The sequence below is a fragment of the Aphelocoma coerulescens genome, chromosome 20 (assembly GCF_041296385.1).
Source record: "Aphelocoma coerulescens isolate FSJ_1873_10779 chromosome 20, UR_Acoe_1.0, whole genome shotgun sequence".
In the NCBI taxonomy this organism is placed as follows: Eukaryota; Metazoa; Chordata; class Aves; order Passeriformes; family Corvidae; genus Aphelocoma; species Aphelocoma coerulescens.
The window spans coordinates 16,259,757-16,320,000 of NC_091033.1; the positions used below are offsets into that span (position 1 = coordinate 16,259,757).

The 60,244-nt window shown below is 50.6% G+C and overlaps 1 protein-coding gene and 2 long non-coding RNA genes across 7 annotated transcripts; all 3 read left to right on the forward strand.

Annotated features, from left to right (window-relative positions):
* The first annotated feature begins 16,177 nt into the window (after window positions 1–16,177).
* On the forward strand, window positions 16,178–20,210 carry LOC138120960 (uncharacterized). The gene is made up of 8 exons (XR_011156017.1): window positions 16,178–16,241; window positions 16,336–16,410; window positions 16,581–16,660; window positions 16,742–16,844; window positions 17,136–17,176; window positions 17,261–17,301; window positions 17,406–17,942; window positions 18,438–20,210. It is a non-coding gene; the product is annotated as an uncharacterized lncRNA (long non-coding RNA).
* Window positions 20,211–20,660: 450 nt separating this feature from the next.
* Window positions 20,661–42,265, forward strand: LOC138121135 (tyrosine-protein phosphatase non-receptor type 1-like). 3 transcript variants are annotated; one of them, XR_011156096.1, is made up of 14 exons: window positions 20,661–20,807; window positions 21,319–21,508; window positions 34,329–34,402; window positions 34,994–35,203; window positions 35,637–35,798; window positions 36,421–36,587; window positions 37,672–37,855; window positions 39,223–39,329; window positions 39,925–39,991; window positions 40,568–40,630; window positions 40,710–40,751; window positions 40,993–42,036; window positions 42,115–42,156; window positions 42,251–42,265. XR_011156096.1 is itself a non-coding variant. In XM_069034368.1 (6 exons), the coding sequence occupies exons 1-6, from the start codon at window positions 20,751–20,753 to the stop codon at window positions 36,529–36,531; spliced, it is 804 nt and encodes a 267-aa protein (XP_068890469.1). In that variant the 5' UTR covers window positions 20,661–20,750; the 3' UTR covers window positions 36,532–37,455. The 3 variants fall into 3 exon arrangements, 2 of the variants coding, with proteins under 2 accessions (XP_068890469.1, XP_068890470.1); XM_069034368.1 differs by lacking the exons at window positions 37,672–37,855; window positions 39,223–39,329; window positions 39,925–39,991; ... (3 more) ...; window positions 42,115–42,156; window positions 42,251–42,265 and having other exon boundaries at window positions 36,421–37,455; XM_069034369.1 differs by lacking the exons at window positions 37,672–37,855; window positions 39,223–39,329; window positions 39,925–39,991; ... (3 more) ...; window positions 42,115–42,156; window positions 42,251–42,265 and having other exon boundaries at window positions 35,000–35,203; window positions 36,421–37,455.
* Window positions 42,266–42,301: 36 nt separating this feature from the next.
* LOC138121183 (uncharacterized) lies at window positions 42,302–45,967 on the forward strand. 3 transcript variants are annotated; one of them, XR_011156126.1, is made up of 10 exons: window positions 42,302–42,411; window positions 42,491–42,570; window positions 42,657–42,754; window positions 43,665–43,727; window positions 43,806–43,847; window positions 43,942–43,986; window positions 44,062–44,132; window positions 44,214–44,254; window positions 44,339–44,379; window positions 44,481–45,967. It is a non-coding gene; the product is annotated as an uncharacterized lncRNA (long non-coding RNA). The 3 variants fall into 3 exon arrangements; XR_011156125.1 differs by having other exon boundaries at window positions 42,657–42,694; XR_011156127.1 differs by having other exon boundaries at window positions 42,657–42,694; window positions 44,089–44,132.
* The last annotated feature ends 14,277 nt before the right edge of the window (window positions 45,968–60,244 follow it).

Genomic DNA, 60,244 nt, shown 5'->3' on the forward strand with positions numbered 1-60,244 from the left:
CCGAGGAGTTGCGGCAAGTCGGGGTGGGGGGGGGGGGGGAGCGAGGGTCCGCTCAAGTTTCAGCAGTCCCGCATCACCTCCTCTCCTCTTAACTCAGGTATACCCTGCGATGGCGGTATCGGCCTCGGGGCGTGGCCAAAGCGTGGGGCCCAAGGACCCCGGCCTTCTTAGGAGACGGTGAGTAGTGGAACTGTTGGGGGCTTGGCCAATGTGCCACGAAGTTCGTGTACTGATGTTTGGTTTTCTTTATTGTAGCCGTCTAAAAGACAAAAGCCCGGCGATGGTAGGAGCTTCCAGGATGGTGAGGCGGTCTTCTTTTGCGTCCCAGGTGGATTCACATCTCAGGACGTCTGAGAGATAAGTCAAGGGGATGAAAGCGGAGTATCGAGTCGGGCCTCGCCGGGAGGGATTTTTGCGTCAGCTTTGGAGATGGGGATACCCAAGAAGGGGCGCCTTAGCCCGCATAAAGTGCAAGTCTCACATTTGATGACAATGCTGAGGTGCGCAGGGCAGAGCAATCGCAGTGCATGTTGTGTCACTTGTCTATAGTGCATGCCATGTCTTTTGGGTGTCCTGTGTCACAGGTCTTTTGCCTTAGCCCTTTGATGTGCTTGCAGTCATGCTTTCCACCCTGAGTTCTCTCTCCTTGTTGTATCCTCTCGTTTGTCGTCTCCTCTGTCATGGGTGCCTGCATGGGTTTGGCCCAGAGCTGCTCTGCCCTGCTGCATACTCTGGCATATAGGCGTAATAGAACATGGCTTGGGGACTTGAAATTTGTAATGTAGGGTGCAGTTTGTCCTCTAGATGATATTTCTAGATTGTCAGAAGATGGCTGGAGCTGTGAAGTTCTCATGCAGCCCTTTGACTTTTGTCATCACTTTCTTGCAGATGCAGACGGATTAAATCCGTGCCAGAGCGCCCTATACCGGGTGAGGGGGTTCCCACAGGAAGGTCGGTCACTGTTTGTGTTTCCTCAGCAAGTGTAACTGGTGGCTTTGTTACGGCATTGTTCTTTGTCTTTGTTCTTAGGAGGTAAAGCCAGATCTCAGCAGTCAAGGTCAAGTGAATGAGGTAAGAAGTCACTGGTGGAAAGAACCACTGTGTATTCCTTGGGTGTCAAGTTCTGGTACAGCTCTAAGCATCCACTGTCATTTGTGTGTTTCAGGCGGTCCCCTTGTATTACACGGAAACCCCTCACCGACTGGCTGATGGACCTGGCTCGCTGCCCTCGTGAGTCCTCTGCAAGTATCATGGGACTCTGCGATGAAGCCTTTACCTTTTCCATGCGAAGGTACCGTCTGGGTAGCCTTCGGCAACGGCCGAGGAGTTGCAGCATGTCGGGGAGGGAGGAGGAACAAGGGTCCACTCAAGTTTCAGCAATGCTGCATAACCTCGTCTCCACTCAACCCAGGTATACCCTGCGATGATGGCGTCGGCCTTGGAGCGCGGCCAGAGTGTGCGGCCTGAGGACCCGGGCTCTCTTAGTGAACGGTGAGTAGTGGAATTTTTGGGTTTTGGCTGACATGCCACTAAGCTCATATACTGATGTTTGGTTGTCTTTATTGTAGCTGACTGAGAGACAACAGCCTGGCAATGGCAGGAGCTTCTGGGCCGGCGAGAGGCCGCCTTCTTTTGCGCCCCAGGAAGATTCACATCCCCAGATGTCCGAGAGATAAGTTGAGGGATATGACCCACGGAGGAAATGAAAGCGGGGTGTTGGGCCGGGGCTTGCTGGCAGGGAGTTTTGAGTCAGCTTTGGAGATGGGGATGTCCAAGAAGGGGCCCCTTAGCCCGCATAATGGGAAAGCCTCACATTTGATCGCAATGCTGAGGTGCGCAGGGCAGACCAATCGCAGTGCATGTTGTGTCACTTGTCTATAGTGCATGCCGTGTCTTTTGGGCATCTTGTGTCACAGGTCTTTTGCCTTAGTCCTTTGATGTGCTTGCAGTCATGCTTTTTTCCGATAGTTCTCTCTCCTCATTGCATCCCCTCTTTTGTCGTCTCCTGTGTCACGGGTGCCTGCATGGAATGGCCCAGAGCTGCTCTGCCCTGCTGCATACTCTGGCATATAGGTGTAATAGAACAAGGCCCAAGGCCTTTAAATCCATAATGTATGGTGTAGCCTGGCCTCTAGATGATATTCCTAGGTTGTCAGAAGATGGCTGGAGCTGTGAAGTTCTCATGCAGCTCTTTGACTTTTGTCATCACTTTCTTGCAGATGCAGACGGATTAAATCCGTGGCAGAGCGCCCCATACCAGGTGAGGGGGTTTCCTGCAGGAAGGTCAGTCACCGTTTGTTTGCGGGGCAAGTGTAATTGGTGGCTGTGTTACAGCATCGTTCTTTGTCTTTGTTTTTAGGAGGTAATGCCAGATCTCAGCAGTCAAAGTCGAGTTAGTGAGGTAAGTGGTGACCGGTGTACTGAACTGGTTGTTATTGTTTCAATGCCATGTTCTGGCACTCTAAGCTTTAAGCATCCATTGTCATTTGTGTGCTTTAGGCAGTCCCCATGTATTATGGTGAAACTCCTTGCCAACTGGCTGATGGACCTGGCTCGCCGCTGTCGTTAGCCCGCTGGAAGTATTACAGGACTCTGTGATGAAGCCTTTACCTTTTCCATTTGAACGTGCCGTCCAGGTTGCCTTCGGCAACGGCCGGGTAGTTGCAGTGAGTTGCGGAGGGAGGGAGGAGCGAGGGCCCACTCAAGTTTCGGCAATGCTGCATCACCTCGTCTCCTCTTAACCTAGGTATACTCTGTGACGATGACGATGGCGTTGGCCTCAGAGCGTGGCCAAAGCGTGCGGCCTGAGGAGGCCAGCCTTTTTAGGAGACAGTGAGTGGCAGAATTGACGGGTTTTGGCTGAGGTGCCACTAAGTTCATGCACTGATGTTTGTCTGGTTTTCTTTATTGTAGCTGACAAAGAGAGAACCAGCCCGGTGAAGGCACGAGCTTCCCGCATGGTGATGCAGCCTTCTTTTGCACCCGAGGCAGATTGACATCCCCAGACATCCAAGAGATAAGTCGAGACCTGTGACCCACAGTAGGGGTGAAAGCAGGGTGTTGAGTTGGGACTCACCAGGAGGTGTTTTTGAGTCAGATTTGGAGGTGGGGATACCCAAGAAGGGGTATCCCTTAGGCCCCATAAAGCTTAAGTCTTGCTTTTGATCACAGTGCCGAGGTGCGCAGGGCAGAGCAGGCCTGGTACGTGTCACCTGTCTATTGTGCGTTCTCTGTCTTTTGTGCATCTCATGTCACAGGTCTTTTGCCTTAGCCCTTTGAGATGCTTATCGCAAATGCTGGGCATTATTCTTAGCATCTCTGTTCTTGGTGTTCCTCAGTGTGGTGCCGATACCATTGATCCTTTGACTCGTGAGCTTGGAGGTGCATCAGGATCACGTCTCTCTTCAGCGACGTTGAGTCGGGTGTCTTTTCAGGTCTTGTTCTGAGCTGCATTGTCAGCTGTGCACTGCAATGATCCATTATAGAGGATGAAGGCTTGTAAGAATGTGAAGCTAGCTAGAGGATTCCACCCGTCCAATTCTCGGGCATCCATCTTTGCGGTTCTTGGAATAAGCCCTTCTGTTATCATCCTCCTCTGCCAGGGTTCTTGCAGCCTTGTTGGCTCACCGTCGGTCTCGCCGTGGTCATCTCATTCCTCATTTGCTCGGTCCTTGTGATCATCTAGCCTAGAGTTTTCTCTCCTTGTTGTGTCCCCTTGTTTGTCATCTTCTGTGTCACGGGTGCCTGAGTGGGTTTGGCCCAGAGCTGCTCTTCCCTGATGCATACTGTGGAGTATGGGTGTAATAGGACAAGGCCTGGGGATGTGGAATTTGTGGTGTAGGTTGTAGTTTGGCCTCAAGATGGTATTCCTAGACTCATACAGGATGGCTGGAGCTGTGAAGTTCTAATGCAGCTCTTTGACTTTTGTCATCACTTTCTTGCAGATGCAGACGGATTAAATCTGCGGCAGAGCGCCCCATACCGGGTGAGGGGGTTCCCACCTGAAGGTCGGTCACTGTTTGTCTTTGCTGGGCAAACATAAATGGTGGCTGTGTTACAGGATTGTTCTTTGTCTTTGTTCTTAGGAGGTAAAGCCAGATCTTAGCAGTCAAGGTCAAGTGAATGAGGTAAGAAGTCACTGGTGGAAAGAACCACTTGTTATGCCTTGGGTGCCAAGTTCTGGTACAGCTCTAAGCATCCATTGTCATTTGTGTGTTTCAGGTAGTCCCCTTGTATTACACCAAACTCCTCGCCGACTGGCTGACAGACTTGTCTTGCCGCCCTCCTGAGTCCTCCGCAAGTATCACGGGACTCTGCGATGAAGCCTTTACCTTTTCCATGCGAAGGTACCGTCCCGGTAGCCTTTGGCGACGGCCGAGGAGTTGCGGCAAGTCGGGGTGGGAGGGGGGGAGCGAGGGTCCGCTCAAGTTTCAGCAGTCCCGCATCACCTCCTCTCCTCTTAACTCAGGTATACCCTGCGATGACGGTATCGGCCTCAGGGCGTGGCCAAAGCGTGGGGCCCAAGGACCCCGGCCTTCTTAGGAGAGGGTGAGTAGTGGAACTGTTGGGGGCTTGGCCAATGTGCCACGAAGTTCGTGTACTGATGTTTGGTTTTCTTTATTGTAGCCGTCTAAAAGACAAAAGCCCGGCGATGGTAGGAGCTTCCAGGATGGTGAGGCGGTCTTCTTTTGCGTCCCAGGTGGATTCACATCTCAGGACGTCCGAGAGATAAGTCAAGGGGATGAAAGCGGAGTATCGAGTCGGGCCTCGCCGGGAGAGATTTTTGCGTCAGCTTTGGAGATGGGGATACCCAAGAAGGGGCGCCTTAGCCCGCATAAAGTGAAAGTCTCACATTTGATGACAATGCTGAGGTGCACAGGGCAGAGCAATCGCAGTGCATGTTGTGTCACTTGTTTATAGTGCATGCCGTGTCTTTTGGGCATCTTGTGTCACAGGTCTTTTGCCTTAGCCCTTCGATGTGCTTGCAGTCATGCTTTCCACCCTGAGTTCTCTCTCCTTGTTGTATTCTCTCATTTGTCACCTCCTCTGTCATGGGTGCGGCCCAGAGCTGCTCTGCCCTGCTGCATACTCTGGCATATAGGTGTAATAGAACAAGGCTTGGGGACTTGAAATTTGTAATGTAGGGTGCAGTTTGTCCTCTAGTTGATATTTCTAGATTGTCAGAAGATGGCTGGAGCTGTGAAGTTCTCATGCAGCTCTTTGACTTTTGTCATCACTTTCTTGCAGATGCAGACGGATTAAATCCGTGGCAGAGCGCCCCATACCAGGTGAGGGGGTTTCCTGCAGGAAGGTCAGTCACCGTTTGTTTGCGGGGCAAGTGTAATTGGTGGCTGTGTTACAGCATCGTTCTTTGTCTTTGTTTTTAGGAGGTAATGCCAGATCTCAGCAGTCAAAGTCGAGTTAGTGAGGTAAGTGGTGACCGGTGTACTGAACTGGTTGTTATTTTTTCGATGCCATGTTCTGGCACTCTAAGCTTTAAGCATCCATTGTCATTTGTGTGCTTTAGGCAGTCCCCATGTATTATGGTGAAACTCCTTGCCAACTGGCTGATGGACCTGGCTCGCCGCTGTCGTTAGCCCGCTGGAAGTATTACAGGACTCTGTGATGAAGCCTTTACCTTTTCCATTTGAATGTGCCGTCCAGGTTGCCTTCGGCAACGGCCGGGTAGTTGCAGTGAGTTGCGGAGGGAGGGAGGAGCGAGGGCCCACTCAAGTTTCGGCAATGCCGCATCACCTCGTCTCCTCTTAACCCAGGTATACTCTGTGACGATGACGATGGCGTTGGCCTCAGAGCGTGGCCAAAGCGTGCGGCCTGAGGAGGCCAGCCTTTTTAGGAGACAGTGAGTGGCAGAATTGACGGGTTTTGGCTGAGGTGCCACTAAGTTCATGCACTGATGTTTGTCTGGTTTTCTTTATTGTAGCTGACTAAGAGAGAACCAGCCCGGTGAAGGCACGAGCTTCCCGCATGGTGATGCAGCCTTCTTTTGCACCCGAGGCAGATTGACATCCCCAGACATCCAAGAGATAAGTTGAGACCTGTGACCCACAGTAGGGGTGAAAGCAGGGTGTTGAGTTGGGACTCACCAGGAGGTATTTTTGAGTCAGATTTGGAGGTGGGGATACCCAAGAAGGGGTATCCCTTAGGGCCCATAAAGCTTAAGTCTTGCTTTTGATCACAGTGCCGAGGTGCGCAGGGAAGAGCAGGCCTGGTACGTGTCACCTGTCTCTTGTGCGTTCTCTGTCTTTTGTGCATCTCATGTCACAGGTCTTTTGCCTTAGCCCTTTGAGATGCTTATCGCAAATGCTGGGCATTATTCTTAGCGTCTCTGTTCTTGGTGTTCCTCAGTGTGGTGCCGATACCATTGATCCTTTGACTCGTGAGCTTGGAGGTGCATCAGGATCACGTCTCTCTTCAGCGACGTTGAGTCGGGTGTCTTTTCAGGTCTTGTTCTGAGCTGCATTGTCAGCTGTGCACTGCAATGATCCATTATAGAGGATGAAGGCTTGTAAGAATGTGAAGCTAGCTAGAGGATTCCACCCGTCCAATTCTCGGGCATCCATCTTTGCGGTTCTTGGAATAAGCCCTTCTGTTATCATCCTCCTCTGCCAGGGTTCTTGCAGCCTTGTTGGCTCACCGTCGGTCTCGCCGTGGTCATCTCATTCCTCATTTGCTCGGTCCTTGTGATCATCTAGCCTAGAGTTTTCTCTCCTTGTTGTGTCCCCTTGTTTGTCATCTTCTGTGTCACGGGTGCCTGAGTGGGTTTGGCCCAGAGCTGCTCTTCCCTGATGCATACTGTGGAGTATGGGTGTAATAGGACAAGGCCTGGGGATGTGGAATTTGTGGTGTAGGTTGTAGTTTGGCCTCAAGATGGTATTCCTAGACTCATACAGGATGGCTGGAGCTGTGAAGTTCTAATGCAGCTCTTTGACTTTTGTCATCACTTTCTTGCAGATGCAGACGGATTAAATCTGCGGCAGAGCGCCCCATACCGGGTGAGGGGGTTCCCACCTGAAGGTCGGTCACTGTTTGTCTTTGCTGGGCAAACATAAATGGTGGCTGTGTTACAGGATTGTTCTTTGTCTTTGTTCTTAGGAGGTAAAGCCAGATCTTAGCAGTCAAGGTCAAGTGAATGAGGTAAGAAGTCACTGGTGGAAAGAACCACTTGTTATGCCTTGGGTGCCAAGTTCTGGTACAGCTCTAAGCATCCATTGTCATTTGTGTGTTTCAGGTAGTCCCCTTGTATTACACCAAACTCCTCGCCGACTGGCTGACAGACTTGTCTTGCCGCCCTCCTGAGTCCTCCGCAAGTATCACGGGACTCTGCGATGAAGCCTTTACCTTTTCCATGCGAAGGTACCGTCCCGGTAGCCTTTGGCGACGGCCGAGGAGTTGCGGCAAGTCGGGGTGGGAGGGGGGGAGCGAGGGTCCGCTCAAGTTTCAGCAGTCCCGCATCACCTCCTCTCCTCTTAACTCAGGTATACCCTGCGATGACAGTATCGGCCTCAGGGCGTGGCCAAAGCGTGGGGCCCAAGGACCCCGGCCTTCTTAGGAGACGGTGAGTAGTGGAACTGTTGGGGGCTTGGCCAATGTGCCACGAAGTTCGTGTACTGATGTTTGGTTTTCTTTATTGTAGCCGTCTAAAAGACAAAAGCCCGGCGATGGTAGGAGCTTCCAGGATGGTGAGGCGGTCTTCTTTTGCGTCCCAGGTGGATTCACATCTCAGGACGTCCGAGAGATAAGTCAAGGGGATGAAAGCGGAGTATCGAGTCGGGCCTCGCCGGGAGAGATTTTTGCGTCAGCTTTGGAGATGGGGATACCCAAGAAGGGGCGCCTTAGCCCGCATAAAGTGAAAGTCTCACATTTGATGACAATGCTGAGGTGCACAGGGCAGAGCAATCGCAGTGCATGTTGTGTCACTTGTTTATAGTGCATGCCGTGTCTTTTGGGCATCTTGTGTCACAGGTCTTTTGCCTTAGCCCTTCGATGTGCTTGCAGTCATGCTTTCCACCCTGAGTTCTCTCTCCTTGTTGTATTCTCTCATTTGTCACCTCCTCTGTCATGGGTGCGGCCCAGAGCTGCTCTGCCCTGCTGCATACTCTGGCATATAGGTGTAATAGAACAAGGCTTGGGGACTTGAAATTTGTAATGTAGGGTGCAGTTTGTCCTCTAGTTGATATTTTTAGATTGTCAGAAGATGGCTGGAGCTGTGAAGTTCTCATGCAGCCCTTTGACTTTTGTCATCACTTTCTTGCAGATGCAGACGGATTAAATCCGTGGCAGAGCGCCCCATACCAGGTGAGGGGGTTTCCTGCAGGAAGGTCAGTCACCGTTTGTTTGCGGGGCAAGTGTAATTGGTGGCTGTGTTACAGCATCGTTCTTTGTCTTTGTTTTTAGGAGGTAATGCCAGATCTCAGCAGTCAAAGTCGAGTTAGTGAGGTAAGTGGTGACCGGTGTACTGAACTGGTTGTTATTTTTTCGATGCCATGTTCTGGCACTCTAAGCTTTAAGCATCCATTGTCATTTGTGTGCTTTAGGCAGTCCCCATGTATTATGGTGAAACTCCTTGCCAACTGGCTGATGGACCTGGCTCGCCGCTGTCGTTAGCCCGCTGGAAGTATTACAGGACTCTGTGATGAAGCCTTTACCTTTTCCATTTGAATGTGCCGTCCAGGTTGCCTTCGGCAACGGCCGGGTAGTTGCAGTGAGTTGCGGAGGGAGGGAGGAGCGAGGGCCCACTCAAGTTTCGGCAATGCCGCATCACCTCGTCTCCTCTTAACCCAGGTATACTCTGTGACGATGACGATGGCGTTGGCCTCAGAGCGTGGCCAAAGCGTGCGGCCTGAGGAGGCCAGCCTTTTTAGGAGACAGTGAGTGGCAGAATTGACGGGTTTTGGCTGAGGTGCCACTAAGTTCATGCACTGATGTTTGTCTGGTTTTCTTTATTGTAGCTGACTAAGAGAGAACCAGCCCGGTGAAGGCACGAGCTTCCCGCATGGTGATGCAGCCTTCTTTTGCACCCGAGGCAGATTGACATCCCCAGACATCCAAGAGATAAGTTGAGACCTGTGACCCACAGTAGGGGTGAAAGCAGGGTGTTGAGTTGGGACTCACCAGGAGGTATTTTTGAGTCAGATTTGGAGGTGGGGATACCCAAGAAGGGGTATCCCTTAGGGCCCATAAAGCTTAAGTCTTGCTTTTGATCACAGTGCCGAGGTGCGCAGGGAAGAGCAGGCCTGGTACGTGTCACCTGTCTCTTGTGCGTTCTCTGTCTTTTGTGCATCTCATGTCACAGGTCTTTTGCCTTAGCCCTTTGAGATGCTTATCGCAAATGCTGGGCATTATTCTTAGCGTCTCTGTTCTTGGTGTTCCTCAGTGTGGTGCCGATACCATTGATCCTTTGACTCGTGAGCTTGGAGGTGCATCAGGATCACGTCTCTCTTCAGCGACGTTGAGTCGGGTGTCTTTTCAGGTCTTGTTCTGAGCTGCATTGTCAGCTGTGCACTGCAATGATCCATTATAGAGGATGAAGGCTTGTAAGAATGTGAAGCTAGCTAGAGGATTCCACCCGTCCAATTCTCGGGCATCCATCTTTGCGGTTCTTGGAATAAGCCCTTCTGTTATCATCCTCCTCTGCCAGGGTTCTTGCAGCCTTGTTGGCTCACCGTCGGTCTCGCCGTGGTCATCTCATTCCTCATTTGCTCGGTCCTTGTGATCATCTAGCCTAGAGTTTTCTCTCCTTGTTGTGTCCCCTTGTTTGTCATCTTCTGTGTCACGGGTGCCTGAGTGGGTTTGGCCCAGAGCTGCTCTTCCCTGATGCATACTGTGGAGTATGGGTGTAATAGGACAAGGCCTGGGGCTGTGGAATTTGTGGTGTAGGTTGTAGTTTGGCCTCAAGATGGTATTCCTAGACTCATACAGGATGGCTGGAGCTGTGAAGTTCTAATGCAGCTCTTTGACTTTTGTCATCACTTTCTTGCAGATGCAGACGGATTAAATCTGCGGCAGAGCGCCCCATACCGGGTGAGGGGGTTCCCACCTGAAGGTCGGTCACTGTTTGTCTTTGCTGGGCAAACATAAATGGTGGCTGTGTTACAGGATTGTTCTTTGTCTTTGTTCTTAGGAGGTAAAGCCAGATCTTAGCAGTCAAGGTCAAGTGAATGAGGTAAGAAGTCACTGGTGGAAAGAACCACTTGTTATGCCTTGGGTGCCAAGTTCTGGTACAGCTCTAAGCATCCATTGTCATTTGTGTGTTTCAGGTAGTCCCCTTGTATTACACCAAACTCCTCGCCGACTGGCTGACAGACTTGTCTTGCCGCCCTCCTGAGTCCTCCGCAAGTATCACGGGACTCTGCGATGAAGCCTTTACCTTTTCCATGCGAAGGTACCGTCCCGGTAGCCTTTGGCGACGGCCGAGGAGTTGCGGCAAGTCGGGGTGGGAGGGGGGGAGCGAGGGTCCGCTCAAGTTTCAGCAGTCCCGCATCACCTCCTCTCCTCTTAACTCAGGTATACCCTGCGATGACGGTATCGGCCTCAGGGCGTGGCCAAAGCGTGGGGCCCAAGGACCCCGGCCTTCTTAGGAGACGGTGAGTAGTGGAACTGTTGGGGGCTTGGCCAATGTGCCACGAAGTTCGTGTACTGATGTTTGGTTTTCTTTATTGTAGCCGTCTAAAAGACAAAAGCCCGGCGATGGTAGGAGCTTCCAGGATGGTGAGGCGGTCTTCTTTTGCGTCCCAGGTGGATTCACATCTCAGGACGTCCGAGAGATAAGTCAAGGGGATGAAAGCGGAGTATCGAGTCGGGCCTCGCCGGGAGAGATTTTTGCGTCAGCTTTGGAGATGGGGATACCCAAGAAGGGGCGCCTTAGCCCGCATAAAGTGAAAGTCTCACATTTGATGACAATGCTGAGGTGCACAGGGCAGAGCAATCGCAGTGCATGTTGTGTCACTTGTTTATAGTGCATGCCGTGTCTTTTGGGCATCTTGTGTCACAGGTCTTTTGCCTTAGCCCTTCGATGTGCTTGCAGTCATGCTTTCCACCCTGAGTTCTCTCTCCTTGTTGTATTCTCTCATTTGTCACCTCCTCTGTCATGGGTGCGGCCCAGAGCTGCTCTGCCCTGCTGCATACTCTGGCATATTGGTGTAATAGAACAAGGCTTGGGGACTTGAAATTTGTAATGTAGGGTGCAGTTTGTCCTCTAGTTGATATTTTTAGATTGTCAGAAGATGGCTGGAGCTGTGAAGTTCTCATGCAGCCCTTTGACTTTTGTCATCACTTTCTTGCAGATGCAGACGGATTAAATCCGTGGCAGAGCGCCCCATACCAGGTGAGGGGGTTTCCTGCAGGAAGGTCAGTCACCGTTTGTTTGCGGGGCAAGTGTAATTGGTGGCTGTGTTACAGCATCGTTCTTTGTCTTTGTTTTTAGGAGGTAATGCCAGATCTCAGCAGTCAAAGTCGAGTTAGTGAGGTAAGTGGTGACCGGTGTACTGAACTGGTTGTTATTTTTTCGATGCCATGTTCTGGCACTCTAAGCTTTAAGCATCCATTGTCATTTGTGTGCTTTAGGCAGTCCCCATGTATTATGGTGAAACTCCTTGCCAACTGGCTGATGGACCTGGCTCGCCGCTGTCGTTAGCCCGCTGGAAGTATTACAGGACTCTGTGATGAAGCCTTTACCTTTTCCATTTGAACGTGCCGTCCAGGTTGCCTTCGGCAACGGCCGGGTAGTTGCAGTGAGTTGCGGAGGGAGGGAGGAGCGAGGGCCCACTCAAGTTTCGGCAATGCCGCATCACCTCGTCTCCTCTTAACCCAGGTATACTCTGTGACGATGACGATGGCGTTGGCCTCAGAGCGTGGCCAAAGCGTGCGGCCTGAGGAGGCCAGCCTTTTTAGGAGACAGTGAGTGGCAGAATTGACGGGTTTTTGCTGAGGTGCCACTAAGTTCATGCACTGATGTTTGTCTGGTTTTCTTTATTGTAGCTGACAAAGAGAGAACCAGCCCGGTGAAGGCACGAGCTTCCCGCATGGTGATGCAGCCTTCTTTTGCACCCGAGGCAGATTGACATCCCCAGACATCCAAGAGATAAGTCGAGACCTGTGACCCACAGTAGGGGTGAAAGCAGGGTGTTGAGTTGGGACTCACCAGGAGGTATTTTTGAGTCAGATTTGGAGGTGGGGATACCCAAGAAGGGGTATCCCTTAGGGCCCATAAAGCTTAAGTCTTGCTTTTGATCACAGTGCCGAGGTGCGCAGGGAAGAGCAGGCCTGGTACGTGTCACCTGTCTCTTGTGCGTTCTCTGTCTTTTGTGCATCTCATGTCACAGGTCTTTTGCCTTAGCCCTTTGAGATGCTTATCGCAAATGCTGGGCATTATTCTTAGCGTCTCTGTTCTTGGTGTTCCTCAGTGTGGTGCCGATACCATTGATCCTTTGACTCGTGAGCTTGGAGGTGCATCAGGATCACGTCTCTCTTCAGCGACGTTGAGTCGGGTGTCTTTTCAGGTCTTGTTCTGAGCTGCATTGTCAGCTGTGCACTGCAATGATCCATTATAGAGGATGAAGGCTTGTAAGAATGTGAAGCTAGCTAGAGGATTCCACCCGTCCAATTCTCGGGCATCCATCTTTGCGGTTCTTGGAATAAGCCCTTCTGTTATCATCCTCCTCTGCCAGGGTTCTTGCAGCCTCGTTGGCTCACCGTCGGTCTCGCCGTGGTCATCTCATTCCTCATTTGCTCGGTCCTTGTGATCATCTAGCCTAGAGTTTTCTCTCCTTGTTGTGTCCCCTTGTTTGTCATCTTCTGTGTCACGGGTGCCTGAGTGGGTTTGGCCCAGAGCTGCTCTTCCCTGATGCATACTGTGGAGTATGGGTGTAATAGGACAAGGCCTGGGGATGTGGAATTTGTGGTGTAGGTTGTAGTTTGGCCTCAAGATGGTATTCCTAGACTCATACAGGATGGCTGGAGCTGTGAAGTTCTAATGCAGCTCTTTGACTTTTGTCATCACTTTCTTGCAGATGCAGACGGATTAAATCTGCGGCAGAGCGCCCCATACCGTGTGAGGGGGTTCCCACCTGAAGGTCGGTCACTGTTTGTCTTTGCTGGGCAAACATAAATGGTGGCTGTGTTACAGGATTGTTCTTTGTCTTTGTTCTTAGGAGGTAAAGCCAGATCTTAGCAGTCAAGGTCAAGTGAATGAGGTAAGAAGTCACTGGTGGAAAGAACCACTTGTTATGCCTTGGGTGCCAAGTTCTGGTACAGCTCTAAGCATCCATTGTCATTTGTGTGTTTCAGGTAGTCCCCTTGTATTACACCAAACTCCTCGCCGACTGGCTGACAGACTTGTCTTGCCGCCCTCCTGAGTCCTCCGCAAGTATCACGGGACTCTGCGATGAAGCCTTTACCTTTTCCATGCGAAGGTACCGTCCCGGTAGCCTTTGGCGACGGCCGAGGAGTTGCGGCAAGTCGGGGTGGGAGGGGGGGAGCGAGGGTCCGCTCAAGTTTCAGCAGTCCCGCATCACCTCCTCTCCTCTTAACTCAGGTATACCCTGCGATGACGGTATCGGCCTCAGGGCGTGGCCAAAGCGTGGGGCCCAAGGACCCCGGCCTTCTTAGGAGACGGTGAGTAGTGGAACTGTTGGGGGCTTGGCCAATGTGCCACGAAGTTCGTGTACTGATGTTTGGTTTTCTTTATTGTAGCCGTCTAAAAGACAAAAGCCCGGCGATGGTAGGAGCTTCCAGGATGGTGAGGCGGTCTTCTTTTGCGTCCCAGGTGGATTCACATCTCAGGACGTCCGAGAGATAAGTCAAGGGGATGAAAGCGGAGTATCGAGTCGGGCCTCGCCGGGAGAGATTTTTGCGTCAGCTTTGGAGATGGGGATACCCAAGAAGGGGCGCCTTAGCCCGCATAAAGTGAAAGTCTCACATTTGATGACAATGCTGAGGTGCACAGGGCAGAGCAATCGCAGTGCATGTTGTGTCACTTGTTTATAGTGCATGCCGTGTCTTTTGGGCATCTTGTGTCACAGGTCTTTTGCCTTAGCCCTTCGATGTGCTTGCAGTCATGCTTTCCACCCTGAGTTCTCTCTCCTTGTTGTATTCTCTCATTTGTCACCTCCTCTGTCATGGGTGCGGCCCAGAGCTGCTCTGCCCTGCTGCATACTCTGGCATATTGGTGTAATAGAACAAGGCTTGGGGACTTGAAATTTGTAATATAGGGTGCAGTTTGTCCTCTAGTTGATATTTTTAGATTGTCAGAAGATGGCTGGAGCTGTGAAGTTCTCATGCAGCCCTTTGACTTTTGTCATCACTTTCTTGCAGATGCAGACGGATTAAATCCGTGGCAGAGCGCCCCATACCAGGTGAGGGGGTTTCCTGCAGGAAGGTCAGTCACCGTTTGTTTGCGGGGCAAGTGTAATTGGTGGCTGTGTTACAGCATCGTTCTTTGTCTTTGTTTTTAGGAGGTAATGCCAGATCTCAGCAGTCAAAGTCGAGTTAGTGAGGTAAGTGGTGACCGGTGTACTGAACTGGTTGTTATTTTTTCGATGCCATGTTCTGGCACTCTAAGCTTTAAGCATCCATTGTCATTTGTGTGCTTTAGGCAGTCCCCATGTATTATGGTGAAACTCCTTGCCAACTGGCTGATGGACCTGGCTCGCCGCTGTCGTTAGCCCGCTGGAAGTATTACAGGACTCTGTGATGAAGCCTTTACCTTTTCCATTTGAACGTGCCGTCCAGGTTGCCTTCGGCAACGGCCGGGTAGTTGCAGTGAGTTGCGGAGGGAGGGAGGAGCGAGGGCCCACTCAAGTTTCGGCAATGCCGCATCACCTCGTCTCCTCTTAACCCAGGTATACTCTGTGACGGTGACGATGGCGTTGGCCTCAGAGCGTGGCCAAAGCGTGCGGCCTGAGGAGGCCAGCCTTGTTAGGAGACGGTAAGTGGCAGAATTGACAGGTTTTGTTTGGCTGAGGTGCCACTAAGTTCATGCACTGATGTTTGTCTGGTTTTCTTTATTGTAGCTGACTAAGAGAGAACCAGCCCGGTGAAGGCACGAGCTTCCCGCATGGTGATGCAGCCTTCTTTTGCACCCGAGGCAGATTGACATCCCCAGACATCCAAGAGATAAGTCGAGACCTGTGACCCACAGTAGGGGTGAAAGCGGGGTGTTGAGTTGGGACTCACCAGGAGGTATTTTTGAGTCAGATTTGGAGGTGGGGATACCCAAGAAGGGGTATCCCTTAGGCCCCATAAAGCTTAAGTCTTGCTTTTGATCACAGTGCCGAGGTGCGCAGGGCAGAGCAGGCCTGGTACGTGTCACCTGTCTATTGTGCGTTCTGTCTTTTGTGCATCTCATGTCACAGGTCCTTTGCCTTAGCCCTTTGAGATGCTTATCGCAAATGCTGGGCATTATTCTTAGCATCTCTGTTCTTGGTGTTCCTCAGTGTGGTGCCGATATCATTGATCCTTTGACTCGTGAGCTTGGAGGTGCATCAGGATCACGTCTCTCTTCAGCGACGTTGAGTCGGGGGTCTTTTCAGGTCTTGTTCTGAGCTGCATTGTCAGCTGTGCACTGCAATGATCCATTATAGAGGATGAAGGCTTGTAAGAATGTGAAGCTAGCTAGAGGATTCCACCCGTCCAATTCTCGGGCATCCATCTTTGCGGTTCTTGGAATAAGCCCTTCTGTTATCATCCTCTTCTGCCAGGGTTCTTGCAGCCTCGTTGGCTCACCGTCGGTCTCGCCGTGGTCATCTCATTCCTCATTTGCTCGGTCCTTGTGATCATCTAGCCCAGAGTTTTCTCTCCTTGTTGTGTCCCCTTGTTTGTCATCTTCTGTGTCACGGGTGCCTGAGTGGGTTTGGCCCAGAGCTGCTCTTCCCTGATGCATACTGTGGAGTATGGGTGTAATAGGACAAGGCCTGGGGATGTGGAATTTGTGGTGTAGGTTGTAGTTTGGCCTCAAGATGGTATTCCTAGACTCATACAGGATGGCTGGAGCTGTGACGTTCTAATGCAGCTCTTTGACTTTTGTCATCACTTTCTTGCAGATGCAGACGGATTAAATCTGCGGCAGAGCGCCCCATACCGTGTGAGGGGGTTCCCACATGAAGGTCGGTCACTGTTTGTCTTTGCAGGGCAAACATAAATGGTGGCTTTGTTACGGCATTGTTCTTTGTCTTTGTTCTTAGGAGGTAAAGCCAGATCTCAGCAGTGAAGGTCAAGTGAATGAGGTAAGAAGTCATTGGTGGAAAGAACCACATGTTATTCCTTGGGTGCTAAGTTCTGGTACAGCTCTAAGCATCCATTGTCATTTGTGTGTTTCAGGCTGTCCCACTGTCTTATGCCGTACCCCTCACCGTCCGGCCAACGGACCTGTCTCGCTGCCCTCGTTAGTACTCTGTGAGTATCATGGGACTCTGTGATGAAGCCTTTACCTTTTCCATGTGAGGGTACCCTCCAGGTTGCCTTTGGCAATGGCTGAGGAGTTGCAATAAGTTGGGGAGGGAGGGGGAGCGCGGGTCTGCTCAAGTTTTAGCAATGCTACATCACCTTGTCTCCACTCAACTCAGGTATACCCTACAACGATGGTGTTGGCCTTGGAGCGCGGCCAGAGCGTGTGGCCTGAGGACTCCAGCCTTTTTAGGAGACAGTGAGTGGCAGAATTGATGGGTTTTGGCTGAGGTGCCACTAAGCTCATGCACTGATGTTTGTTTGGTTTTGTTTATTGTAGCTGACTAAGAGATAACCAGCCCGGTGAAGGCACCAGCTGCCTGCATGGTGAGGCGGCCGCCTTTTGCACCCGAGGCAGATTGACATCCCCAGACATCCAAGAGGTAAGTTGAGACCTGTGACCCACAGAGGGGATGAAAGCGGGGTGTCGAGTTGGCACTCACCGGAGATATTTTTGAGTCAGATTTGGAGGTGGGGATACCCAAGAAGGGACCCCTTAGGCCCCATAAAGCTTAAGTCTTGCTTTTGATCACAGTGCCGAGGTGCGCAGGGCAGAGCAGGCCTGGTACGTGTCACCTGTCTATTGTGCGTTCTCTGTCTTTTGTGCATCTCATGTCACAGGTCTTTTGCCTTAGTCCTTTGAGGTGCCAAGCATGTACCTTTTCACTTTGCAGGTATTGTCCAGGCCCCCTCCAGAGTCGGATGAAGATTTGAGGTGCGCCAGGGCAGCAGTGTAGAGGAGCCCTGGGGATTAATCTTCTGGAGGGTGATAGTCATGTTTTCTGTTTTGTCGTCTTAGGTACCATGAGCCAGTGTGGAGCCGAAGTTTGGAAACGGCCGGTAAGCGATTAGCCTTTGCAGTTACGAGGGAGGGGGGCGTTGCACAAGGGGTCATTTTTGGGACATCTCATCGCAGTCTGAAGTTTCTTTCTGAATTTTTTCAGCCTCCAAAGCAGACTACAGGGAATGTACTGATGTCCACAGCGCCCACGTGTTCTTTTCTGTTGAGGATGGATTTTTTCCTCTCATCTCTGAAAGCTAAGTGTTGGGACTGGTGGTTGGGAGAAGGGAAAAACCTTTGGAATCACAGGAGGCAATCTGAAGTTAGCTTAGAGGAGAGGGCTGTAGTGGGATGGGCCCCTTGGAAGTAAAGGGAGAGGGTTTCTCCTTAGCATCACCTGACCCTTTGCCGGGCAGAGCAGTTCCATACCCATGTTTTTGCAAGCTTTGTGCTTTGAGTCTTGATGTCATCGCAGATCTTTTTGCCTGAGGAGCCTGCCTTTGGGTCCAGAGCGATCGCCCAGCAGTCATCACCTCTTTCTCTAGGCCTACTGAACTTCTTGAGCATCCTCTTAACAGCTTTGGCACTAACTTCTCGTAAGGAGTTGTTTCACTGTCACGTGCTATTGCCATAGAGCCGTCTTTCCTTTGGCATCATCACTTTCTGGCTCATCTTGCAGCAGGAATCTTGGGTCCATCAGGTGAAACTACTGGGCAGTTTTAACTTCTCTCTATGTTACGTAGTTTGTGTCTATGTTGTGTAGTTTGTGTCCACCCTCTTCCGTGTCCTAGGGCTTTGTTATGTCTTGATGCTTTATCGGCATTGTTCTGGGCCGTATTGGCAGCGGGGGGGGGGGAGGGGGGGGGGGAGGGGGTGTCTCTCCTTGTGTACTTTCCCAGATTGGGCTTATTCCAGCATCTTTACATTTTTACTTTTTGAGACCAGAGGAAGTGCAGGAGATGTTCTCATCCATCTTCCTTCTCACTTTTGGTAGTGCCTTCTGTTCACATCCTATTCCCTTAGACTTCTATATGGAGCATATTAGACCCTCCTCACGTGACCGTGGTAGTTCTGTAGGTTTTGTTGCCTTAAAGCATATCGGGCTCAAGAATTAATCTTCCAGAGAGTTATCTCAAGCCCTCTTGTCGTCTTTGCTTATATTCGGCGCACCACCTTGTCCATGTGCTCTTTGCAGTTGGAGCTGCCCTGCCCTGGCAGGGTAATGGTTAAGAAGAACAGTTATAAAACTTAAAGGTTCATATCATTTCTATGGGGTTTTGGGTAGAAAATTTATGGGCCTAGTGTGGAGATAACTCCTAGCCTTCGGCCCCTCACTGACCGCCTCATGTTGTCTCTCAGGTCCCTGAGGTGGACCAATTGTCTTCATTCTCCTTTTATTAAAATAAAACGGGTGAGATGTTGGGGTCTCCTCCCCCGCCATGTAGCCCTGAGGGGAGGCACGGGGTTTCCCTGCCCCTGCTCAGCCTTGTTCCCCATTGGTTGGTTTGTGTTCCCCTGCACGGGCAAAGCAGCTCGGGTCCCGACTGTAAGAGTCCCTCAGCAGAGCCCCGGCCCTGCGGCTGGGGAAATAAACATCTCTGAAACATCTAGCAAGAATCCGTCCATATATATTTCCTTTCCACGGGACTCCTGGTTTGATATAGGCGTGTTGCAGTATCCCCACTGCAACAAACCCCAGCCAGGTTTGTTCCCCCCCCCCCAGGTTTTTTTTCCTTCGGTCCTGGCCGGTCTGCGAGGCGACGTTCATCGCCAAGGTTTGGGTGCGGACCGTGCCGGCGATGGGGTTTTGTGAGGCAGGATGATTTGGAGGCTCCTGGGAACCACATTCCCATAGAACGCCGAGGGTTAGTGGAGCGGTCAAGATGAGAGCAAGGGTGGGTTTGTGTGTAAGCTAAAAGAGGTGTGGGTGGTGGATGACTGTTATGTTCTCTACATGTTGCTGTTTTGGGTTTCTTATAACAATAAAAGAAAATGTAATAAACTTTCCAGAAACAGTAGCATTGTTTTATTGTATTGATATGTATTTGGCTTGCATTGCCCTGTATTGTTCTGTATTGGTGTTTGCCACTGAATTTCCATGTATTGCTCCGTGTGTAAATTGGACTTTTGCCAGCAGGTATATGGATTGTATTCGTACTTGTGTTTGTATACGTTATTTCCACATTTTGCTGAAGTGTAAATAAAAAAATTCAATGAAGAAAGAAGTTCCAAAGAACTCGCTCAGAACAGGGAAAGAAGAGAAAGCGCACAGACTTTCAATGCAGTACTCTAAAACCGGCAAGAGATTTAGTCTCTGTCGGAGCAAAAGCTCCTCTGGACTCAGGCCCAGAGGGAAGCCAAAGCACGGGGATTGAATTTAAACCTTTGGACAGGCTGAGATACATGAAGCCACACCAAAGTGAAATAGAAACATAGATTTTTAACTTCAGTAGAAATATATGCTAAGTGCCTTAAACATTAAAAAGCTGTAGCAGAGACCTTAAACACAGTTCTTGCTGCAGCAGTGTTACCTTTTCACAGAATTCTTTACTTTAGACAAAATATAGATAGAATTACACTGTTCATATTTTTTAGATAGACTGTTCACATAAACAATAAGAGCCGATAGAAACTGCATACGCAAATCTGTGTAATACCTATGTAGTACTTGTGTAAGGCTTACGACTGTTAGAATCAGGCCAGGATAGGTTAAGAAAAACTGGAATCGTGTATTAATCTTATTGGTCAGTTAACAAATATAATCCACACTTCCGTAAGAAAAAAATATAGAGTGTATAGTACATTGTATAGAGTGTATCATGTATAGTGTGTATAGTATATAAAGCATATAGAGTATATGGAGCATATAGAACATATAGAAGAGGCTGTTTTTGCCTGCTGTTGCTGCTTGGCTTTATCATGTAACCCCCTCTGAACTCTGCCTTCAAGAAAACTATGAGACTATGAAATAAAGAACTTAGCAGAACAGCAGCCTCCTCTGCTCCGTTACCCCGGTCCGAGAAGGAAGGGTACCCCGTCAAAAGCTCAACAAGTCTCGTATATCAAATCTCAAAAGTCACATGCATACTTATGGAACACTTTCTAGTTTAAAAAAATATTTCAAAAACCAACCCTGACAGTTTACCTGCACCTGGCATCAACTATCTATTATCTATGGAAAGGAAAGCCCGGTGCCTCAGCGTGTCAGGTGCAGACAATGAGCCGTCCAGGGAAGGAGCAGCAAATCCTTTCTGCACCTGCCCTCACACTTGGACCGGCAACAACCCCAGGTGTGAGCCGTGAGAATGATGAGGGGGCAGAGCAGCCCCAGGTGTGAGCTGTGACGGTGAGGAGAGGGCGGCTCCTGCCGGGGCCTGTTTTAGGAGGGGTTACCTCAGCTCACTTTCGCAGGGCTATGTTGGAGGAGAGGGGCTTACGGTGAGGTCCTGGGGGGGTCTCTCACGAAAGGACGGTGAGAGCATCTCACAGGGTCTGGGGGAGCACTCGGATGCAGTTAGATGCGGAGCATTGCCAAAGGAGGCGCCAGGCAGCTGCAGCTAAGCAGGTGAGCCGGTGAGTGGGTTTGCGGGGGGGGTTCTTTCTATTTTTCCCTTCTGATTTCATCTTGCCAGTCCCTCCCCCCGTGCCCTCAGAAAAAATGGGGATTACGAGAACAAAAGGAGTTTAAATGGAGGGAAGAAACTCCTCCTTCATTATTGTCTGTGTTTGAACGAGGGGATCCCACTTCCATTTAAAATGGAAGGGGAAAGCACAGATGTTACCATTTTATGGGTTTGAATTGAGGGTAACCCCTCCATTTTCATCAACCTAAGTTCTAAATTGAGGGGGAAGCCCTGCTGCCCCTGCTTTTTGAGGGTTTTAATGAAGGTAACAATCGCCCTTTCCCCATCATTTGAGAGTTGAGGAAAACTCCTCTCTTTCTGGTATCTTAGACCATTAAATAGAAAGGGAGAACACATTTATTTATTTACCATTGTATTGGTTTGAATTGAGGTGAACACCCCCCGTTGCCTCAGTTTCAGGGGTTAAATTGAAAGAAACTCCGTCTTTTCCAGCATTTGAAAGGTTTGAATCGGAGCGTGCCACCGCATTTGAGGTCGCTTCCGGCCATGCCCCGGCACCGAATGTCTCGCGCGGGAGCACTCCCGGCCCCTGGGGAATTTCTGAGGAGGAGTGGGAATTTGGGGGCTGGGCCGCCGACAGGGACCGACGGAGCCGCGCCGGTCCGAGCCGCGCGGAGCCGAGGTGAGCGCCGCCGGGCCGGCAGGCGGGAGATGCGGCACGGAGCCGCGCCGCCCCGGGTCGTCCCGCCCGCTCCGTGCCGTCCGTGCGCGGGGCTCGGGCGCCGCCGGGTCCCCTTCGGTCAGGTGCCGGTGCCGTTCGGCAGGCGCCGGGGGCGGGCGGGGGTCTCCCGGCGCGGGACCGCCCCCGCCTGCCGGAGGAGGCGCTTTCGTGCCGCGAGCCGCGCGCCGCCGGGTCCCCCTCGGCCCGGCGCCAGTGCCGCTCAGCAGGCGCCGGGGGCGGGAGGGGTCTCCCGGCGCGGGGCCGCCCCCGCCTGCCGGAGGAGCCGCTTCCGTGCCGCGAGCCGCGCTCCTCCCGGTTCCGGGAGCGCGGGGCCGTCCTCGGGCGGCGAGTGCCGCCGGTTCCGTGGGTCGCGTGGCTTTTCCGGTCCCCTCGCACCGTGGAACAGCGCCAGCCCGGAGCGAGTCCCAGCAAGGGGCGCTGTAGCACGCTTGCGGCTTGTCCGCTTCATAGTTTGCTTGCAAAAAGCCACCGAAAGGAACAATGGAAAAAAACCCAACCCCGATCTCCCAGGCTTTTTATCCAGGAGCTTAATTGGTATTGCTCTTTAACTGAGCCACGGCTTTAAATAATGAATGATTTAGCAGCCTCTGAGATAATCCTTGTCCCCTCTGTGATTGACGGAGGCAGACAAGGAGGTTTAATCAAATTAGAGAAGTTATTAATTACAGCAAGCAAGGCATAAGCAAAATCAGCGCTGGGCGACAGGGGAGTCCCCGCTCCACCGACTGCCGCAGGGGTTTGCAAATTTCAGTCCTTCTTTTATGCAGGATCATTTCCTGTTAACTTATCTTTAAGGGAGTACTCTACGCATGTGTGAGCTTGTTGCTAGGGGGTCGTTTTCTGCCTTCTGGTGGTCGATGGCTGAAGGCAAGTAGTCTTCTTCAAGTGCCCTCTGGGTGACCCTTTCCTTATTTGGTCAGTTAGTATCCCCTGCTTTTCTTCCTGGAGCTTAAACAATAGTACACTTACAGCACTTACAACCTTTACATATGGATTTGTTAAGACATTTCCTGTTATGTACGTTGTGGCCTGTGTCAGCTGTTTTCAATGAACAAAATACCCTTATTTATTACAATCCCCCCTTTTTCTCTTGTTCATTTTTGTTCATTGAATCTTTTTAGCTCTTGTTTAGCTAATTCTAACATTTCTTCTTCATGATTTTCTGGTATCTGCTGGTATTTAGCCCTAAGGAGCATTAAATGTGCTACTTCTAAGCGCCCTTTTACTATGGAGATCAGCTTATTGAATATACACGGCCCAAATGTGAGTCCTAGGACTAACAGAATTAGAGGCCCTGCAATGGTAGATAACAAAGTGGTTAACCAGGGTGAATGATTAAACCAGGATTCATACCAGCTCTGTTGTGCCTCTCTTTCTCTTTTCTGTTGTTCTAGCCGTTTTCTTAGTTCAGTCATGGTGTCTATCACTACCCCAGTGTGGTCTGCATAAACACAGCATTCTTCTTTGAGTGCTACACACAGTCCTCCCTGCTGAAGGAATAATAAGTCTAATCCCCTCCTATTTTGTAGGACTACTTCTGATAGAGATCTTACTGATTTTACTAGGCCATCAATTGCTTGTTCTATTCGGCTTAGATCTTCATCTACTGAGACCCTTAGTGCTCTTAATTCTTTTTGCTGGGTGACTAAGGATGCTACTCCAGTTCCTGCCCCAACTCCTCCTATAGTGAGAAGGGTTGCTATGGTTAATGCAATAAAAGGTTCTCTTTTTACTAGGTGATGATCTGCTGTGGTGTGTTGTTGGTACATGTATTCACTAGGATGATACGTGATTCGGGGTATGATGGACACTTGAATACAATAATCGTGGGTGTAATTAAATAGTTGAATTCGATGTAGTTTAAGTTCTAGCGGGGGCCTTTGAGTTATCATGCTCTTTTTCCATAATTCTTCTCTATATTTCATTAAGGTAATAATGTAATGATTCATGTTTTGGTCTCTTAAATTTGGGTGATCTTGAGGTTCCCCCATATTATAAGGCATTCCATACAGCATCTCAAAAGGGGAGATTCCCATGTCAGATCTTGGTTGAGTCCGTATGTTTAACAAAGCTAATGGTAGACATTTCACCCACGACAACTTGGTTTCAAGCATAAGCTTTGTCAATTGCTTCTTTATTTCCCCATTCATTCTTTCTACTCGTCCTGAACTTTGGGGATGCCAGGGGGTATGATATTCCCACTTTATTCCCATAATTCCCATTACTTCTTTGATGATTTTAGATACAAAGTGGGGTCCTCGGTCGGAGTCAATAGTCTCAATTATTCCATATCTAGGGATAATATTTTCTAATAGAACTTTGACCACTGTCTGTGCTGTTGCCCTTGCTGTGGGAAATGCTTCGACAAAATGCGTTAGATGGTCTACTATAACTAATAAGTATTTACTTCTTCCTACTTTGGGCAATTCGGTGAAATCTAGTTGTATGTTAGCAAAGGGCCTGTGTGCTAGTGGTCTCCCTCCCAATGGGTGTTCTCTTAAATAAGCCTTATTCACTTTAAGGCAAGTTATGCAGCCTTTAACAATTTGTTTTGCCAAATTATATATTCCAATACACATATACTTGGTGGCAAACTGGTCTGCTAGTGCTTGTGTTCCCCAATGAGTTTGGCTATGTAACCTTGGTAAAATTTCTACTGCTATTGATTTAGGTAGTACTACTCTTCCATCTGGGAGTTTCCATTCTCCTTCTGAATTTTCTTTTAGCCCCATTTGTGATAGTTTCTCTTTTTCTTGTTCTGTAAAACTATACATTCTAGTTTTATTGAGGAATTTCTCCTTTGGTTGTTCCTTATCCTGAACTTGTTGTATAACCAAAAGTGCTGCCCTTTTTGCTTCTTGGTCTGGCCCATTATTACCTCTACTCCTAAAATCTAATCCTTTCTGGTGTCCTTTAAGATGTACTACAGCAATTCTTCTAGGCTCCCGTAAGGCCTGGAGTAGCTGTCTTATTAGCTCCTGATGGACTAAGTCTTTCCCTTGAGAGTTTATTAACCCTCGTTCTTCCCATATTTTTCCAAATGTATGTACCACTCCATATGCATATTTGGAGTCTGTATATATTGTCCCTGTTTTATTTTTCAGCCATCTCAGAGCTCGTAAGACTGCATACAATTCACAAGCTTGAGCTGACCAGGATCTACTTAGAGGTCCTGACTCTAAGACTTCTGACCCTTCCTCTTTAATGATTGCATAGCCAGATACTCTCTTTCCCTCGATTACCCGAGATGATCCGTCTACAAACAGCCTCTCCCCTTCTTCTAATTCTTCTTCTTCTAAGTCCGGTCGGATTTTGGTTTGTTCTTCTATGGTTAACATGCAATCATGGGCTAATTTTTTCTCATTTGGTTCTCCGTATAAGAACTGGGCCGGATTTTGTAGTGTAGTGACCTCTAGTGTTAGCTTTGGGGAATCTAATAAGATCCCTTCATACTTTAAAAGTCTCGAATCTGTTATCCATTTTTCAGCTTTTTGTTGCAATATTCCCCTAATATTATGTGGAGATAGTACCTTGAGTTCCCCATTAAAAGTTATTTTACGTGCTTCTTCTACCAAGAGAGCACAGGCTACCACTGCCTGTAGGCATGTAGGCCATCCCTTGCTTACTGGGTCTAATAGCTTTGACAAGTATCCCACCGGTTTCCTTCTCCCAGCCCAATATTGAGTTAATACTCCATATGCTGTCCCATTTTCAATGTTTACAAATAGATAAAATGGTCTTTTAAAATCAGGTAAACTTAGTACTGGAGCGTTAATTAAATCCTGTTGCAGTTGTTCTAAGCTCTGCTCATCCTTTCTGCTCCATTTCAATAACCCGTCATGACTGAGCTTGTTATACAGAAATTTAACCTTGGTACTATAATTATCAATCCATTGTCTACAGTAGCCTACTAATCCTAGCAATTGCCTTACTTGTCTCTTGCTCCTTGGTGGCGGGAGTGAGAGGATTCCTTTCACTCTTTCAGGGTCTATTTTTTTCTCTCCTTTACTCAAATAATGGCCTAAATATTTTACTTCTTCTTCTACAAACTGTAATTTTGCCTTTGATACTTTTAGTCCCTTCAAGCTTAAAAAGTTTAACAGTTTAATGCTCTCCTCCTGAACTTCTTCTTCTTTTTTTCCTGCAATCAGGAGGTCATCCACATACTGAATCAAAGTAATGTTTTCTCTTGTTTGATATTCTTGGAGGATTTGTTCTAATGCTTGTCCAAATAAATTTGGTGATTCTGTGAACCCTTGTGGCAGCACGGTCCATCGCAACTGTTGTCGCCTATGAGTATCTGGGTCCTCCCATTCAAAGGCAAAATAATCTCTACTATTTTCGTCTAAGGGGCAGGCCCAAAATGCATCTTTTAGATCAATTACACTACACCAGTGATTTTCTGGCCCTAGTCTACTTAATAGGGTGTATGGGTTAGCAACCACCGGGAACCAGGCCACTGTCCTCTTATTAATTTCTCTTAAATCATGCACCGATCGATAGGATCCATCTAGTTTCTTTACTGGTAAAATGGGTGTATTAAAAGGGGACATACAGGCTTCTAGGAGTCCCTTGCTTATTAGTCTATGTATTTCAGGCTTTAGTCCTCGTTTCCCTTCTGGGGATATGGGATACTGCTTGATCCTTATTGGAATTTCTGGATCTTTTATGGTTACGGAGAAGGGCGGAATGTTCAGTTGGCCCACACTGTCAGGCGTGTACCATACCTCAGGGTTAATTTCCTTTTCATCCTCTACTCTAAGGGGGCATAGTTTGATTCTCAATTCTTTATTAATTACCTCTAGGTTTATTCCCAATTCTACTATGAGATCTCTACCCATGAGGTTATACTCTGCTTCTGGTGCCAACAAAAGGCTTCCTATTCCTATTTTTGATTCGGTTTCTATCAGGACATCTTTAATAACAGGGACCTCAAAAGGTTCACCCTTGGCGCCCACTACAAGGGCGGTGTCTCGGGAGACTTTACATCCAGATGGTAAAACTTGGATAGTTGATCTTTCTGCTCCCGTATCTACCAGGAATTCAAATTCCTGGCACTGGGGACCGACTTTTATTTTTATCAAGGGCTCTGGATGTTTCTTGGTCCCCAGTAAGTAGAGCCCCTGACCCCTCTAATCTTCTTTGAACATCTTTTCATCTCTTATCCTCTTTCTACAATCCCTTCTGATGTGTCCCTTCTCCCCACAATAAAAACATACGACTGCTTCCCTCCTTTCCACTCTCTGATTTCCCTCTGTGTTCCTAGGGGCCTTTCTGGGTATTTGCCCCATTCGGCGGGGAGAGTCTTGTTTTCTGCTTTCCCTTACTGCTGCCACCATCATTCTGACTTGTCTCTTGTGATTCTCTTCATCCCTCCTGACATATACTTTCTGTGCTTCCCTCAACAATTCATCTAATCCTCTCTCCTGCCAATTTTCTAGTTTTTCTAGCTTCCTCCTGATGTCATCCCATGATTTGGCTACAAATTGAGTTTTCAGAAGTGCCTGACCCAACTGTGTGTCTGGGTCCAGGCCTGAATACAGCTGTAGATTCTTTCTTACCCTTTCTAGCCAATCTGTTGGAGTTTCCTCCTTTCTCTGCCTCTCATTAAAGGCCTTATTTATGTTTTGTCCTCTTGGTACTGCCTCTCGGACCCCTTGTATAACTATTGTCCTTAAGTCCTGCATATGAGTTCTGTGTGCTGGATCCTGATGATCCCAATTAGGGTTTTGTAAAGGCCATTTGATATCTGCCTGTGGGCCTTGGGCATGTTGGGCATCCCAAATTTGCATTCCCGCTCGCCTAATCATGTTCTTTTCTTCTGCAGTAAAAAGAATATTTAGAATTGACTGCAACTCATCCCAGGTCTATATATTAGGGCCTAAAAATTGATCTAGCTTCTCTGCAACTCCCAGGGGGTCTTCTAATAGGTTCCCCATTTCCTTCTTAAAGTCCCGTACATCTCCAGAGCTAAGGGGAACTGAAATAAAGCCAATTCCTGGTTGGGGTCCCCCCATAGGCACTTCTCTTAATGGATAGAGGTTATGACGTCTAGCTCTGCCCCTTGTCATTGGTCCCTCCCGTTCGGGTTCAGGATTCCCTTCCTCTTCCTCTAGGGGCTGCTCAGGGAGTGGGAGTGGGGGTGCTTGCGGGGCCTGCGGAGGTATATAGGGGGGTGGAATCAACGGGACTTCCTCTTTCTTTTTATCTTTTCTTCTTACCCCCGAGTTTTCAGATTTTTCCTTTAAAGTAAACAGGAGTACCCCGGGGGTCTCTATCCATATTTTTGCATATTCACTCTCTTCTCGACTAAAAGGAGTTTTGGAATTTACCCATAAATTCAAATCCTGTCTCACCCAGTCCTCGTAGGACCCAAATATAGGCCAAAATACATTTTGTGATATCTGCTTTCCTCCCCAGACCTCTATACAATAATAAATCATCTTGGCCTTATCTTTATTCTGTGTACTCGAATAATGCCTCCAATTATTCAATAAAAGCCCTAACGGACTATCCTCAGGTACTGGGGGAAACCTCATGGAACTAGAGGGCTTGCTTTTCCCCTGTCCCATCCTCTGGAGTGCCTTCAGGCGTTCTGTGTGTGGAATCACTCGCTTCCCCTGGTTCGTGGCCCACGCCCTCGCGGGCAATGGGAACCGCACTACTGAGGGTCCACACTCGCTTGGGGAGTCCGGCTGCCGGCCCCCCTCTCACACACCGCACTCGCCACACTCCAGGATACCCGACCCCGACCGAACGGATCCCTTTTCCGCAAATACTCACGCTTCCAGCGTCTTCGTCCGGACCTCTGCGCACAAAGTTTATGGGGCCGACCGGTTCCCTTTGTTTAATGCCTTGAGTTTAGGTTCGTCGGTGGGAGCGAGGTAAAGACTGAGGATACCGAGGCCACCAGAGGTGGGGCGCCTCCCCTATCTCTTGTCTCACCGTACCATTCCCATCCAAGTCACGGCACCAAATTGTGATTGACTGAGGCAGACAAGGAGGTTTAATCAAATTAGAGAAGTTATTAATTACAGCAAGCAAGGCATAAGCAAAATCAGCGCTGGGCGACAGGGGAGTCCCCGCTCCACCGACTGCCGCAGGGGTTTGCAAATTTCAGTCCTTCTTTTATGCAGGATCATTTCCTGGTAACTTATCTTCAAGAGAGTACTCTACGCATGTGTGAGCTTGTTGCTAGGGGGTCGTTTTCTGCCTTCTGGTGGTCGATAGCTGAAGGCAAGTAGTCTTCTTCAAGTGCCCTCTGGGTGACCCTTTCCATATTTGGTCAGTTAGTATCCCCCGCTTTTCTTCCTGGAGCTTAAACAATAGTACACTTACAGCACTTACAACCTTTACATATGGATTTGTTAAGACATTTCCTGTTATGTACGTTGTGGCCTGTGTCAGCTGTTTTCAATGAACAAAATACCCTTATTTATTACACCTCTATCTTGACAAGATTAAGGTGAATTTGGCTTCTTAGGTTATGTAATTAGCATCTGCTGTCTGAACTAACATTTGCTGTCTCCAGCTAGTTAACTTGTGCTTACGTGAGTTAGTTATTGACTGCCCCTTCTTCAATCCCCCCCTTTTCTTTGGGTATTTGTAATTCTTTACAAATCTTGCATGTCTTTAAAGTAAGAACCCTTCTCTATCTTAGTTCTAAGTTTATGCTTGTGCCATGGAGCATAAGCATCTCGATTCCAGGTACATAATATCATACAACAGTAACTACTAATACAAACACTAAGTAACAATGCAATAACACAAATAGCTATTACAAACAATTGTTTAAGCAAGGTAAGTTGGGTAACCATGCTGTAAGTTTGTCTCATACCTCCTCAAACCTTCAAGAACTGTAATCTAAGGTGATCTGATGCAATGTTCGCTTTGGATAAATAATTTTAAGAGTTTTCTGGGTATGATTATGAGACCCTTTATCCTAGCCCACCCATCTGTGCTCATTTGTCCCTTGTCTTCTTGTATCCAATTTAAATCATCAGTGTCATATGGTGGTTTTTTTTTTTTTTTCTACTTATAAGGATGCTAGAAGGAATTAGAGCTAGGGCTTGGATCTGAACCCCACTGGCCACTGCCTTTGCTGTTTTGTCTGCCATAGCATTTCCCAGTTCAGGGATAGTGTTACCCTGGGACTGTCCCTTACAATGCATTATAGCCACTTTTGAAGGTTTTACCACTGATTCCAGTAACTGTACAATTTCAGTAGCTTGCTTGATTTCTTCTGTGAGGTTAATAAACCCCTTTCTTTCCAGATAGCCCCGTGAGCGTGTACCACCCCAAAAGTATACCTCGAATAAGTCCAAATGTTGATAGGTTTTCCTTCGGCCAATGCCAAGGCTCGAGTTAGGGCTATTATTTCAGCCTTTTGAGCTGATGTCCCCACAGGTAATGGTTTTGCCTCAATGACAGCGTCTGTGGCTGTAACTGCATACCCAGCGAGCCGCTTACCATTCTTGACATAACCGCTCCTATCGGTGAACCAGTTTGCCGCATTTTCTAGCGGAGAGTCCTTTAGGTCCGGGCGGCCGGAGTAAACCGCCTCCACGGTTTCGATGCGGTCATGCCGTACAGGCTCCTCAGCAGCCTTGCCCCAGGTAAGCTGCTGGGTTTAAAATGTTAGTTACTTGGATACTCACATCCTCCGATTCTGCTAGGACAGCCTGGTATTTGAGAAAGCGAGATGGGGTTAACCAGTGATTTCCTTTCTGTGTGAGCACTGCTGACACCGTGTGAGAGACAAAAACAGTTATCTGCTGTCCCAGTGTGAACTCGCGAGCTTCTACGTTCAGGATCACGGCTGCCACTGCACGCAGTGCAGGCTCTCCGTGGCTGACCACGTCCAGCTGCTTGGAGAAATAAGCCACCGGCCTTTTGTAGGGTCCCAGCTTCTGTGCCAAAAGTCCCAGCGCCAGTCCTTGTCTCTCATAATCAAAACAACAGAAAAGGTTTAGTGACATCTGGTATGCCCAGTAGAGTTACAAATACATTATTAGTCTCTGGTGTCCAGCATAGGTGAGTTCCCCTAGTCTCTTTTAGGAGTTGGTATAAAGGTTTCACAATGAGTCTATAGTTGCAGATCCGTAATCTACACCATCCTGTCATTCCCAGAAAACTTCTCAGTTCTTTGGTTCTTCAGTTGGCCAGGGCAATTTGACAAATTGCCTCCTTCCTGTTGTCTCTCAAGGCTCTCTCCCCTCCTGCCAGTTCATACCCCAGATATGTAACATTGTGGAGGACTAGCTCAGCCTTTTCAGGAGAGACTCTATATCCACTTAGTCTCAGAAAATTTAAAAGACTTACAGTCCAGTTCTTGCAGTCTTCACAGGTCCTTGTTGCTATTAATAGATCATCAATGTACTGCAAGAGCGTACCTTCCCTTTCCCAAGCGGCGGCGTCCAGGCTTCCAGTTCCTCGGCTAATTGATCTCCAAATATCACGGGTCTATTTTTGAATCCTTGTGGCAATACAGTCCACGTAAGCTGGCTTTTTCTCCCTGTTCTGGGGTTTTCCCATTCAAAGGCAAAAATCTCCTGACTGCTTTCAGCTAATGGCAGACAAAAGAAAACATCCTTTAAATCTAAAACTGAAAACCACACTCAGTCACTTGGTAATTTTGTGAGTAAAGTGTCCTCAGGTCCTGAACTAATCAATAACTTCCATTTGGCTTTTGTACTGGTAGAATTGGGGTATTGCAGGAAGGTCTACACTCTCTCAACAACTTCTGATCAATAAATTTACTATTATTGGTTCCATTCCTACTCATGCTTCATGCCTTAGTGGATATTGTTTAACTGACACTGGTTGTACCCCTTCCAGTAGTTCAATAATCACTGGGGGAGCCCGTTTTGATCTCCCTGGAATTTCAACATCTCTTACTAATGGGATCATCTGATTTGTTATTTTACTATCTATGGGTATTTCTCTTCTTTCAGTCTTGTTTGTTTTGTCTTTTTTTTTTGGTTTTGTTTTGTTTTTTTTCCTAGGCCTGAGTTGGGCAAAGAATGGGTTTTCCCTTTATCTAATCTTAGTGGTTTAACTTACACTTCAAAGTCCTAGTCAGGTATCTTCAGGAGGCTTCTTTGGTTGTAACTTCTTTATACAGTTTTTGTTATAATAATATTCTTACTCTGCTATATAATTCTATACATTATGAAGGATTAGTTTTTATGATACCAAACTAACACACAAAACATTTTCATACAAAATATTCTCATGCAAACATATCTTTACATCAGGGCTATGCTCTGTTTTCCAGGAGACAGATTATAGCACTCTCGTCATTTAATCTTGACACAAACTACAAACTGTGGCTTTATTTTTGGTGGGATTAAAAATGAAATGAATTCTCTTTCAAACTTAGGGTTTGTTTTTTTTTTCTTTTTACCTCATGTAGCCTTTTTTTTTTCCGGTGAATAAATTGCCTTCATCCCATTCTGCACCTACAACTGAGATTGCAGAATATGCTATAAATAGGAGGGGCGAGGAAAAGTTAAAACATCCTCTTAAGACATATGGCATGAGATTGAACAGCACTTTAGTTTGAGAGCTGGTAGAAGGCTTTTCTGTATCCCTCCTGGTTTAGGAAGGGGGATTCAATCATTTCTCATGTAGCATTTGCTTGTGTTTTGTCACGATTCTTTAATTCACTAATTAGAAAATCCAAAAAATTTAGCCAGATTATAATAATTTTGAAGCCTTCTGAGGCAGAACCGGGAGGGTTAGTCCATATTTGTAGGATTTCAAATATGTATAAATTCTTATACCAACTCTCAGGATCATATTGGTTGAAACAAATTATACATCCATAAGACCTGAGCCACACCATTTTTCAGTAAAAAGACAAAACAAGTTAGACAAAAATTAAACTCAAGAATATGTAGAATGCTTTAACTACTATTTGATCTGTCACTTGCAATGAAACCACAAACAAATTACAAACATTAACCAACTGACAATGCAAGCAATTATGGTGACACTTTCAATTTCATTGGTGTTCACACAGCTCCATCTCATGTGTTGGTAGATTCCTATAAAAGAAAAGTGAAAATTTGGCCCACTAGACCGATTATTAAAAAAGAAGTAAAACTTTATAGGGCTAACACAAAGTGACAGCGAAGCAACGGTTATCACATTTAGGTGTGATTTTGCTGCTTGCAGTTTCCTTGCTCTCAAACTGCTTGCTTTATCTTTGATGTCGGGACATTTGACATTCCTAGAAAAGAGAAAAGAAACAAACTTCCCCCAAAAAAATATGTCTGAGTGAAACAAGAGTTTAATTGCATTAACTTATTCAAGTGGAGTTTTAGTTTTTATTCTATGAAGTGCTTGTCGCACCACTTTTGTTGTCTCCCACAGGTTTTCGGTGGGGTTTCTTCCAATTGATTCTTCAGCGGAGGGAGCGAGACTGCTTTTAAAAGTTTTGCAAGAGTTGCAGTCTGTGAATCAGGCATTTGAGTCGCCTTTTTTTTTTTTTAAAATAACCAATCACATTTTTAGTAATCAATCATCTTTTAGTAACCAATTGTTCCTTATCTCAATATTTTTTTTTTTTACCAAGTCCACCCCAGGAGTAGAGAGGTGACTAACAAATTAACCAAGGAAGGACAGCAAAACATTCTCCCCATAGGTTTCTTTACAGCCCCCGCAGATGAGGCTGCATGACAAATACCTGGGCCTGCACAGGGACAACACCATCCCCACAAGGCAGCAGCTGCAGAATTGGCCGCAGGATTAGAATCTGCCAATTCTAGTTCTCCACAATAAACCACAGACCGGTGGCAGGGGAGGGTTCCCCACAAGATAGGAGCTCCGGATTCACCTCAGAACCGAAACCTGCCAATTTTGGCTTTTCACAACAAAACACAAAAGGCACAGGGGCACGGGTCCCCTCCAAACAGGAGCCTTTCAGCTCTGCACAAGCACCACATAACAGGAGCCTCGCAGCTCCGCACAAAACACCAAGCAGAAAAGGGAACTAAACACCCAAACCTATTAACCACAATGTCCACAATTCTTACAACCTCTGCCATCACCTTTGCCATTGCTTTTGCCTTTTCCTCATCTCTTCTTCCGTACGCTTGCTGTACTTTTCTAACCAGCTCCTCTCAAATTTCTCACTATTCTCTGCCACTCTCCCCTTTAACATTATCTGCACTTTCCTTTTCTGCCAAGTTCTTTATTCCTGCTCTTTCTAGTCTGATACCAAGCTCTCTCCTCTGGCAGCTTGGACACCACCCACTCCATCTAGTAGAAATACAATACCACTTTCTCTCACAATTAATACATGCTCACAAAGACAAGCTTTAGAACCGTTTTCTCACACTTAACACGGGATTTCAAAAGGGAAATCAGATGGAGCTATATCAGAAAGGCGTTGGGGGTCTGCATGTTTTCAATTCAATAGCTAAAATCTTTCTCCTCTAAAATCCACCCCCTTTGGACAGTAAGGTTGAATTCCAAACCGACAGTTTATGTGATTTATGCTCATTCGCTCTTTGCCAAACGCTTCGCTTTCCTCCGGTCGAGCCCGTCGCCGGGGTACGGAACCGCAGATAGAGCCTCTCACTCGCTTTGTACTTTGACAGCACGTCTCATCCACTCTCACTCACACAGCAGCAGAATAGCGACAGACAAAACAAAAATAGCAGTACAATAGCACACGCCAGTGGGGTCCAGCCCCTTAAAGGTACCTTTCCCAGTGGGGTCCAACCCCTTAAAAGTACTTTTTTTTCTTGCCCAGGACTAATTTTGGGAGACCCAGTCTTCTTCGGGACTTTCAACCCACCCTCAGGGACTCGAACCCTGGACCTGCAGGTATTTCTGTGTTTAAAAGGAATAGCAAATACCTTAATTTGGTGCAGATGGTCCTTGTCCGCCCCCGCCGCGAGCCAAAGGACAGCCGAGCTCCCCCTGAAAATTCAGGGTCGCGACCGGGAGGTCCGCTTACCCCTGGATCCGGCAGCCGGGCAGAGAGGGTCCCATCTCGGGGCACCAGATGAATCGCGCCGCAGCCGGGCCAGGAGATTGGCTTGAAATTGGGGGTCACGAATTGGTCTGGATTTGATGATTCTGCATGAGATGTCATGGAAATGAAACTCTTGGATATTTCTGAGACGTACCTGGGGACACTCCAGGCGGTTTCATGTCTCAGCCATACCCAGAGTGACACAGGCTTCTGAGCTGCACTGAAATAGCTGAATTGTAAATAAGTAAATTTACTTACCCAATTCCCTTTGGTCCCAGTGGAGACCTTCACAACAAGAGACAATTACTTGTAATTAGTTTCTTGGCTGTGCAGCTATAAAAACTCCCTGAGACTCCCTGAAACTTTGTCCTTGGAATTTAAGTCAGTCCTTCTGACTGGTGTATCCAAACTAAAACTGTTCCCAAACCCTGTTTTTGCAGACCCAGGAAACTCGGGAGATTCTGCACTTTCACTACACCACCTGGCCCGACTTTGGGGTCCCAGAGTCGCCGGCCTCGTTCCTGAATTTCCCGTTCAAGGTGCGGGAGTCGGGCTCGCCGAGCCCCGGGCACGGCCCGGTCGTGGTGCACTGCAGCGCTGGCATCGGGAGGTCGGGCACCTTCTGCCTGGTGGACACCTGTCTGCTGCTGGTAAGGGCCACCTGCAGGGCCACCTCTCCTGCACAGGCACCTTCAGGGGAGCTTTGGTGCAGCCTTAAAGGAGCTGGAGCAGGGGCTGGAGGGGTTCCCTGTGATTTCCTGTTGTTTTACTCTGCTGTTTTGGGAGTGTATTCCAAGGCAGGTCTCATTCCTAAGTGGCCATTTTGAGTTAGGGGAAGAAAAGTCTCCAGTTTTCAGAGTGATTCGCAAAGACAGGCTTTGCTTTCAGGGAAAGCAGCATTTTTGAGGCCCAGTGTTTTCCCCTGTGTGTTTTTGGAGACCCAGTAAAGAGCCGTTGATACCAATTGTATGTGAGTTCATTCGTTCTGTAATGTGGAGGGTGGTGTGAAGGCCTTACCACAAAGTGAGTCATTGTAGTGAACCTCATCAGAGCAGAAAACACGTTTCACGTTTTTATCTGCAGATGGACAAACGGAAAGACCCTTCTTCCGTGGACGTTAAGCAGGTTCTCCTGGAAATGAGGAAGTACAGGATGGGGCTCATCCAGACTGCAGATCAGCTCCGGTTCTCCTACTTAGCTGTTATTGAAGGGGCAAAATTCATCATGGGAGATGCTTCAGTGCAAGTAAGTGCTCCTGGCAGCTCCCAGGGAACTGCAGCAAGTGGGTGGAAGGAACAGGATGGAAAGAAGCTTCCAATGTGGTGCTTGCTTCAGCTTCAGTACATGTTTATGTTATGGGGCTTTTAGGTACAGTGCTTTACAATCTGTCACAACCTAAAGTGCTGTGTTTTATTTATTTCCAAAAGTACCTGTGATGTAGCAGGTGCCTCCTGTGCTTTCCAGCACAGTGACTGGGGTGGAGCTGCTGCATCAGCCTCCCCTGACATTTCAGACAGTACAAGTTTTCTAATATGCCTGAAGTTTAAGTGTCATGATTAAATTAATCAGGGTTTTTTATGGTAAGCAGAACTCTAGCAAAATAGATTTTATTTTGTGCTGCTTAGGTTTTTTAGAAGCAGATGGGAATTTCTTGCTTTTATGGCCAATACGTTTTGTGTAGTGGATGTAGCTTGGGCTTGGAGTCCTTGTGTTTTTCTTGCCTTTTTTTCAATTCTGCCAAGCCTCCAGATCTGTGTAATTCCCTTGCCAAACTATCCTCCTCCCCAACAGTGCAGCGCTTGTTCCCTTACACCTTTAGTTCATTGTGGAAAGCATTTATTTCAGTGAACAAATGTTGTTGTGGCAGGTGCAGCGAAAAGCAGAAGAATTCTCGGTAAGTTCATCTCGGAGACGTCAAGTGCCGGCCAAAACCTCGCCACATTCTGCTGTGACGCCACCGAGGGAGGAAAGAGCGTGAGGTGCAAAGCCCCGAGCAGAGCGGTAGGAAACGGAAGGACCGAAGAGTCGGGCTAGGTATGGATTTAAACCGGGCCAGGTATAGGAACTGCAGAGCAGGAAGAGTCATTTAGCTGGAATTAATTTGTTTCAGGAAGCGTCTCATCATATAGTCTGTAATTTAACAGTTCCCATGCCAGGAACTGTTAATCGTAGCGGAAGACAGCAAACGAAGCCTAGAGACTCGACCGGGATGCCCCAGGTCCCTGCCAGGCGCAGATTACAAAAAACCAAACCCCGAGGTTACAAAACCAGTAAAAGCTCATCATACAATACACAGGGAAAAAAAAAAAAGCCTACAAATACACCAAAAAAACAGCCTACAGAAAAATTTTGTTCTTTGTTTTGTTTGTTATTTGTCTGGTATTTTGGAACAAAATACCAGAATAACCTAGTTCAAAATCATAGAAACCCAAATTTCAAAATACCAGAAAAACAGTTTCAAACAACCACAATACCCAGTTCCAAAATATTAAAATAGCCTAGTTTCAAAATACCAGAACACCACGTTCAGAGGTAGCAAAGTAACCCAGTTTCAAATTGCCAGAACACGTTCAGAAATACCAAAGTAACCCAGTTACAAATTACCAAGTTCCAAAATACCAAAGTTACCCGGTTTCCAAATATCAGAATACCAGGTTCCAAAATACCAAACTAATTCCATTTCAAAACAACAGAATATCAAGTTCCAAAATATCAAAATGACCCCGTTTCCAAATATCAAATTGTAAAATACCGATTTTCAGATGTCTTGTACAGGCAGGATTCCCAAACCCACAAAAATGCAGTATTGTCAAAATGGGATCTGTGCTACCAAAATGGGTATTTTCTCCTCTGAAAAGCTTTCCCATAATGACCATCAATAGATGCATTTTTTTAAATTGTACAGCCAGATGTACAATAAGACTTTTACTTCAAAAAGCCAACACTCGTAGTAGTTTTCTGCTTAGATCGTGTCCGCAAGCATCAGCATTTGGGCCGGAGAGCTGCGGGTGGGATCGAGGGATAGAGTAAACCCTCTCCCTGCAGATACACGAGGAAAGACCGAGTAGCAGGGAAAGGGAGTATTTATAAACAATATCAATATTTCACCGAAATTCAGGGCGGACCGGCGACGGGGGCGCTCGGGTTCGGTCCGGGCCTGCCGGGACGGGCCATAAACGACCCGGCCAAACCCTCGACCCCCTCGAGGAACACGTCAAACACTTCAAAGGAAACGGAAGTCAGTAACAATTATGGAAGAACCATTACCGGTAATCGCTTGCGATCGGCAGGGAATTTCCTCGGTAAGTACAAGCCTAGGACATAGGGAATTTTGGAGGCGGGATCCCAATTTTGGCCACGTGCACCCGGACGAGAAGGCCGGTCCTTTTCCACGGAAAGGAAAGCCCCACACCCCGGCGTTTCGGGGGCGGACGACGGCCCACGTAGGGGAGGGAACGACCGGCAGGACCTTTCTCCGCCTCATCCCCCCGCTCCGAGGTGCGGCAGCACCGAGCGCGACCGGCGTGGATGAGGAGGGGGCGGCTCTGCCAGAGGTCGCTTTCAGAGGGTTCCCGAGGCACACCTACACGGGGAGCTGCCGGTCGAGAGGGGCCAACGGAGGCGTCCCGAGAGACGCTTCGGGAACAACGGTCGCAGCGCTCCGCAGGAGCCGGGGAGCGGCCGGATGCACCCGGGTAAGGAGCATCGCTTCAAGAAAACACCCAGGGAAAAGCTCTCGTGCCAAGGGGCAGCACCTGAGCGGGCAGGGCAGTATGTGAGGTCCCTTTCATCTCCCCCTTTTCCATCATTGTAAGGTTTAAATTGAGGGGGAAGCCCAGTTCTCCCTCCTTTCTAAGGGTTTGAATTGAGGAAAAATCCCCCTTTTTCCAGCACCAGAGAGTTTTAAAGTGAGGAAAACCCCTCTTTTCCCAATAGGTTAGGGGATTAAATTGAAGGGGAGAAGCCATTAATTTGCCATTGTATCGGTTCAAGTGGAGGCAACTCCCGCCCGTTCCCTCATTTTAAAGACTTCAGTCAAAGAAAGCTCTCCCTTTTTGAGCATTTTAAGGATTTAAATTGCATCTCAGGGTGCTCCTACCCAAGCCCCGGTACCGAACGTCATACGGGAGCGAGCCCCGCACGGACGTAACCCTAATAGCAGCTAGGAGGGTATTAAGAAGTCTTATTTTTATTTATAATGTATATAGCCTTAATTAGAGGTCCCAAGGAGAGTTACATCGTTAATAAAATTACTATTCTTCTCTACCCTACTAAGCCACAGGTGGAGTACTACTCAGTAATTACTAGGGAATAATTATGCAACTTAACAACAAATTACCTAGCTGAGTTCCCAAAACACAAAGTTTGATTTCTTACCGGCCGGCCACCCTTTTGCTCAATATAAAAGCAAAAAAAGAAAGCATCGTCGTTTCCCTGCAGAGTTTCCTACCAAGCCCTTTACTCACCTCAAATTTAAGTCAGAGGAGCCAAACAGTGGCAACTCCTAGGAGGGCTTTTATACCTTGCAGGATTTGGCTCCTCCCTTTTCCCTGGGCATCATGGGAACGAGGGGCGGACCCGGCCAGGGGTATATTAAGCCCAGGCTTTTGCAAGGGGAGTCATTCCCTCTCTGGGAGTGAGTGGGGTAAGAGCTCTCCTCTCATTTCAGTGATGGGGATCTTTCTGCTTATCTCAGCTTGCTTTCAGCAGGCTCTTTTAGCCTCTAAAGCAACAGAGGCTTTGAAGACATTGGGAAGAAGATACCATGGAATACAGGTAATATTTAAGTTCACTCATTTGGGTTACATGTTTAGGGTTGGTAAGGTGGTTTTATAATTTCTGGTTTTGTGCTAAGGTTTTTTTTTTTTTGGAGCAGTGCAACTTCCTGCTATTCCGGGTTGTGTTGAGTGGGATACTTCAAATTTTTTCAGTGAATTCATTGTGTCCAAAAAGGGATCTACCTCGTGCCGTAGATGGTGTCCAAGATTGAGGCTTCCGATAGGGAAGTTGAGGATTGCGACCGGGAGAGGGAGGACGAGCAGGGTAGCGGGTTAGGAGTTACAGCAGGGGGCTTTTGAAGGCGGCACGGTGTATTTGGGAGCCGCTTAAGGCCTTTCCATAAGCATAGCAGCCTCATTTACAAGTTTTATGGCATGCAAACACATCCCATGCATTTATGGAAACGCCTTGTAACTCTGTCCCTTGCTACCCTGGGTGCCTCTCACAATAGCAGCCGCAGCCTTAGACTAGGGATAAAGCTAGGGCCTTGAGAATCTAGGGGCACTTAGGAGCGAAGCGAGCCGCCGACTTGTTGCGATTTGCCACTAAACTCATAGTTTGATCTTGGTTTTCTTTATTGTATCTGACTAAGAGACAACAGCCCAGCGACAGCAGGACCTTCCTGGGTAGCGAGAGCCAGCCTTCTTTTTGCACCCGAGGCACGTTCGCATCCCCGGACATCCGAGAGATAAGTCGAGGGCTCTGACCTACGGAGGGGATGAAAGCGGGGTGTCGGGTTGGAACTTGCCGGGAGGGATTTTTGAATTAGCTTTGGAGATGGAGATATCCAAGAAGGGGCCCCTTAGCCCACATAAAGGGAAGTCTCGCTTTTGATCGCAATGCCGATGTGCGCAGGGCAGAGCAATCCCGGTGCGTGTCGTGTCACCTGTCTATTGTTACGTTCTGTGTCTTTTGGGCATCTTGTGTCTCGTGTCTTCTGCCTTAGCCCTTTGATGTGCTTGCAGTCGTTCTTTTCGCAGAGAGTTTTCTGTCCTTGTCGTGTCTCCTCATTTGTCATCTCCTGTGTCACGGGTGCTTGCACGGGTTTGGCCCGGAGCTGCTCCGCCCTGCCGCATAGTCTGGCACATAGGTGTAATAGAACAAGGCCTGGGGACTTGAAATTTGTAATGTAGGTTGTAGCTGGGCTCTAGATGATATTCCTAAATTCACACGAGATGGTCGGAGCCGTGAAATTCTCATGCAGCCCTTTGACTTTTGTCATCGCTTTCTTTCAGATGCAGATGGATTAAATCTGTGGCAGAGCGCCCCATACCGGGTGAGGGGATTCCCGCAGGAAGGTCAGTAACTGTTTGTCTGTGCTGGGCAAGTGTAAATGATGGCTATGTTATAGCACCGTTCTTTGTCTCTTTCTTTTAGGAGATAAAGCCAGATCTCAGCAGTCAAGGTCAAGTTAGTGAGGTAAGCGGTGACCGGTGGAAGGAAAAAGTTGTTATCGCTCGGGTGCCGAGTGCCGGTACTCTAAACTTTAAGCGGCCATCGTCATTTGCGTGTTTTGAGCAGTCTACTTGTATTATGCCAAATCCCCTCACCGACCGGCCGACAGAGCCGGCTCGCCGCCCTCGTGAGCCCTCCCAAAGTGTTATGGGGCTCTGCAATGAAGCCTTTACATTTTCTGATGTTTTGGTTTTCTTTGTTGTAGCTGACTAGGAGATGGCAGGAACTTCCCGGACAGCGAGGTAGCCTTATTTTGCACCCGAGGCGGATTCACATCCCGGACGTCCGAGAGATAAGTCGAGGGTTACGACCCACTGAGGGGATGAAAGCAGGGTGCCGGGTCGGGCCTCGCCGGGAGGGATTTTTGAGTCAGCTTTGAAGGTGGGAATGTCCAAGAAGGGGCCCCTTAGCCCACATAAAGGGCAAGTCTCACTTTTGATCACAATGCCGAGGCGGGCAGAGCAGTCCCGGTGCGTGTCGTGTCACTTGTCTGTTGTATGTTCTGTGTCTTTTGGGCATCTTGTGTCTTAGGTCTTTTTCCTTAGCCCTTCGAGGGGCCAGCTTATCGGAAATGCCAGGCATCATCCTTAGCATCCGTGTTCCTCGGCCGGGTGCCGATACCGTCGGAGCTTTGACCGACGAGCTTGGATGCACATTGGAATCGCATCTCCCTTCAGAGGCATTGAGTCAGAGGTCTTTTATGGTCTTGTTCTGAGCTATATTCACAGCTCTGCACCGCAGTGATCCATTACAGAGGATTAGGACTTGTCAGAATGCAAAGAGCGGTAGAGGATTCTGACCGGACGATTCTCGGGCATCCATCTTTGTGGTTCTCGGAATAAGCCCTTCCGTTAGCATCTTCTTCGAGCCTCGTCGGTCTCGCCGAGATCATCTCGCTCCGCATTCTCTCGGTCCTTGCGGTCATTCCTCTTGCCAGAGTTTTCTCTCTTCATCGCATCTCCTCGTTTGTCATTTCCTGTGTCACGGGTGCCTGCATGGGTTTGGCCCGGAGCTGCTCTGCCCCGCCGTGTAGTCTGGTGTATAGGTGCAGTAGGACAAGTCCCAAGGCCTTGAAATCTGTAATATAGGGTGTAGTTTGGCCTCTAGCTGGTATTCCTAGATTGACACAGGATGCCTGGAGCTGTTATCATGCAGGACTCTGACTTTTGTCATCGCTTTCTTTCAGATGCAGATGGATGAAATCTGTGTCAGGGCGCCCAAGACCGGGCGAGGGGGTTCCCGCAAGAAGGTCAGTCGCCGTCTGTGTTTGTGGGGTAACTGTAAATGGTGGCTATGTTACAGCATTGTTCTTTGTCTTTGCTTTCAGGAGGTAAAGCTGGATAGCAGTAGTCAAGGTCGATGGAGCGAGGTAAGCGGTGACCGGTGGACAGAATGAGTTGTTATTGCTCGGTTATCAATTTCCGGTGCAGTTCTAAGCATCCATTGTCATTTGTGTGTTTTAGGGGGTCCGCTTTTTTTATGCCGAACCTTCTCGCTGACCACCCGACAGACCCGGTTTGCCACCGTCGTGAGCGCTCTGGAAGTGTTACGGGACTCTGCAACGAAGCCTTTACATTTTCTCTTCTGAGGTACCTTCCGGTACATCCACGGCCGTGGAGTTGCGGTGAGTCAGGGAGGGAGGAGGAGGGAGGGTCCACTTAAGTTTCAGCAATGCCACACCACCTTGTCTCCTCTTAACCCAGGCATACCCCGCGGTGACGGCGTCGGCCTCGGAGCGCGGCCGAAGCGTGCGGTCGGAGGACCCCGGCCTTCTTAGGGGACGGTGAGTAGCGGAATTGTCGGGGCTTTGGCCGACGTGCCACTAAGTTCCTGTAGTGATGTTTGGTTTTCTTTATTGTGGCTGACTAGGAGACGACAGCCCGGTGATGACAGGAGCTTCCCAGAGGGTGAGCCGGCCTTCTGTTGTGCCTGAGGAGGATTCCCATCTCCAGATGCCTGAGAGATAAGTTGAGGGCTACAATCCACTGAGGGAATGAATGTGCGGTGTTGGGTCAGGGCTCGCCGGGAGGGATTTTTGAGTCAGATATGGAGGTGGGGATGTCCAGGAAGGGGCCCCTTAGGCCACATAAAGGGCAAGTCTCACTTTTGATCACAATGCCGAGGTGTGCAGAGCAGAGCAGTCCCGGTGTGTGTCACTTGTCTATTGTATGTTCTGTGTCTTTTGGGCATCTTCTGTTGCAGGTCTTTTGCCTTAGCCCTTTGAGATGCTTATTGGAAATGTTGGGTGTTATTCTTAGCATCTCTGCTCTCGGTGCTCTTTGGCCCGGTGCCGATACCATCGATCCTTTGACTCAAGAGCTTGGAGGTGTATCAGAATCGCATCTCTCTTTAGAAGCGTCGAGTCAGATGTCTTTTATGGTCTTGTTCTGAGCTGTATTCACAGCTGTATGCCGCAATGATCCATTATAGCGGATTAGGACTTGTCAGAATGCAAAGAGCGGTAGAGGATTCTGACCGTACGATTCTCGGGCATCCGTCTTTGCGGTTCTCGGAATAAGTCCTTCCGCCGGGGTTCTTTGAGCCTCATCGGCTCACCGTCGGTCTCGCCTAGGTCATCTCATTCCTCGGTCTCTCGGTCCTTGCGATCGTTCTTCTCTACGAGGGTTTTCTCTCTTCATCGCATCCCCTCCTTTGTCCTTTCCTGTGTCACAGGTGTCTGCGTAAATTTGGCCCGGAGCTGCTCTGCCCTGCTGCACGGTCTGGCATATGGGTGTAATAGGACAAGGCCTGGGGACTTGTAACTTGTGGTGTAGGCTGTAGTTTGGCCTCTAGATGGTATTCCTAGATTGACACAAGATAGCTGGGGCTGTGAAGTTCTCATGCAGCACTTTGACTTTTGTCATCGCTTTCTTTCAGATGCGGAGGGATTAAATCCGTGGCAGAGCGCCCTGGACCGGGTGACGGGGTTCCCACCGGAAGGTCAGTCACCATTTGTGTTTGTGGAGCGAGCGCAAATGGTGGCTGTGTTACAGCATTGTTCTTTGTCTTTATTTTTAGGAGGTCAAGCTGGATCTCAGCCATCAAGGTGAAGTGAGTGAGGTAAGTGGTGACTAGTGGACTGAACTAGTTTTTCTTCCTCACTTATCAATTTCTGGTGCAGCTCTAAGCATCTGTTATTTTTTGCGCATTTTAGGCGGTCCACCGGCAAGATGTCCCGGTCGGGGATGCTGGCAGCCAGGTGGGTGCAAGCTTAAGCTATAGGTACAGTGTACTTTAATTGGAGGGGGGAGGTTGTGATTTCAGAGTCTTTCAGGATGTTTTTTGCTTTGTTTCTTTGCAGGTGCTGCTGCTGCCTTGGATGTGCCAAGAAATAGAGACAATCAGGTGAGTTGGCCTTTAAGTGGGGCAAGTAATAGGCGAGCGGTATGTGGCAGTGTGCTAAGCATGTACCTTTTCGCTTTGCAGGTATTTTCTGGGCCGCCTCTGGAATCGGATGAAGATTTGAGGTGAGCCAGGGTACTGGTGCGGAGGACCCCTGGGGATTAATATTCTCGAGGGCCACAGTGACGTTTTCTGTTTTGTTGTCTTAGGTGCCGTGAGCAGCTGCGGAGGTGAAGTTTGGAAGCGGCAGGTAAGTGAGCCTGGGCCCTTAGGAGGGAGGGAGGCCTTGCGGAAGGGGTCGCTTTTGGGACGTCTCACTGCGGTCTGAATTTTTTTTCTGAATTTTTGCAGCCACCAAAACAGACCCTGGGGACCGTATCAACATCCATGGCGCCCGTGTGCTCATTTCCATTGAGGATGGATTTTGTCGGCTCGTCTTCCAAAAGCTAAGTGTTGGGACCGGTGGTGGGGACAAGGGAAAACCCTTTGGACTTGCAGGAGGCAATTTGAAGTTAGCTTAGAGGAGAGGGCTGTAGAGGGATAGGCCCCTTAGAAGTAAAGGGAGAGGGTTTCTCCTCAGCATCACCCGACCTTTTGCCGGGCAGGACGGTTCCGACCCGTCTCCGTGTTCTCACGAGCTTCACGTCATCGGCCTTCTCTGAGTCTTGATGTCATCGCAAAACCTTTTGGCCCAGGAGCTCGCCTTTGGGTCCGGAGCGATCGCCCCGGTCCCCCAGCAGTTGTTGCCTTCTTCTCTAGGCCTACTGAGCTTGAGCATCCTCTTAACAGCTTTGGTACCAACTTCTTGTAAGGACTTATGTTTTGCTATCATGTGCTATTGCCATAGAGCTTTCTTTCCTTTGGCATCATCGGCCTCTGGCTCATCTTGCAGTAGGAATCTTGGGTCCATCAGGTGAGACTGCTGGGCAGTTTCAACTTGTGTCTATGTTCTGTAGGTTGTGTCTATGTTATGTAGTGTCCATTGTCCTCTGTGTCACAGGGCTTTGTTGCATATCAGTGACTTTTTTTGCATCGTTCTGGGCCGTATTGGCTGTACTCTACTTGCCTACTTTCCCAGATGGGGCTTATTCTGGCATCTTTACCTTTTCACTTCTTGAGACTGGAGGAAGTACACAAGATGTTCTCATCTATCTTCCTTCTCAGTTTTAGTACTGGCTTCTTTTCACATGTCATTCCCTTGGACCTCTAGAGGGAGGGTATCGGACCCTCCCTCCATGACCGCAGTATTTCAGTAGGTTCCATCGCCTCTAAGTGTATTGTGCTCAAGAATTAATCTTCTGGAGACTCATCTCAAGCCCTCGTGTCATCTTTTCTTAATTTGGGGTGCCGCCCCTCTGTGCGCCGCTTAGGGTCGGAGCCGCCCTGCCCTGGCATGTAGAGTCACAGTTAGGTAGAACAGTCATAAAACTTAAGGGTTCATTTATTTTCTGTGGGGTTTTGGGTAGAAAATTTATGGGCCTGGTGTGGGGATAACTCCTAGCCACGGGCCACTCTCTGACCGCTTCACATTTTCTTGCAGGTCCCGAGGCGGCTTTGGATCTCCACGGTCACCGATGCTACCGATTTTCCTGGAATCTACGGCTCGATGTCGAGGAGCGGCAGCCAGGGAAGATGTATCAAAGTATTTTCATTGGTGGAGTGTTTTGATGAATGGCTACAGTCAGTGTGTAAGCTGAATAGCGTGTGACTGTCTGTATCTGTGTGTGAGAGGTTGTGTGTGCTTATGTGGTTGTGTCTGCCTGTGAGTGTGTGTGTGTGGAATGGTTCTAACCTTGTGTGTTTGGATTTTGCCTTTCAGGTTTTTCAACACATTTTTAAATTTAGAATAAAAAAACCCCAGCTGGGGGGGTTTTTTTTTTTTTCCCCCCCGGCTGGGTTTTTTTTTCCTCGGTCCCGGCCGGTCTGCGAGGCGATGTTCATCGCCAAGGTTTGGGTGCGGACCGTGCCGGGCCGGGGTTTTGTCAGGCAGGACGATTTGGAGGCTCTCGGGAACCCCGTTCCTGAGCAGCCAGGGTGGGGAGAGTGGTTGAGATGATGGTGGGGTTGTGTGGAAGCTGAAAGAGGTGTGTGTGTGTGTGTGTGTGTGTGGTAGAATGGTTCTAACCTTGTGTGTTTGGATTTTGCTTTTCAGGTTTTTCAACACATTTTTAAATTTAGAATAAAAAAACCCCAGCTGGGGGGGTTTTTTTTTTTTTCCCCCCCGGCTGGGTTTTTTTTTCCTCGGTCCCGGCCGGTATGCGAGGCGATGTTCATCGCCAAGGTTTGGGTGCGGACCGTGCCGGGCCGGGGTTTTGTCAGGCAGGACGATTTGGAGGCTCTCGGGAACCCCGTTCCCGAGCAGCCAGGGTGGGGAGAGTGGTTGAGATGATGGTGGGATTGTGTGGAAGCTGAAAGAGGTGTGTGTGTGGTGGAATGGTTCTAACCTTGTGTGTTTGGTTTTTGCCTTTCAGGTTTTTCAACACATTTTTAAATTTAGAATAAAAAAACCCCAGCTGGGGGGTTTTTTTTTTTTTCCCCCCCGGCTGGGTTTTTTTTTCCTCGGTCCCGGCCGGTCTGCGAGGCGATGTTCATCGCCAAGGTTTGGGTGCGGACCGTGCCGGGCCGGGGTTTTGTCAGGCAGGACGATTTGGAGGCTCTCGGGAACCCCGTTCCCGAGCAGCCAGGGTGGGGAGAGTGGTTGAGATGATGGTGGGATTGTGTGGAAGCTGAAAGAGGTGTGTGTGTGGTGGAATGGTTCTAACCTTGTGTGTTTGGTTTTTGCCTTTCAGGTTTTTCAACACATTTTTAAATTTAGAATAAAAAAACCCCAGCTGGGGGGGTTTTTTTTTTTTTCCCCCCCGGCTGGGTTTTTTTTTCCTCGGTCCCGGCCGGTCTGCGAGGCGATGTTCATCGCCAAGGTTTGGGTGCGGACCGTGCCGGGCCGGGGTTTTGTCAGGCAGGACGATTTGGAGGCTCTCGGGAACCCCGTTCCTGAGCAGCCAGGGTGGGGAGAGTGGTTGAGATGATGGTGGGGTTGTGTGGAAGCTGAAAGAGGTGTGTGTGTGTGTGTGTGTGTGTGGTAGAATGGTTCTAACCTTGTGTGTTTGGATTTTGCTTTTCAGGTTTTTCAACACATTTTTAAATTTAGAATAAAAAAACCCCAGCTGGGGGGGTTTTTTTTTTTTTCCCCCCCGGCTGGGTTTTTTTTTCCTCGGTCCCGGCCGGTATGCGAGGCGATGTTCATCGCCAAGGTTTGGGTGCGGACCGTGCCGGGCCGGGGTTTTGTCAGGCAGGACGATTTGGAGGCTCTCGGGAACCCCGTTCCCGAGCAGCCAGGGTGGGGAGAGTGGTTGAGATGATGGTGGGATTGTGTGGAAGCTGAAAGAGGTGTGTGTGTGGTGGAATGGTTCTAACCTTGTGTGTTTGGTTTTTGCCTTTCAGGTTTTTCAACACATTTTTAAATTTAGAATAAAAAAACCCCAGCTGGGGGGTTTTTTTTTTTTTTCCCCCCCGGCTGGGTTTTTTTTTCCTCGGTCCCGGCCGGTCTGCGAGGCGATGTTCATCGCCAAGGTTTGGGTGCGGACCGTGCCGGGCCGGGGTTTTGTCAGGCAGGACGATTTGGAGGCTCTCGGGAACCCCGTTCCCGAGCAGCCAGGGTGGGGAGAGTGGTTGAGATGATGGTGGGATTGTGTGGAAGCTGAAAGAGGTGTGTGTGTGGTGGAATGGTTCTAACCTTGTGTGTTTGGTTTTTGCCTTTCAGGTTTTTCAACACATTTTTAAATTTAGAATAAAAAAACCCCAGCTGGGGGGGTTTTTTTTTTTTTCCCCCCCGGCTGGGTTTTTTTTTCCTCGGTCCCGGCCGGTCTGCGAGGCGATGTTCATCGCCAAGGTTTGGGTGCGGACCGTGCCGGGCCGGGGTTTTGTCAGGCAGGACGATTTGGAGGCTCTCGGGAACCCCGTTCCTGAGCAGCCAGGGTGGGGAGAGTGGTTGAGATGATGGTGGGGTTGTGTGGAAGCTGAAAGAGGTGTGTGTGTGGTGGAATGGTTCTAACCTTGTGTGTTTGGTTTTTGCCTTTCAGGTTTTTCAACACATTTTTAAATTTAGAATAAAAAAACCCCAGCTGGGGGGGTTTTTTTTTTTTTCCCCCCCGGCTGGGTTTTTTTTTCCTCGGTCCCGGCCGGTCTGCGAGGCGATGTTCATCGCCAAGGTTTGGGTGCGGACCGTGCCGGGCCGGGGTTTTGTCAGGCAGGACGATTTGGAGGCTCTCGGGAACCCCGTTCCCGAGCAGCCTGGGGGGGGGAGAGTGGTTGCGATGAGAGCAATGGTGGGGTTGTGTGGAAGCTGAAAGAGGTGTTTGTGGTGGATGACTGGTATGTTCTCCCTGTGGTGCTGTTGTTTTGGGTTTTCTGTAACAATAAAACAAAATGTAGCAAGTTTTCCAGAAATAGAGTAATTGTTATATTGTATTGATATGTATTTGCCTTGTGCTGCTCTGTATTGGTCTGTATTTGTGTCTGCTGCTGTATTTCCATGTATTGCTCTGTATGCAAATAGGACTTTTACCAGTGTGTATATGGATTGTATTTGTACTTTATTTGTATACATTGTTGTTTCTGTATATTGTGCTAGAGTGTAAATATAAAAATCCATTCAATAAAGTTGAATAAACTCTAAAACCCTAATAAAGATCCCCAGCCCCCCCCTCCTTCCTTGGCTCCTGTCTTTCTTTGGTGTGGTTTAGTCATTTATTCACTGTATTTCTTGCTTTGCTTCACTTTACTTTTCTCTGTCTATCTTTATTTCTGTGTCTGTTTTTCTTTTTCTCATTGTTTCTACCTCTCTCTCAGTTTCTCCTCACTCTCTCCAATTATGTTTCTCTCTAGCTTTACTTCCCTATTTCTCTTTAACTATTTCCTTGTTTGTCTCTGACTCCATTTCTTTGCTTCTCTAGAACTCTGTTTCTTTGCTTTCCTATTTCTCCTTATTGCTTTGTCTCTCTCTTTTTCTCTTTAACTCTGTTTCTGTCCTTCTCTATTTTTCTCTTTTAACTCTTCTTTGTTCCTCTGTTTGTCTTTATTCCTGTGTTTTCTCTACTTTTCTCTTTCCTCTTCTCTCCAACTCTACTTTTCTGTCTTTAACTTTGCTTTCTCTCTCTCTCTAACTTTTTAACTTTACTTTTCTCTTTCCCGCTGACTCTTTTGCTTTACTTTCCCCTTTCTCTTTAACTTTTCTACTTTGCTTTCCTGTTTCTAACTTTTCAACTTTGCTTTTCTCCTTCCCTCTAACTTTTCAACTTTGCTTTTCTCTTTCCCTCTAACTTTTCTGCTTTGCTTTTCTCTTTCCCTCTAACTTTTCTACTTTGCTTTTCTCCTTTTCTCTTTCCCTCTAACTTTTCTACTTTGCATTTCTCTTTTTCTCTTTCTCTCTAACTTTAACTTTTCTACTTTGCTTTTCTTTTTCTCTCTCTAACTTTAACTTTTCTACTTTGCTTTGCTTTTCTCTTTTTCCCTTTCTCTCTCTCTAACTTTAACTTTTCTACTTTGCTTTTCTTTTTCTCTTTCTCTCTCTCTAACTTTAACTTTTCTACTTTGCTTTTCTTTTTCTCTTTTTCTTTCTCTCTAACTTTAACTTTTCTACTTTGCTTTTCTCTTTCCCTCTAACTTTAACTATTCTACTTTGCTTTTCTCTCTCTTTAACTTTTCTACTTTTTCTCTTTTTTCCTTCTCTTTAACTTTAACTCTTCTACTTTGCTTTTCTCTTTCTCCTTCTCTTCAACTTTAACATTTCTACTTTGCTTTTCTCTTTCTCTCTAACATTTCTACTTTGCTTTTCTCTTTCTCTCTAACATTTCTACTTTGCTTCTCTCTTTTTCTCTAACTTTTCTACTTTGCTTTTCTCTTTTTCTCTTTCTCTCTAACTTTAACTTTTCTACTTTGCTTTTCTCTTTCCCTCTAACTTTTCTACTTTGCTTTTCTCTTTTTCTCTTTCTCTCTAACTTTAACTTTTCTACTTTGCTTTTCTCTCTTTCTCTTTCTCTCTAACTTTAACTTTTCTACTTTGCTTTTCTCTCTTTCTCTTTCTCTCTAACTTTAACTTTTCTACTTTGCTTTTCTCTCTTTCTCTTTCTCTCTAACTTTAACTTTTCTACTTTGCTTTTCTCTTTTTCTCTTTCTCTCTAACTTTAACTTTTCTACTTTGCTTTTCTCTCTTTCTCTTTCTCTCTAACTTTAACTTTTCTACTTTGCTTTTCTCTTTCCCTCTAACTTTTCTACTTTGCTTTTCTCTCTTTCTCTTTCTCTCTAACTTTAACTTTTCTACTTTGCTTTTCTCTCTTTCTCTTTCTCTCTAACTTTAACTTTTCTACTTTGCTTTTCTCTCTTTCTCTTTCTCTCTAACTTTAACTTTTCTACTTTGCTTTTCTCTCTTTCTCTTTCTCTCTAACTTTAACTTTTCTACTTTGCTTTTCTCTCTTTCTCTTTCTCTCTAACTTTAACTTTTCTACTTTGCTTTTCTCTTTCCCTCTAACTTTATTTCTAACTTTTGTTAGAAATAAAGTTTACTTTTCTTTATAGCTTAAATTTAAAAAAGCAGCAGTAGGGCTTTTAATGCTCCCTGGGAGTAAAAAAAAAAAAAGTTTTACATATAGAATTTTTACTCCCAGGGAGCATTAAAAGCCCTACTGCTGCACCAGACTTATTATTTTTCTTCTTTTTATATATAGTATATAGGGCCCCTAATTAGTGCTCCAGCTGGGAGCAACTAATTGATTCAATTAGTCATCACATAGCTACTCCCCCCTGGCCCCGGTCACCGCCCCCCTGGCCCACCCCACACACCCCCTGGCCCCAGTCACCACCCCCCTGGCCCACCCCCACACACCGCCACCGCCCCCCCCCCCCCCAGTCGCCGCCCTCCTGGCCCGCGCCACACGCCCCCCAGCCCTGGTCACCGCCCCCCTGGCCCGCGCCACACGCCCCCCCTGGCCCCGGTCGCCGCCCCCCCTGGCCCGCGCCACACGCCCCCCAGCCCTGGTCGCCGCCCCCCTGGCCCGCGCCACACGCCCCCCCTGGCCCCGGTCGCCGCCCCCCTGGCCCGCGCTACACGCCCCCCCCGGCCCCGGTCGCCGCCCCCCTGGCCCGCGCTACACGCCCCCCCCGGCCCCGGTCGCCGCCCCCCTGGCCCGCGCTACACGCCCCCCCCAGCCCCGGTCGCCGCCCCCCTGGCCCGCGTCACACGCCCCCCCCCCGGCCCCGGTCGCCGCCGCCCCCCTGGCCCGCGTCACACGCCCCCCCCCCGGCCCCGGTCGCCGCCCCCCGGCACCGCCCCTGCCGTCCACGTCACGCCGCTGCGTCACGCCCCTCGGCGCCGCCCCCTGTCCCGCGTCACGCCGCACCGCCCCCCGGCACCGCCCCCGGCGCTTGCGTCACGCCGCCCCGCCCCCCGGCGCCGCCCCCGGCGCTTGCGTCACGCCGCTCCGCCTCCCGCCGCTTGCGTCACGCCGCGCCGCCCCCCGGCACCGCCCCCGGCGCTTGCGTCACGCCGCACCGCCCCCGGCACCGCCCCCGGCGCTTGCGTCACGCCGCACCGCCCCCGGCACCGCCCCCGGCGCTTGCGTCACGCCGCACCGCCCCCCGGCACCGCCCCCGGCGCTTGCGTCACGCCGCTCCGCCCCCCGGCACCGCCCCCGGCGCTTGCGTCACGCCGCGCCGCCCCCCGGCACCGCCCCCGGCGCTTGCGTCACGCCGCACCGCCCCCGGCACCGCCCCCGGCGCTTGCGTCACGCCGCACCGCCCCCGGCACCGCCCCCGGCGCTTGCGTCACGCCGCACCGCCCCCCGGCACCGCCCCCGGCGCTTGCGTCACGCCGCTCCGCCCCCCGGCACCGCCCCCGGCGCTTGCGTCACGCCGCTCCGCCCCCCGGCACCGCCCCCGGCGCTTGCGTCACGCCGCACCGCCCCCCGGCACCGCCCCCGGCGCTTGCGTCACGCCGCACCGCCCCCGGCACCGCCCCCGGCGCTTGCGTCACGCCGCTCCGCCCCCCGGCACCGCCCCCGGCTCTTGCGTCACGCCGCCCCGCCCCCGGCACCGCCCCCGGCGCTTGCGTCACGCCGCCCCGCCCCCGGCACCGCCCCCGGCGCTTGCGTCACGCCGCTCCGCCCCCCGGCACCGCCCCCGGCGCTTGCGTCACGCCGCTCCGCCCCCCGGCACCGCCCCCGGCGCTTGCGTCACGCCGCCCCGCCCCCGGCACCGCCCCCTCTTTCGCGCGCGCGCGAAACGTAGCCCCGCCCCCTCCCCTCACGCTGCCCCGCCCCCTCCCCTCACGCTGCCCCGCCCCCGGCACCGCCCCTCTCCTTCGCGCGCGCGCGAAATCTAGCCCCGCCCCCCTCCCCTCACGCCGCCCCGCCCCCGGCTCCGCCCCCTCTTTCGCGCGCGCGCGAAACCTAGCCCCGCCCCTCTCCCCTCACGGTATTTCCCGCCCCCGGCACCGCCCCTCCGCCAGTCCCGCGCCGACCCTGCACCTGCCGGCAGCCAGAGCCCACCGGTCCGGTACCCGCCGCCGCCCGCAGCCACCCGCCAGCCCTCCGTGAGCCGCCGCCGGTCCCGCACCACTCCGCCGCCGCCTGGAGCCACCCGCCAGCCCTCCGTGAGCCGCCGCCACCCCCCCCACCGCTCCCGCACCGCTCCGCCGCCTCACACCCCCCCGCCGCTCCCCCCTCCCGCCATTCCGGGTCCCCTCACGGTATCCCCCGCCCCGTGCCGCCCGCGGGTCCCCTCACGGCACCCCCCGCCGCCTCACGGCAGCCCCTCCCGCCATTATAGCCCCCCTCAGGGTATCCCCCGCCCCTCGCCGCCCGCGGGTTCCCTCACGGCACCCCCCCACCCCACGCCGCCTCACGGCAGCCCCCCCCGGTATCCCGGACCCCCTCAGGGTACCCCCCACCCCTCGCCGCCCGCGGGTCCCCTCACGGCACCCCCCGCCGCCTCACGGCAGCCCCTCCCGCCATTACAGCCCCCCTCAGGGTATCCCCCGCCCCTCGCCGCCCGCGGGTTCCCTCACGGCACCCCCCCACCCCGCGCCGCCTCACGGCAGCCCCTCCCGGTACCCCGGACCCCCTCAGGGCACCCCCCACCCCTCGCCGCCCGCGGGTCCCCTCAGGGCAGCTCCCCCGCCATTACAGCCCCCCTCAGGGTATCCCCCGCCCCTCGCCGCCCGCGGGTCCCCTCAGGGCACCCCCCCCACCCCGCGCCGCCTCACGGCAGCCCCTCCCGGTACCCCGGACCCCCTCAGGGCACCCCCCACCCCTCGCCGCCCGCGGGTCCCCTCAGGGCAGCTCCCCCGCCATTACAGCCCCCCTCAGGGTATCCCCCGCCCCTCGCCGCCCGCGGGTCCCCTCAGGGCACCCCCCCCACCCCGCGCCGCCTCACGGCAGCCCTTCCCGCCATTGCGACCCCCCTCAGGGCAGCTCCCGCCCCTCGCCGCCCGCGGGTCCCCTCAGGGGACCCCCCCCACCCCGCGCCGCCTCACGGCGGCCCTTCCCGCCATCCCGGCTCCCCTCAGGGCAGCCCCCCCTTCCCGCCAGTCGCACACCACCCCACAGCACCCCTCAGGCCACCATTTTAGCCCACCCAGCCACAGCAGGCAGACCCCCCAACACCAGGAGAGCGGCATAGCCCCCACGGAAGGAGAACACCCACACCAAAAAGGTTAGCAAACCACAAAAAGGGTGGCAGCTAAGGAGGGACACAATAAAGGCTGAGAGCCCAGGGGGAGAGTACAGGGGGGCATAATAAAGGCCAAGAGCCCAAGGGGGAGGCAGCAGGAGAATATAATAAAGGCTAAGAGCCCAGGGGGAAGCCAGGGAATAAAGAGAACGGGCTCAGAAACCACACACTCCACAACAAACACAAGAGGTACGATACACAAGCCCCATTCCCTAAACCTAACCTTAACCAGGACCCCAAACAACACCCCATTCCCCCCAAAAAGCAGCCCCAGGCAGCAGCCCTCCCCACAGCTGGAGGCAATCACCCTGAATGCCGAGCCCATGCCAGCACCCTCCCCACAGCCGGAGGCAATAATCCAAAATGCTGAGCCCTTGCCAGCACCCTCCCCACAGCCGGAGGCAATAATCTAAAATGCTGAGCCCATGCCAGCACCCTCCCCACCCGACCCCAGCCCCAAACCCTAACCGCAGCCTCAGCCCTGACCCCAACCCTATAGCCCCAATACCCATACAATGCCAGAGCCCCACCACCAGGACCACGGCAGGAGCCCACCACACAAGGGACAACGCACGCCAGCCAGAGACCAGCAGGTAAGGGCCAGGGGCCAAAGGGGACAGTAGTACACAGGGTAGGGGCACAGGTGCCCACTAGGGGTGCCAGGTGCAGGTGAGGAGCAAGGGCCAGGGGTGCAGGCACAGGGAAGGAGTGCAGGTTAGGGGTGGAGGTTCAAATGAGCACAGGTTAGGGGTGCAGGTGCAAGTAGGGACCACACACTAGGGGTGCAGGTGCACACGAGGATCACAGGTCAGGGGTGCAGGTACAGGGCAAGAGGCAGGGCGAGGGGTGCAGGCACAGGTGAGGAGCACAGGCTAGGGACAGGTGTGCAGGGTAGGAGGCAGGGTTAGGGGCCACAGGCCAGGGGCCACAGGCCACAGGGTCAGGGGTCCAGGGCCAGGAGCCAGGGATCCAGGGCTAGGGGCCAGGGATCCAGGGCCAGGGGTGCAGGGCTAGGGGTCAGGGGCCCAGGGCCAGGGGCCAGGGGTGCAGGGCTAGGGGCCAGGGGCCCAGGGCTAGGGGTCCAGGGCCAGGGGTTAGGGGCGCAGGGGTCCAGGGATCCAGGGCTAGGGGTGCAGGGCTAGGGGTCAGGGGTCCAGGGCTAGGGGTCCAGGGCCAGGGGCCAGGGGTGCAGGGCTATTGGCCAGGGGCCCAGGGCTAGGGGTACAGAGCTAGGGGCCCAGGGCTAGGGGGCCAGGGGTTAGGGGTGCAGGGGTCCAGGGATCCAGGGCTAGGGGTGTAGGGCCAGGGGTCAGAGGTCCAGGGCTAGGGGTCCAGGGCTAGGGGCCCAGGGCCAGGGGCCCAGGGCCAGGGCTATTGGACAGGGGCCCAGGGCTAGGGGTACAGGGCCAGGGGTCCAGGGCCAGGGGCCAGGGGTGCAGGGGCCCAGGGTTAGGGGCCAGGGGTCCAGGGCTAGGGGTCCAGGGCTAGGGGTTAGGGGCGCAGGGGTCCAGGGATCCAGGGCTAGGGGTGCAGGGCTAGGGGTCAGGGGTCCAGGGCTAGGGGTCCAGGGCCAGGGGCCAGGGGTGCAGGGCTATTGGCCAGGGGCCCAGGACTAGGGGTACAGAGCTAGGGGCCCAGGGCCAGGGGTCCAGGGCTAGGGGTCCAGGGCCAGGGGTTAGGGGTGCAGGGGTCCAGGGACCCAGGGCTAGGGGTGTAGGGCCAGGGGTCAGAGGTCCAGGGCTAGGGGTCCAGGGCTAGGGGCCCAGGGCCAGGGCTATTGGCCAGGGGCCCAGGGCTAGGGGTACAGGGCCAGGGGCTAGGGGTGCAGGGGCCCAGGGTTAGGGGCCAGGGGTCCAGGGACCCAGGGCTAGGGGTGTAGGGCCAGGGGTCAGAGGTCCAGGGCTAGGGGTCCAGGGCTAGGGGCCCAGGGCCAGGGCTATTGGCCAGGGGCCCAGGGCTAGGGGTACAGGGCCAGGGGCTAGGGGTGCAGGGGCCCAGGGTTAGGGGCCAGGGGTCCAGGGCTAGGGGTCCAGGGGCTAGGGGTGCAGGGGCCCAGGGCTAGGGGTGCAGGGCCCGGGGCCTGGGGTTACGGGCCCAAAGTTAGGGGTCCAAGGCCCAGGGCCAGGGGTCCAGGGTCTAGGGCCAGGGGTCAGGGGCCCAGGGCTAGGGGTAGGGGCCCAGGGGGCAGGCCTAGGGCTAGGGGTGGGCCGAGGGGGCGGGCCTAGGGCCAGAGGCGGGCCCAGGGGGCAGGTCCAGGGCCAGGGGGGCGGGCCTAGGGCCAGGGGTGGGCCCAGGGGCAGGGTCCAGGGGTAGGGGGCGGGCCTAGAGCTAGGGGCGGGCTCAGGGGACGGGCTCAGGGCCGGGGGGCGGGCCTAGGGGGAGGGCCCAGGGGCAGAGGGCGGGGTTAGGGTTAGGGTTAGGGTTAGGGTTAGGGTTAGGGTTAGGGTTAGGGTTAGGGTTAGGGTTAGGGTTAGGGTTAGGGTTAGGGTTAGGGTTAGGGTTAGGGTTAGGGTTAGGGTTAGGGTTAGGGTTAGGGTTAGGGTTAGGGTTAGGGTTAGGGTTAGGGTTAGGGTTAGGGTTAGGGTTAGGGTTAGGGTTAGGGTTAGGGTTAGGGTTAGGGTTAGGGTTAGGGTTAGGGTTAGGGTTAGGGTTAGGGTTAGGGTTAGGGTTAGGGTTAGGGTTAGGGTTAGGGTTAGGGTTAGGGTTAGGGTTAGGGTTAGGGTTAGGGTTAGGGTTAGGGTTAGGGTTAGGGTTAGGGTTAGGGTTAGGGTTAGGGTTAGGGTTAGGGTTAGGGTTAGGGTTAGGGTTAGGGTTAGGGTTAGGGTTAGGGTTAGGGTTAGGGTTAGGGTTAGGGTTAGGGTTAGGGTTAGGGTTAGGGTTAGGGTTAGGGTTAGGGTTAGGGTTAGGGTTAGGGTTAGGGTTAGGGTTAGGGTTAGGGTTAGGGTTAGGGTTAGGGTTAGGGTTAGGGTTAGGGTTAGGGTTAGGGTTAGGGTTAGGGTTAGGGTTAGGGTTAGGGTTAGGGTTAGGGTTAGGGTTAGGGTTAGGGTTAGGGTTAGGGTTAGGGTTAGGGTTAGGGTTAGGGTTAGGGTTAGGGTTAGGGTTAGGGTTAGGGTTAGGGTTAGGGTTAGGGTTAGGGTTAGGGTTAGGGTTAGGGTTAGGGTTAGGGTTAGGGTTAGGGTTAGGGTTAGGGTTAGGGTTAGGGTTAGGGTTAGGGTTAGGGTTAGGGTTAGGGTTAGGGTTAGGGTTAGGGTTAGGGTTAGGGTTAGGGTTAGGGTTAGGGTTAGGGTTAGGGTTAGGGTTAGGGTTAGGGTTAGGGTTAGGGTTAGGGTTAGGGTTAGGGTTAGGGTTAGGGTTAGGGTTAGGGTTAGGGTTAGGGTTAGGGTTAGGGTTAGGGTTAGGGTTAGGGTTAGGGTTAGGGTTAGGGTTAGGGTTAGGGTTAGGGTTAGGGTTAGGGTTAGGGTTAGGGTTAGGGTTAGGGTTAGGGTTAGGGTTAGGGTTAGGGTTAGGGTTAGGGTTAGGGTTAGGGTTAGGGTTAGGGTTAGGGTTAGGGTTAGGGTTAGGGTTAGGGTTAGGGTTAGGGTTAGGGTTAGGGTTAGGGTTAGGGTTAGGGTTAGGGTTAGGGTTAGGGTTAGGGTTAGGGTTAGGGTTAGGGTTAGGGTTAGGGTTAGGGTTAGGGTTAGGGTTAGGGTTAGGGTTAGGGTTAGGGTTAGGGTTAGGGTTAGGGTTAGGGTTAGGGTTAGGGTTAGGGTTAGGGTTAGGGTTAGGGTTAGGGTTAGGGTTAGGGTTAGGGTTAGGGTTAGGGTTAGGGTTAGGGTTAGGGTTAGGGTTAGGGTTAGGGTTAGGGTTAGGGTTAGGGTTAGGGTTAGGGTTAGGGTTAGGGTTAGGGTTAGGGTTAGGGTTAGGGTTAGGGTTAGGGTTAGGGTTAGGGTTAGGGTTAGGGTTAGGGTTAGGGTTAGGGTTAGGGTTAGGGTTAGGGTTAGGGTTAGGGTTAGGGTTAGGGTTAGGGTTAGGGTTAGGGTTAGGGTTAGGGTTAGGGTTAGGGTTAGGGTTAGGGTTAGGGTTAGGGTTAGGGTTAGGGTTAGGGTTAGGGTTAGGGTTAGGGTTAGGGTTAGGGTTAGGGTTAGGGTTAGGGTTAGGGTTAGGGTTAGGGTTAGGGTTAGGGTTAGGGTTAGGGTTAGGGTTAGGGTTAGGGTTAGGGTTAGGGTTAGGGTTAGGGTTAGGGTTAGGGTTAGGGTTAGGGTTAGGGTTAGGGTTAGGGTTAGGGTTAGGGTTAGGGTTAGGGTTAGGGTTAGGGTTAGGGTTAGGGTTAGGGTTAGGGTTAGGGTTAGGGTTAGGGTTAGGGTTAGGGTTAGGGTTAGGGTTAGGGTTAGGGTTAGGGTTAGGGTTAGGGTTAGGGTTAGGGTTAGGGTTAGGGTTAGGGTTAGGGTTAGGGTTAGGGTTAGGGTTAGGGTTAGGGTTAGGGTTAGGGTTAGGGTTAGGGTTAGGGTTAGGGTTAGGGTTAGGGTTAGGGTTAGGGTTAGGGTTAGGGTTAGGGTTAGGGTTAGGGTTAGGGTTAGGGTTAGGGTTAGGGTTAGGGTTAGGGTTAGGGTTAGGGTTAGGGTTAGGGTTAGGGTTAGGGTTAGGGTTAGGGTTAGGGTTAGGGTTAGGGTTAGGGTTAGGGTTAGGGTTAGGGTTAGGGTTAGGGTTAGGGTTAGGGTTAGGGTTAGGGTTAGGGTTAGGGTTAGGGTTAGGGTTAGGGTTAGGGTTAGGGTTAGGGTTAGGGTTAGGGTTAGGGTTAGGGTTAGGGTTAGGGTTAGGGTTAGGGTTAGGGTTAGGGTTAGGGTTAGGGTTAGGGTTAGGGTTAGGGTTAGGGTTAGGGTTAGGGTTAGGGTTAGGGTTAGGGTTAGGGTTAGGGTTAGGGTTAGGGTTAGGGTTAGGGTTAGGGTTAGGGTTAGGGTTAGGGTTAGGGTTAGGGTTAGGGTTAGGGTTAGGGTTAGGGTTAGGGTTAGGGTTAGGGTTAGGGTTAGGGTTAGGGTTAGGGTTAGGGTTAGGGTTAGGGTTAGGGTTAGGGTTAGGGTTAGGGTTAGGGTTAGGGTTAGGGTTAGGGTTAGGGTTAGGGTTAGGGTTAGGGTTAGGGTTAGGGTTAGGGTTAGGGTTAGGGTTAGGGTTAGGGTTAGGGTTAGGGTTAGGGTTAGGGTTAGGGTTAGGGTTAGGGTTAGGGTTAGGGTTAGGGTTAGGGTTAGGGTTAGGGTTAGGGTTAGGGTTAGGGTTAGGGTTAGGGTTAGGGTTAGGGTTAGGGTTAGGGTTAGGGTTAGGGTTAGGGTTAGGGTTAGGGTTAGGGTTAGGGTTAGGGTTAGGGTTAGGGTTAGGGTTAGGGTTAGGGTTAGGGTTAGGGTTAGGGTTAGGGTTAGGGTTAGGGTTAGGGTTAGGGTTAGGGTTAGGGTTAGGGTTAGGGTTAGGGTTAGGGTTAGGGTTAGGGTTAGGGTTAGGGTTAGGGTTAGGGTTAGGGTTAGGGTAGGGTTAGGGTTAGGGTTAGGGTTAGGGTTAGGGTTAGGGTTAGGGTTAGGGTTAGGGTTAGGGTTAGGGTTAGGGTTAGGGTTAGGGTTAGGGTTAGGGTTAGGGTTAGGGTTAGGGTTAGGGTTAGGGTTAGGGTTAGGGTTAGGGTTAGGGTTAGGGTTAGGGTTAGGGTTAGGGTTAGGGTTAGGGTTAGGGTTAGGGTTAGGGTTAGGGTTAGGGTTAGGGTTAGGGTTAGGGTTAGGGTTAGGGTTAGGGTTAGGGTTAGGGTTAGGGTTAGGGTTAGGGTTAGGGTTAGGGTTAGGGTTAGGGTTAGGGTTAGGGTTAGGGTTAGGGTTAGGGTTAGGGTTAGGGTTAGGGTTAGGGTTAGGGTTAGGGTTAGGGTTAGGGTTAGGGTTAGGGTTAGGGTTAGGGTTAGGGTTAGGGTTAGGGTTAGGGTTAGGGTTAGGGTTAGGGTTAGGGTTAGGGTTAGGGTTAGGGTTAGGGTTAGGGTTAGGGTTAGGGTTAGGGTTAGGGTTAGGGTTAGGGTTAGGGTTAGGGTTAGGGTTAGGGTTAGGGTTAGGGTTAGGGTTAGGGTTAGGGTTAGGGTTAGGGTTAGGGTTAGGGTTAGGGTTAGGGTTAGGGTTAGGGTTAGGGTTAGGGTTAGGGTTAGGGTTAGGGTTAGGGTTAGGGTTAGGGTTAGGGTTAGGGTTAGGGTTAGGGTTAGGGTTAGGGTTAGGGTTAGGGTTAGGGTTAGGGTTAGGGTTAGGGTTAGGGTTAGGGTTAGGGTTAGGGTTAGGGTTAGGGTTAGGGTTAGGGTTAGGGTTAGGGTAGGGTTAGGGTTAGGGTTAGGGGTTAGGGTTAGGGTTAGGGTTAGGGTTAGGGTTAGGGTTAGGGTTAGGGTTAGGGTTAGGGTTAGG

Excerpts from the sequence above, each read along its gene's own strand:
- LOC138121135 (XM_069034368.1), top strand. The coding sequence starts at position 20,751 with ATGCAGTTAGATGCGGAGCATTGCCAAAGGAGGCGCCAGGCAGCTGCA. Across the intron at positions 20,808-21,318 it reads AGGCAGCTGCAGCTAAGCAG|CATTTGAAAGGTTTGAATCG; the intron begins GTGAGCCGGTGA and ends CGTCTTTTCCAG. Across the intron at positions 21,509-34,328 it reads CCGAGCCGCGCGGAGCCGAG|GACTAATTTTGGGAGACCCA; the intron begins GTGAGCGCCGCC and ends TTTCTTGCCCAG.